General features: G+C 50.3%; 3 protein-coding genes across 4 annotated transcripts; all 3 read right to left on the bottom strand.

Annotated features, from left to right (window-relative positions):
• Window positions 1-9,691: 9,691 nt before the first annotated feature.
• USP11 (ubiquitin specific peptidase 11) lies at window positions 9,692-25,860 on the bottom strand (the record flags this gene model as incomplete). Of its 2 annotated transcripts, none has more annotated exons than XM_079727296.1 (21): window positions 9,692-10,215; window positions 10,289-10,377; window positions 10,552-10,667; window positions 10,756-10,905; window positions 11,861-11,973; window positions 12,193-12,263; window positions 12,339-12,599; window positions 12,784-12,836; window positions 13,515-13,721; window positions 14,475-14,569; window positions 14,688-14,771; window positions 14,913-15,137; window positions 15,523-15,681; window positions 15,764-15,937; window positions 16,303-16,402; window positions 16,527-16,588; window positions 16,712-16,857; window positions 16,996-17,113; window positions 17,459-17,589; window positions 17,763-17,872; window positions 25,703-25,860. In XM_079727296.1, the coding sequence occupies 21 exons, from the start codon at window positions 25,843-25,845 to the stop codon at window positions 10,078-10,080; spliced, it is 2,745 nt and encodes a 914-aa protein (XP_079583422.1). In that variant the 3' UTR covers window positions 9,692-10,077. The 2 variants fall into 2 exon arrangements, with proteins under 2 accessions (XP_079583422.1, XP_079583423.1); XM_079727297.1 differs by having other exon boundaries at window positions 12,354-12,653; window positions 25,703-25,845.
• A 4,111-nt stretch (window positions 25,861-29,971) lies between these two features.
• On the bottom strand, window positions 29,972-35,345 carry CDK16 (cyclin dependent kinase 16). Its single transcript, XM_079727053.1, has 15 exons — window positions 35,138-35,345; window positions 34,405-34,538; window positions 34,178-34,303; window positions 34,033-34,089; window positions 33,820-33,934; window positions 33,040-33,134; window positions 32,879-32,941; window positions 32,502-32,625; window positions 32,179-32,299; window positions 31,972-32,069; window positions 31,782-31,887; window positions 31,658-31,700; window positions 31,414-31,504; window positions 30,280-30,361; window positions 29,972-30,188 (listed from the first exon to the last, which is right to left on the bottom strand). The coding sequence occupies exons 1-15, from the start codon at window positions 35,337-35,339 to the stop codon at window positions 30,155-30,157; spliced, it is 1,491 nt and encodes a 496-aa protein (XP_079583179.1). The 5' UTR covers window positions 35,340-35,345; the 3' UTR covers window positions 29,972-30,154.
• An 8,900-nt stretch (window positions 35,346-44,245) lies between these two features.
• UBA1 (ubiquitin like modifier activating enzyme 1) lies at window positions 44,246-58,184 on the bottom strand (the record flags this gene model as incomplete). Its single annotated transcript, XM_079727128.1, has 25 exons — window positions 44,246-44,576; window positions 44,713-44,813; window positions 44,918-45,019; window positions 45,949-46,140; window positions 46,268-46,360; window positions 46,656-46,744; window positions 48,093-48,282; window positions 48,402-48,476; window positions 49,203-49,398; window positions 49,638-49,702; window positions 51,504-51,700; window positions 51,867-52,032; window positions 53,697-53,852; window positions 54,222-54,302; window positions 54,390-54,494; window positions 54,620-54,796; window positions 54,927-55,073; window positions 55,168-55,265; window positions 55,750-55,882; window positions 55,989-56,079; window positions 56,329-56,435; window positions 57,388-57,522; window positions 57,611-57,779; window positions 57,880-57,938; window positions 58,068-58,184. The coding sequence occupies 25 exons, from the start codon at window positions 58,182-58,184 to the stop codon at window positions 44,441-44,443; spliced, it is 3,177 nt and encodes a 1,058-aa protein (XP_079583254.1). The 3' UTR covers window positions 44,246-44,440.
• Window positions 58,185-70,292: the final 12,108 nt, after the last annotated feature.

Here is a 70,292-nt window from a genome sequence, read left to right as displayed (position 1 = left end):
TTTTGGAGTTTTCTGCTGAGTTTTAGCATCAGAAAAGATGTAAGCTTTGGATTATGGTTATTATAAACTCTCCATTCTCCAAAAACACAAAATAATCTTTAACTTGTTTTCCCATGAATAAAATTACTTCACCTGAATACAACAGCACAATTTGAAGCTTCCAATATCTCTGTATCCTGTAAAAATGGAGAAGCAGCCCTGTGTGGTTCCATGATGGGAGTCCTCAGAACATGCCAAAGATAGGGATGGAGACATGGATGAATTACACTGTAGCAGTCAAAGCAGGTGATGTTCAGTCTCTGCTTGAGCAACAAAATAACCACCCTCTTCTTTTTTTGATACTGGGTTAAAACCAAGAGCTACCACAAATAGCTGAAATCTGGGGTGGGGGGGGGAAATGCCTAGAGAAAGTCAGCTTTGTTAAACTGCTCACTTTCAAACCCCATGCCAGAACCACTAAAAAAGTAGCAAATCCCCTGAACCTGAGACATCCTCCCTTGCCCACCCTATGATGGAGAGCCCTTCACTAACCAGGATGGCATTAACCCCACCATGGCAGGGCACAAAGAGATAAAGCTAGGGAATGAGATGGTCTAAAATAATTAACTGCTCTCTAAAGAGCTGGCCTTACTAACATGGCTCATTCTTTCAAATTATAGGAATATATTTCCTTTTTTTTTTTTTTTGGCCATGCCGTGCGGCTTGCGGGGATCTTAGTTCCCCAACCAGGGATGGAACCCGTGCCCCCACAGTGGAAGCACGGAGTCCTAACCACTGGACCACCAGGGAATTCCCAACACATTTCTATTTTTTAAAAAGCTTACACATGTTCAAATTCATTAGGAGGGGACTTCCCTGGTGGTCCAGTGTTTAAGACTCCATGCTCCCAATGCAGGGGGCCTGGGTGGTTCGATCCCTGGTCAGGGAACTAGATCCCGCATGCCACAACTAGGAGTTCTCATGCCACAACTAAGGATCCCACATGCTGCAACAAGGATGCTGCAGTGAAGATCCCGCCTGCCACAACTAAGACCCGGTACAGCCAAATAAATAAATAAATATTTTAAAAAATTCATTAGGAGGAGTGAAAGTACTTTATTTTTCTTTAAACAAATAACAACGCTTTTCGGCACATGTTAGAAGGAATAAAGTAGTAGAAAGAGTGGGGCTGTAGAGCTAAGACTTGGCTAAAAGATACCGCTTATTTGCTATATGACCTTGGGCAAGGGCAAAATGCCTACCTGCCTCAGCGGCAGCTCCATCATCTACAACATGGCAATGATAATACCACATTCCACAGTGTTACACAGAGGGCAAATGAGAATGTATCTGGAAGCTTTTTTGTAATTTCTGAAGTCCTATACATATTGTTGTTTTTATGACATTAGACCAGCACACAGTTTTTAATAATTATGAAAGTATTTTTGTCCCCAGGATAGATTCTAAAACAGATTTTATTTGAAAACACATATTTTACCTTCACTGAAACTCATAGCCTTATTCATACATCACAGAAAGAAAGGGTCAGTTGATGACAGGGACAGGAGCTTGGGAAGAGGCAGCAGTGATACCAAATGGACACAAAATCTGCTGCTTTCAGCACAGTCTCCATTTGGAAAGAGGAAAGGTCCTCTCCAACCTGCCCCATTTCCAACTGGGCACAGGAAACCTATTAACTGAGGGAAGGAGAGAGAGAGAAAAGCGCCTCAGTGACTGTAACTGCTAAAGCAAACCAAATCCAAGATTTTGTTAGGTTCTAGACTGGAAAGAAACAAGATTTTTGAGCTGCTCAGAGAATAGGTCAGGGATCTTACACGGCAATAGAAGAAAAAGAGGATGCTCCCTTGGAACCCTGACTTCAGACATTGTTCATTCTTAAACATACCAAAAAACTATATTCACAATTAAGTCTTCTTCTACAGTGTATTTACATACTGTTTTTACCATTTTATAGAGTAGCTAACACAGGCAGTGGTCCGCTCAATGGGGTGGCTGGTGAATGCAAGTGGACCATGACCAGCCATGCATTGCAGTCTATGGACACTACAACTGAAGATCTAGAAACAGTGAGGGTTGTGTGCCATTTCTGTAAACCTCATCCATGTGCTACTAATTTTTCCTACTTTTCTATTCCCTCTTCTCCTTGCTTTCTTCTACCTCCCATATTTCTTTTTTAACTTCCAGATTGCTCTCTCTGCTATCTCCTTTCCACACAGAAAGAGTGTACAATTTTTTTTAAAGGTACAGTAAGTTTTTAAAATATAGAGATACCCATGTTTATATACATTTTTTCCAGTTGTTAAGGAAACTTTTTTCAAGGTGAGGTCTATGATGGCACCAAAAAACTGTAAGAATTTCACAAGTGTGTTACTTTTTTTATTTAAAGAATTTAAAGAATCCACCAGTGTCAAAAGTAATAAATCTATTTACATGGGGTTTTTACAATCCATATTTCTGTTTTTTATTATCTAGGAGTACAAACATATCAAGGCAAAAAGTTAGAATAATTAATGAACTAAGGCTTCATCTCAAGAAGTGAGAAAAAGAACAGCTAAACAGCAAGTTTTACAAAGTTGTGGGAGAGCACTTCTGCTTCCAGCCAAGATGAAGCAACAGAGACAAGACTCACCTTCTTGCCTGAAACAACAATACAACTAGACAAAATATGGGAAACAACCGTTTTTAAAACAATGGACAATGGAAATGAAGGACAGTGACCCCTGAGAAACAGGAAGCAGATGAGGTGAATTCCCCAGCTTATTGCCTGGAGGGATTGTTCAGGCCACTGCTCAGGCAGGGGAACCCAGGAAGAGCCTGGCAGAGCCCTTGAGTTGAAGAGACATAGCTGAGAGTCTCTGGAGACCAGGACAGCTGGAGTCCTTAGGACAGAGTACCAGAGAGTAGAGAGCTGCAGAGAGAACTCTGGTGATCTGCAGAGGGTCTTCCTGGAGCAATCAACAGAGTATCAAGCAGTGCATCTGTGTGAGGAAACTGCCCAAGACTGGGGAAAGAGCCATTCAAAAGGATTATAGGGAACAAGGCCTGGCGCTCACACAGGGTGGTTCCAGTGGCTGATCCAACCAGGAAGACTGGAAACACTCGTAATTCTCAGGTCGTTGGATAGAGGACTCAGGAAAATCTTGCCTCAGTGGTGGGGAATAATTAACCCTAGATTAAACACTTCTTTGGAACTGCCTAACATCATAAAAGCAAGACATGAAAGGATGAAACTATTTCTAAGAAAATTAGATGCATCCAAGAACAAAGCTCTAGGAGATTTGCAGGAATACAAAAATATCCAGCTACTAGTAAGATAAAATTTACAATGTCTGAGATCCAACCAAAGAGTAACAGAAATGCCTTTTCAGGGAAACATGACCCATAATAAGGAGCATAATCAATCAAAACTGATTCAGAACTGATACAGATGTTAGAATTAGCAGAAAAGTACATTAACACAGTTATTGTTATTATTGTATGCCATATGTTCAAAGTTAAGTAGAGACATTGAAGATATAAAGAAGACCCAAATTGAACAGCTACAGTGCCCCAGTTGAAAAATACACCAGATTGGATTAACAGCACATTAGACATTGAAGAAGAAAATAACTAGTCAACTTGAAGTCACAGCAATAGAAACTATTGAAAATGAAGTACATAGGAAAAAAAGAATCAAAAAAAAAAAAAGAAAAGAAAAGAGCATCTGAGCTGTGAGACAACTGCAAGCAGCCTAATATATAAGTAATTGCAGTCCATAAAGAAGAAGAGAGAGGGGAGCTTCAGAAAAAAAAAAACATATAAAGAAACACTTGCCAAAATTTTTCCAAATCTGATGAACACTAGAAACCTGCAGATCCAAGAAGCTCAAGGAACCCCAAGCACAAGAAACATGAGGAAACGACACCAAGGCAAGAAACTATCAACAAAACAAAAAGCTGCCTACTGAATGGCAGAAGATATTTGCAAACAGTATATCTGGTAAGGTGTTACTATCCAAAATATATAAAGAACTCATACAACTCAACGTTAAAAATAACAAACAACCTGATTAAAAAAATGGGCAGAGGACCTGAATAGACATTTTTTCAAGGAAAACATATACATGGCCAACAGGCATATACATGAACAATGTTCAACATTACTAATCATCAGGGGGATGCAAATCAAAATCGCAATGAGATATCACCTCATACATGTCAGAATGCCTATTACCAAAAAGACAACAAATAACAAGTGTTGGTGAGGATGTGGAGAAAAGGAAATCTTTGTGCACTGTTGGTGGGAATATAAATTGGTGCAGCTAGTATGGAAAACAGTATGGGGATTCCTAAAAAAAATTAAAAATACAACTACCATATGATCCAGCAATTCCTCTCCTGGGTATTTATCCAAAGAAAATGAAAACGCTAATTTGAAAAGATATGTGTACTCTTATGGTCACTGCAGCATTATTTACAATAGCCAAGACATGGAAGCAACCTAAGTGCCCATCAACAGATGAATGGATAAAGATGTGGTATATATATATATATATATATATATATATATATATATATATATATATATATACACAATGGAATATTACTCAGCCTTAAAAAAGAATGAAATCTTGCCATTTGTGACAACATGAATGGACTTGGAGGGCATTATGCTAAGTGAAATATCAGACAAAGACAAATACTGTAAGATTTCACTTATATGTGGAATCTAAAAAACAAAACAAGTGAAAAAACATAACTAAACATAAACAGGGAACAAACAGGTGGTCGCCAGGGAGGAGGGGAGGTGAGGAGGAGAGAAATAGGTGAGGGAGGTTAAGAGGTATATGCTTTCAGTTACAAAATAAGTGAGTCATGGGTATGAAATGTACAGTGTGGGGAATATAGTCAATAATTATGTAATATCTTTGTATGGTGACAGTAACTAGACTTATCTTGGTGATCATTTTGAAATATATAGAAAAATTGAATCTCTATGCTGTGTACTAGGAACTAACATAGTGTTGAAGGTCAATTATACTTCAAAAACAAAGAGACAAACTTATAGAAAAAGAGGTCAGATTTGTGGTTCCCAGAGGCAGGAGGATGGTGGGGAAGATAATTGGATGAAGGCAGTCAAAAGGTACAAACTTCCAGTTCTAAGATAACTACTAGGAATGTAATACACAACATCATATAATTAACACTGCTGTATGTTATATATGAAAGTTGTTAAGACAGTAAATCCTAAGAGTTCTCATCACAGGGAAAACATTTTTTTTTTCTATTTCTTTAATCTTGTATCAATATGAGATGATGGATATTCACTAAACATTGTGGTAACCATTTCATAATGTATGTAAGTCAAATCATTATGTTGTACACCTTAAACTTACACAGTGCTGTATGTCAATTATATCTCAATAAAACTGGAAGAAGAAAAAAAAGAAACTACACCAAGGCATATCATAATCAATTTTTTCAAAACCAGTGCTGAAGAGAAAATCTTCAAAGCAGCCAGAGGGAAAAAAGGACTATGCACAGGGGTACGAAGATAAGGATGAGAGCAGATTTCTCATAGGAAACAATGTAAGGAAGAAGATAGTGGAGGAATGTCTTTAAAGTACTGAAAGAAATAGAAACAGTTGACCTAACATTCTAGACCCATGAAAATATCTTTCAAAAAATAAGGTGGGGCTTCCCTGGTGGCGCAGTGGTTGAGAGTCCGCCTGCCGATGCAGGGGATGAGAGTTCGTGCCCCGGTCCGGGAAGATCCCACATGCCGCGGAGTGGCTGGGCCTATGGGCCATAGCCACTGAGCCTGTGCGTCCGGAGCCTGTGCTCCGCAACAAGTGAGGCCACAGCAGTGAGAGGCCCACGTACCGCAAAAATGAATAAATAAAAGTTAAAAAATAAATAAATTAAAAAATAAGGTGAACTACAGACTTTTTCAGACACACAAAAACAGAGAATTCATCACCAGCAGACCTGCGCTACAAAAAATGTTTAAAGAAAGAAGGCAAATGATACCAGATGGAAATCAGGACCTACACAAAGGAATGAAGAGCACTGGAAATGGCAACTATGTGGGTAAACATATATGATTCCTTTTCTTATTATTTAAATCTCTTTGAAGTAATTGACTGCTTAAATAAAAATAACAGGGACTTCCCTGGTGGCACAGTGGTTAAGACTCCACACTCCCAGTGCAGGGTGCCCGGGTATGATCCCTGACCAGGGAACTAGATCCCACATGCATGCTGCAACTAAAAGTTCGCATGCCACACTAAGGAGCCCGCATGCCGCAACTAAGACCCAGTGCAACCAAATATAAATTAAAAAATAAATATTTTTGAAAAAATAAAAATAAGAATGTATTTTGGGATTTATAACATATGTTAAAGTAAAATGCATGATAACAATAGCATAAAGGCTGAGCAGGGGGAAATGGAAGCACACTATTGTGAAGTTCTTTTTTTTTGCGGTATGCAGGCCTCTCACTGTTGTGGCCTCTCCCGTTGCGGAGCACAGGCTCCGGACGCGCAGGCTCAGCGTCCATGGCTCACGGGCCTAGCCGCTCCGCGGCATGTGGGATCTTCCCGGACCGGGGCACAAACCTGTACCCCCTGCATCGGCAGGCGGACTCTCAACCACTGCGCCACCAGGGAAGCCCCTATTGTGAAGTTCTTATACTATATGTGAAGTAGTATATATCACTTGAAGGTAGACTTTGATAAGTTAAAGATGTATAATATAAACCCTAAAGCAATCAGTAAATAAAACTAAGAGTTAGAGCTAATAGGCAAACAAAAGAGATAAAGTGGAATCATTTAAAAACACCTAATTCAGGGACTTCCCTGGTGGAGCAGTGGTTAAGAATCCGCCTGCCAATGCAGGGAACACGGGTTCGATCCCTGGTCCAGGAAGATCCCACATGCCGCAGAGCAACTAAGCCCGTGCACCACAGCTACTGAGCCTGGGCTCTAGAGCCCATGAGCCACAGCTGCTGAGTCCGTGTGCTGCAACTAGTGAAGCCCGCGAGCCTAGAGCCCGTGCTCCACAACAAGAGAAGCCACCACAATGAGAAGCCCGCGCACCACAGTGAAGAGTAGTTTGTCCCCGCTCGCCGCAACTAGAGAAAGCCCGCGCCCAGCAGTGAAGACCCAACACAGCCAAAAAAAAATTAAAATAAGTAAACAAATTAATTTTAAAAAATAAATAAAAAACAAGTAATAAATGACGTGTAATCTAACAAAAAAAATATGAGATTTCTATCAATAAATTTCCTATTAAAAAAACACATAATACACAAAGGGAGTGACATCAGCATAATTGCAGACTAGGAAGCTCCAAGCTTGTGTTCCCCAACGAAAACATAAAATTAAATTTAAAAAGAAAAGAAAAAGGAAAGCAAGCTGAATTGTCAGAACCAATTGTGTCAGTGCTCTGGAAACAGTCACAGGTTTACAGCAACAGAGCAAGTACCCAGTCAAGAAAAAGACATCTTCAAAGTCGTGGGAAAGTTCTGTGGCATTCTTACCCTCGCCCCACCTTCTCCCTGGGACGGTGGCAGTTGCGGTCTGGAAGCAGCAGCCTAGTTCCCAGTCCCCTCCCTTGAACTGGAGAGGGCAGAGCAGACTATTTGCAAGCGGTTGCGTATGTGCTATCCATCCACCTTGTTCCATGTTCCTTTCTTCTTGCCTTCTTTTGGATTATTCATCTATTTCCCTTCCTCTTGTTTGAAATTTATACGTTTTTTATTCTTTAGTTTTTATACCCTTAATTTATCGAAATGTAGTATTAGTCTAACTTAAAATCTTCTAGAAGTGCATTACTTAGTACACTTTATAAACTGTATCCAATTCACAGAGTCCCTCCTCGGCTATGTCTGATGTGTTGCTAAACTCATCCATCGACTTCTCAAATTTTGTTATTATCTATCTCAGATCTATCACTTCTGCTTGGTTCTTTCTCATTTTCATTTTTAAAAGTTTTAAATTTCTTGTTCATATGTAATCACCTCTATTTCCATGGCCAGAGTAAGCGTAACCGTTTTACATTGATGTCTGAGGATTCTAATATGAGGTGTCTCTGTGTAACTGTGCCTGTTGCCTCTTACTTCTCCTGATTCTTAGGCATGTTGTCTTTTCGAAACGTCTTTGGTTAAACCCGGGAAGTTATTTTGAGTGAATTCATTGTAGGTGGATTTTTGTCCAGGACTGATTGCTCATAGCTAATGAGGTCTTATTTATTTTTTTTGCGGTACGCGGGCCTCTCACTGTTGTGGCCTCTCCCGTTGCGGAGCACAGGCTCCGGACGCACAGGCTCCGGACGCGCAGGCTCAGCGGCCATGGCTCACGGGCCCAGCCGCTCCACGGCACGTGGGATCCTCCCGGACCAGGGCGCGAACCCGTGCCCCCTGCATCGGCAGGCGGCTCTCAACCACTGCGCCATCAGGGAAGCCCTGAGGTCTTATTTTGAACCAGCTCTTTACGCCTGCTTCCTCATCTGCAAAATGGGGTAACAGTGCTTAAACCATATAGCCTTCGTGAGGGTTAAACAGCAGCTTATGAGTTCCTGGATCCAGTCATACCTTTAACTAGTATTTCTGTGATTTTCGCTTAAGCCAGTTTGAGCTGAGCTCCTCGCAGCAACTACGATTCTTGCCTGTGTCAACAGCACGACCGGAGATTTGTGGGCGATAAAGCTGGACGTGGGGGCGGGGGGAGCCTGCCAGGTCCAGTGCAAAGGCAGCAGGCTGAGGGGAATGAGGCGGCCCTTCCCATGGGAATGGTCTCTCAGCCGTCCTGATCAGGATTCCCTCCCTCGGTGTGAAGGGTTGGGGTGCTTGTCTACGTCCGGATACTGCACATCTGTCCACTCCACGCTGCCCCAAAGTTGTCCCCACAGGAGCCCTGTTTCTCAGAGGTGACAGCTGGTGCCTACGGGAGGGCTCGGGTGGGAGCTGTGCAGTGCTTAGGTGGCATCTTATGCTCACACTATGCTGCACCCATTCTGTGCTAGGTGCACCACCTCACTCTTCTGTGGCATGAGGCTGAAGGGACCCTGCCTGGTGGGGGAGCTGCAGTCATGGTGGGAGGCTAAGCATGGGGCGACACAAACACAGCACATCTGTCCTGTCAGTTTGGCTGGCTTGGGCCAGATGTACCCACTCCTCAGAGGACACTACTGGGGGCCTGCGAGGTGGTCTGGTTAGTATCTTTTATGTCCAGAAACCACCCATTTGCCCACACGGATGCCTGTCTGTTCCAGGCACACCTTTCCCACATCACCTGTAGTGCAGGTCATGTCCACAGAGATTTCCATCCTGGGTGCAGGGAGGTCAAACGTCCCCTCCGGGACTACTGTAGTGTAACTGATAAGGTGTACTGACCTCTGGACCTAACTCGAGCAATTACTTGACCTCTGTATCTGTTTCCCCATCTGAAATTGGCGATAACAACTCCTGCGTGAGACTGTTGTGAGGATTATGAGTCAGTATTTCCAAAATGCTTTGGAAAACACTGGGCATGCAGTTGGTGCTGAGAATCGTGTCTGATGCGCAGATGGTGCTTCAGAAGCACTTAGAATAGTACCTGGCACACAGATGGTGCACTCAGAGCAGCAGCCATCACACACCTGGCATTCAGTAAGCACAAAGGCATAAAACTGGTGCTTGGTAAAGTATGTTAAAAGAAAAAAACCCACACTGCCAAGGAACAAACTGGCACTTTTATATGTACACAGCGGAAAGTACAGAGTCTCAATAAGAAAATACACTCTGTGTTCAGGTGCACCCCACCACCAACCCCTCAGTTCACGCCAGGTTGAGGACAAGAGGGAAGGGGACAACCATAAATAGAGAATAGAAGGGAGAGTTAAGGCTCTAAGGGGCAAACACAGGTAGGGAACGCACTGCTGGAAGGAGACATGACCTCTTCTTCCCCAGGAGAAAGCAATATAGCACACGAGAACAGTAGCCACGACTAAGCCTGTGGCGCCTGGCATGGGGCACCTAACACAGGTAAGAGGACAGGGGTGGAGCCGGGAAGGAAATGAGCAGAGATGGCTTCCTTCCCTGTGGCAGGGCCAGGGCCCCTCAATTTATAACTATGAACTCAGAGTTGGCTGGGGTACCACAGGCTGGGGACGCCGGGGGGTCAGATAAGCTGGGCTGGGGTTGCAGGCGACGTGCCACATCCTGGCGTTGGTAGAAAAGGACATAGGCTGCCTTGGACTGCAAGGAGAGGACAGGAGTCAGTGTGGATCGGGGAGGAGGGTGTCGGGAGAAGGGAGGACGGAAATCACACCTCAATCTGATTCTCAGTCACAGGTGAGACGTTGTTGTCATCGAAGTAGTGCCATTGACCGCTGTCCTTGTTGCAGGCAAATGTCGTGTCTGTAAGAGAGGAGAAGCTGTCCTCACCCACCCTCCTGCCCTTAAGAGGCGTCCACGCTTGCCCTCTCACTCCTCCCACCCTGATGACCCTGCCACCCGTTCACACATCTGGGGACACCCACTGGGGACATCCTGATCCCCCGGCACACGGCCCTGCCACGGCCTGGCACATACAGTGTCCATCCCGCAGGCCCCCGTAATGGTTGGAAACTGCGATGAGATCGTATTTGTACAGCTCTGGGGCCGACTCGTTCTGCGGCTTGATGACAAAGTTGGAGAAGTCCAGGTCCCTGTGGGTGGGGAGAGGGTTAACACTGCTGGCGCCCCCTTCCCCATTGCCTGCCTTCCCCCCACAGCCAGACTCCCCGGGCCCCGGACCGGATAGGAAACTCCACAAGGGTATCCAGCTTCTCGCGGGAGAACTTGGTGTAGGAAAAGCGCTTCAGGTGGATGATGAGCGTCTCCGGCAGCATCCACAGGTCCAGCTTCTTGGTGGCCAGCTGGTGCTGCTTGCAATTGGGGCAGTACCTAGAGATGGAGCCCGAGTCGGGACAGACACTTTCTGAGCACCTACCGCATGCTCTTTGTGCCGTGCGGCCTTCGTGGGCCACGTCTCGTCCAGAGATGCTGCTCGTACTCCTAGCCTGCCTGTTACTCTAGTTTGCTCTCTTGACACGTTAAAATCCTGCCAAGTACTTACCAACTCCCCACTGTATACACTTTTGTACTGGCGTGTGTTTTTGTTTGGCTTCCGGTCTGTGAGACACTAGTCTTCTTTTAGAGCCTGCCTCTCTCACTCCAGTTTTCTCTCTTCTATTTTATTCACTGGCTCACTCACCAGGTACTTACTAACGGTCTACTGTTGAGTCCTTTGGCACTACTTTGTATTTCTATTCCCTTTCTGCTCCATGGAGATGCCGCTCTTATTTTTGAGACTGGTTTTGTCTTTTTTGGTTCTCTTCTTCTGTTTTGTTTATTCTGCAAGGGTCTAACGAGTATCTACTGCACAGCCCACACCATTATAATCAGTGAGAAGAGACACACAGTGAACTTAAAAGTCTTCCCCCTTAAGGGGTTCACTCTAACAGAAAAGACAAAAAACGATGCAAAAGGGGATCTAGGATGTGACATCAAGTGGCATTACAGAGCTAGAAAGAGGGAATGGAGGGAGCTGATGGCTGGGGGAGGAGTGGCTTTTAACAGAAGAGTAAGAGAAGGTCTCTCTGATGAGGTGACATTTGCTCAGAGACCTGAACAAAATGGAGGTCAAATCCTGTAGCTAACTAGAGGAAGAATGACCCTGGGAGAAGGAACAGCCCAGGCAAAGGCTCTGAGGTAGGAAGAGGCTTGGGGTGTTGGTGGCCAGAGTGGCAGGAAGGCTTCGAGAGCCGGGGAGGGGGAAGGAAGTGTATTTAGTGGTGACGGACTGGGGAAGGTGGTCCCACCCAACTGCACCGCCAGAGGCCCTGTTCTGGTCCCTCACCAGGGGTTTTCCTTCTCCAGGGTCTCAGTGGTGGTGAAGAGCTTGATGCACTCCTGCAGCCGCACCGGAGCCTTCTTCAGCATGTACCCAACGCAGTCATGCTTCACGTAGCCCTAGGTTGAGGGAATGGACAGCCAGGTATGAGGACGGGGGCTGGGGGGGGTGATAAAAAGGAGTGGGGGTGGAAGACACACGCTGAGTGGTTAAGAGCACGGGCTTCGAAGCTAGGAATCCAAGGCCCTGGGAGCTCTGCGGTCACGGCTCGGCGGAGGTGGGGGAGGGTGTGTGTAGCGCAAGGTGAAAGTGCCCCCCATCCCCAGGATCTCGTTTACCTCAGCCTCCACCTCGTCATAGTAACGCTTCTTCATCTCTGGCTCCCAGTCGATGGCAATGTACGGCTGGGCTGGGGGCGAGGGGAGGTGGTCATGTGCCCTGCTGCCAAGGAAACCCCCCTCCCGCCTCCCCAACCCTGGCTCACAGCTGAAGTAGACACCATGGGTATCCTCGTTGAAGGTCGAGCGGTCGCTGGTCCCATTGGAATTCACTGTCTGCAGGGTGAAGAGGTGCTTGCGCCGTGCTCTCTGGGGCCAGTGAGATGGCCCAGGGGAGTTGTCCACGGGGGCCCGGCTCCCGCCCACGACTCCAGAGCTGGGCCCAGCCTGCTCTGGCCCAGGGTCTTGGGAGCTGCCCCCAGCCAGGTGTCCAGGCTTAGGGAGGTTGTCCTTATCCTCCAGGTCTGCTGGGACAGGAGAGGATGTCAGAGGTGGAAATGTGTGAGCCCCAGGGGGTTGAGCTGCAGTACACATCCATGTGCACCCTGTGTAGGCCAGACCGACCCCAAACCCCCTGACCCTCCCTCAGGCCATGGGACTGCCTGTACGGACCCTCATCCTTGCCGATCCTCTCTCCTTTCTCCTCCTCACCTTTCTCATCCCCATCATCCTCGTCATCCGAGCTGGGTCTGGTCACGTAGCGTCTGCCGACAGAGCAGAGGAGACTCTCAAGGAGGGACCCGAGGGCGGGGAGGACAGAGCCCAGAATCCTACTCTGCTTATGATGGAAAGCCACTGGTAAACCCACACACACAAACAGTTCTTAAGGAGGAGCCCGGAAGGTCTCAGGAGATGCCACAGGGACATGGGAAGAGACGGCCTGACAATGTAGGATCTTGTGCGCCACAGTTAAGGAGCGTGGATCTTATGTATGATAAGCCACTGGTAAACAGGCACACGATCAGCTGTAAATTTCCATCAGGGAAGGCCTCTGAGGAGCACTTGTAAGTGCAACATGAGAGAGAGGTGAAGCCAGATAGCGCGCTGTTGTTTGCCTTGGTAAGGACTCTGGATTTTAAGCACGATGAAAATCTATCAGTAAAAACACAAACAACCAAGCCTCTCCAAGGAAGAGACAATTAAGTACAAGATGAAGTCTGTATTTTGTCTGTCTTGTTCACCTCTGTGTATCCCCAGCACCTAGGAGAAGTGGTAGCAAAGTCAGAAATTAAGAGGAAGAATAAAGCCTACAAGTTCCTCTCTGGCCACGTTAAGTTTGAGCTGTCTTCTGGATGCAGACGAGAGGTGGCAACTGAGCAGCTAGACGCCCGGGTCTGAGTTCTGACCCCACCCACCTGCCTGACCCCAAAGGGCAGACTCACGAGAGGCGGTACAGCAGGATGTGATACAGGGCGTCCCAGGAGAGCCGGTCCCGGGGCACCGACACCAGGAGCGGGTGCCCGAAGAGCATCAGGCCATAGTAAGAACTGTTGTAGTCCTGGGCTGGGGTGCGCTCCCGCAGGTAGACAGGAAGCACAACGTCCTCTCTGGAGTTCTCGCCAATAGCAGCCCTGCCTGACACCTCGTATCTGCGGGGGATGGACATCAGGTCACGCCTGATCAGGACACACAAGAGGGATTCGAGGATTCTACCCCAGTTGCTCCAGCCACTCACCACTCACAGCCTGAAAATATTTTTAACCTGAAAATATTTTTAAAAGGGTCCGAAGAGTCACCCAGCGTTCTGTACTTTACAAACTGTTGGATGATTTACACAGCCCTTTGTTTATGTTATGTTAGATAAAGTACTTCGGTGTTATCAGAGCACTGAGGGAGTTAACAAAATTTTTTTGTGACACAGGGATCTAAGACCCTTTTCTTTTTGGAAAACTAAACTGCTTGGTTTACAAAAACTTTTCTACTCATAAAGCACCTTCTGTTTTAGTTACCCGAAGATTTCAAACTTGCTCTGAATGTTCTTACATTCAGAAAGCATCTTAGTGTTCCCCATTTCAAAAATCACTTGGTTTTTGAGGCCTGCAATGTGAGTAAGGAGTGCAGATCAGCATCGGGTACATACAAGGTACTAGTTAAGTGCTGAATAAAATACAGAAACAGGAGCCTCCCTCACATAACAAGGAGGAAAACACCCAAAGACGCCCTGTATAAGGATGCGTCGCTGCACTCACTGACAGCCCCTAGCCCCCTGCCCCACTAAGGCACGTGGCCGAAGCCCCAAGCCGCGCAGGTGCCCTGTGAATCAGGCCGAGGAAGGGAGAGGGAAGGTGGTTAACGGAGGAGGTTCCTAAGAAGCCCTCATCTCCCCTGGTCCTCTCACTCACATGAAGATATCATCTCGGTCCAAGATGCTGCTCAGAGACTCCTCCAGCTGGTAGATCTTATAGAAGCGGTGACTGAAGACATCGGCCACCATCATCTGAGAATGGGATGTGGAGAGGGGACCGGTCAGTCTGCCAGGTCTCCCCCAGGCCCTTCTGCCTCTCTCTGCCCCCCTGCCCCTGAATCCCACCCTCCTTCTATCTGCAGAGCCTCACCCTTTCTGGCGAGACGCCAGTGTGTTTGGCCAGAGCTACACACAGATCCGAGATGTTGCCTTTCTTGGGGACCACGAGCCGGTGCTGAGGGAGGAACGGTATCCACAAAAGAGGAGAAGGATGTGTGGTGAGTTAGTGAAGGAAACCCTGAGGTACGGCAGAGTAATCAAACGAACTCTGACTACGTGTCCCTCATTACGTCCCCTGTCCCCATTCCCCCCATACCTGCTCTGGCTTGCGGCGGGGGTCCATGGAGACAAAGAAGACCTCCATGACCCTCTTGTAGGTCATAGGCAGTGGGACACTGAGGTAGCAGAAGGGGTCGAAGGTCACAGACACGTTGCCACAATCAGGGCACACCACCGTGGACTTGAAGAGGCCATGGAAAGTGTCCACAATCACAGAATCGTTCCGCCGTTTGTGGTTCTGCCAGGCCTCCTGAGCAACCTCCTGTTGAGTGTCATGGTGGGTGGTGAGGCTTGCCCAGGGCCAGGGAAAACCATGGTATGGGGTGGATGCGCACGGGATTAAAGTTAAGGTTAGGGTCACCGGTAGAGTCCAGAGGCAGAGTTACAGCTAGGGCTATCTGGAGACTGCGTTCACTGTCGGGGCCGGGGGTTATTTGGGGCAGGAGACCAGGTGGGGGTTAACTCTGGGTTGGGCGTGAGGGCAGATGTGGCGCTGGAGCCAAGGTTGGGACTGAGGTCAGGAAAGAGGAGCTTAATAGAAACTGGTGGTGTGCGGGATACTCCAGGGAGGCCAGAAAATTCCTGAGGCAGAGGCCCTAGTGGCTTTAATGAGGCTCTCAGGATGGGGGTCCTCCAGGAGCACCCACCTGATCCGGCCTCCCAGCAGCATCGCACAGTTCCACATATTCCTTCTTCTTAACACGATTGAGGTCCTCGTGCAGCCCATCCAGGAGGAACGACAGCAGCTCCTGTGAGTCATGCTGCTGGTAGCCCAGAAACTGGGACGCAAAGTGGCCGACCTTGGTCTGAGAAGATGGGCAGGGCCGTTAGAGCGTGAGGGAGTTGGGGGATGGGGGCGCAGAGGAGCCGGCCAGGGCTGAGCCACACCTTGAACACGTGGGGCACGATGGAACGGTGGTGGCCGGACCACGCCTGCTTCACCAGGTCTGCATAGGCCTCTGCGATCTCCCCCTTCATGCCCAGCGGGTTGCAGAAGTTGAGCTCCTCCAGGTAGCGGTTTTTGAGGAAGTAGTTGGTGAGCTGTGGCACGTTGCTGAGGCACTGCAGAAGGCAGGGGCCAGGTGCATGAAGAGGCGAGAGAGGTAACCAAGGTGGGGACAGAGGAAAGGGAGACAGGAGGAAGGAGGAAGGGGAAAGAAAGAGAAGGGGCAGGGGAGTAGGGGAGAGAAGAATTTCAGGAGAAGGAAGAATGTGGTGATGAAGGAGAGGAGACAAGGGAAAGCAGGGAGCAAGTGAAAGGAAGAGGCATTAACATTTCAGAAAGTAACGTGGGCATGTCAAACCAGACTGTGGGGCCCCAGCTTCCAACCTGACCCCTTGCCCTGCAGTACCCCCCTAGCTGTCCCCAATCTCCAATGCTCAAATCCATCCCTGCGCAGGGCCAGACCTAGACCTAATGGCTCAACCTGCAGGGCCGAGTTCATGAAGCACGTGTTGCCCAGATTGGTGAGACCACAGACGCCCGGCTGGACCTGGAAGTCCTCATCCTCCTCCGACGCGCTGCTCCTGGGACGGATGAGAAACTCTGATCAGCTGAGGACCTACTACTTGTGGGTGGAATGTGCTCTTGGGCTCAGTTGTTCTGCCTACTGTGGGATCCCACTCTGGACTGGAAACCCCAAGGGCTCACATGGCGGGCAGCTGTGCGCTGGGCCAAGTGCCATCCTTGTTTCGGGTCTCCATGATGACCACCTGGGTTGGAGGAAGAGGAGTAAAGATCAGGAAAGGCATTCATGGAGGGCCCACGGACACCTAGCCCTCACTTCCCCCAACCTGAGCACGGGTGGTGGGCCAAGAAGCCCTCCCCACCCTTACCTGCCCAGTCTTGAGAGCGGCGTCAAGCACTGTGACACGTGTGTTGCACAACCTCTCAAAAGAGCCCTCCGCGTTCTGGATCCACAGCCGTGTCTCTTCCTGGGGGCTCACCAGATACTGCTCTTGAGCGGTGCGCAGAACTAGGTCTGTGGAGGGTGACGGAGCACATTCAAGGTCTTCCTGGGGCCCTGGAGGATCCACCCATCTTGGCATCAGATTCCTTAGGTCACCGAACTGTGACCGTGGCTGGGAATGCCAACTCATTCCGCGACCCTTAGACTCACCAATAGAATCTGTGCAGCTGAATTGAGCGGTGTGAGCTGTGTCCATATCACTGTGCTGGATGAGCAGCAGTTCTACTGGGTACACTTCAACCTTCTGGATGCTGGACAGCTCCACTACCTGGAAGGAGGGAAGGATGCACACAAAGGTATACCCACCCAACACACACATGGACACAGGAACGACGACCTTTGAGATCAGAGGAACACCCACACAGACAAACACACATGGCATAGACACATGTACGAGGCTCTGTGAGGGGAGCGCACACAGGCGAGCAAATGCAGGAGACACAGCAAGATACCGTCTAATGACCTGGGAGAGGAGGAGAGGGCAGACCCAGGTGTGTGGATACAGCATACGTGAACACACAGGTCTGGACCCATCCTGGGCCTATGGAGGCCTTCCTCCTATGCTCCGCCCCTATAAAAGCCACCCCCCCAGCACCCTCCCCACCCACTATACCTTGCGTTCAATGGGAGGCTGGCCATGCTCTAGACCATACCAGTTGACCAGGTAATGCCAAGCAGCCGCTGGGAGCAGCACATAGTCCTCACCTTCCACCAGTCCCTTCTTGAGGCGCCAGTTTACCTGGTCTGCAGGAGGGCGGGGGGAGGTGGCAGAGGAACAATCAGGAAAGGAAAGTGATGAGTCACTCTGGCCATCTCACCAATGACCTAGCACAGAAAAGGGGCTCATGATCATTTGCTGGGACAAAGATGACAAGAAGTCCAGGCTTGGCTGATGCGGGGAGGCAGAAGCCTGGTACCTTCAAAGAGCTCGGCATTGTTGATGCAGCCAGGGAAGGCGCTGGAGTCCTGGTCTCCTCCCTGCACGTATACTTCCCACTGCTTGTACCAGCGCTGCTCCACGAGGAACCTGGACCAGACAGGTGACAGGGGTGTCACACGGCTATCTGGGGGTTAGTGGGACCACTTCACACGGTTATTAGACTAAAAGTATCAACACGTTACAAGTCAAGATAAGTTTCATGAACACGTGAAACTAATACAGCGCTATACGCCAACTGTATTTCCAATTAAAAAAAGAAATTCTTCCCAGAATTCAACATTAAAAAAATTTTTTCAGCATCATATAAAAATAAATTAGAAGCAAAATATATTCAGTGAAATCCAGATTCGGATAGAATGCTTAACTTCTTAGGATACTAAAAGAGATTTGATTAAAAACAGAAAGTGTGCTCAATAATGGCAAAAAACAAAACAAAACAAAAAAAAAACCCATACCCATACCCATGGTGCCAGAAAACAGGCGATTTTATTATGGAATAAACAATAATTCACTTGTATTAGTCTGGGGGGTAACACAGTCAAATTAGGTTCAAAATAACTGTTATTTGCAGCTAATGTTGTAAGACTTAGCCGTTTGTTAAATGTGCAGTGTTTGTAAAGGATACAAAAATCTTCAGCTAAGAAATGGGTCGTTAAATTCTGAAAACCCGCTCAGAAATCAAGAAGAATTTCAACTGCTAAAAGAATCATAAAGTTTTTCTTCAAAAACTGTATACTGCCATCTTTAAAATAATTTTTTATTTAGGATTTATTTTGGCTTTAGAGTAAATTTCTAAGTGTATGGGGGGACTAGCTCACTCTTTATGTAAAACTGTGGTGAAAGACATATAAAATTTACCACCTGAACCACCTTTAAGTGCAGTTTGACCTGTTCTCTTTTAAAGGGGACTTTTATATGCACTACTAGGATAAACATTTAGGACTGTTGAAATCTGCCTTTGTAAAATGTCATGAGAAATTCTGACGTCTGCAAAATACTTGACATATAATAAGTGCTAAATGAACATTAGCTGTTACTGATCCGATCCCAGGGCTTAGACAAAAAAGTTCATGTACACGTAATCCTCGTTCCCCCCTCCAACCCCAACACAAACCTGCTCTGCTATGGAATTTTTTTTTCTTTTTCTTTTGGCTGCGCCCACCCATGCAAGATCTTAGTTCCCAGACCAGGGATCGAACCTTGCCCGCTGCAGTGGAAGTGCGGAGTCTTAATCACTGGACCGCCAGGGAAGTCCCTGCTATGGAATTTTTGACACATAAAAGGCTGTCCCAAGTATTTAACAGCCTCAAATAAACACTTTTTTTAAAAATCACAAAACGGATAAAAAAATACATTAACAGTTTTCCAGCGATTTAACTCTATAAATTGGATTCCTTAAAATGGCAACTTTTCTTTGTTTAAAAAAGGATCAGAAAGGTAGGGGGATGGAGAGATAGAAAAACCCTGGAATAGTCACATGTTGCCCAAATAGGCAAACTTTTCTGTGGGTTGTTTTTTATTCATTTATTTATTTTGGGGGTTGCAGTGACCCCCACAGACCCCGTACTTCATTCATGCCAGGGACACACACCCTCCCCACCCCGGTGGCTCAAGCCACAGACACTTCCCATCACTCATCTAGAAAACCCCATCACGGACCTTACCCTCTGCCACTTGCACCTTCACCTCCCCTTCAAGGTTTTAATTGCCTCCATTGATGGTCTATGAGGTTAATTTACTCAGTAAAGCTAGTTTATTGTTAATGGGACCTTCGAAGCAAAAGGAGCCACAGCTCAATGGTGTTTTTTTTTTTTTTTTTTTTTTTTTTTTGCGGTACGCGGGCCTCTCACTGTTGGGGCTTCTCCCGCTGCGGAGCACAAGCTCCGAACGCGCAGGCTCAGCGGCCATGGCTCATGGGTCCAGCCGCTCCGCGGCATGTGGGATCTTCCCAGACTGGGGCACGAACCTGTGTCCCCTGCATCGGCAGGCAGACTCTCAACCACTGCGCCACCAGGGAAGCCCTCAATGGGATTTTTTAAAAGCAGATTTTTAAGGAAGATTAACATTAAAATCACTTTTTAGAGTGGCAAGCAAAACCTCCAGACCTGGCTACAACCTGGATTTCTAAAGCCATCATAGAAGACTGAAGTTTTACATAAATTTTCACACAGTATCACTACCATGTTTTTTCAATTCAAAGGCACAAAAACTTTTTTAACATCTCTGAATTGGGATGGCTCATAATCTGTCAGCTCAGGTGGCAGTCATGACAGAGTTGTCACTGTCTAATGAAAAAGCACCCATATTGTTATTTAATCCTACACTTCAATTTTTTTTTGGTTGCTACTGTAAATGGTATCTTTTAAATTTTAACTTTCTAATTTCTTGTTGCTAGTATACAGAACTAAAATGGATCTTCCTAAAGTCACTTATGTTTGTGTTTCCTCAAATTTGTTAAAATGATATGAAATATGTGCTTATGGAAAGAAATTACTAAAAATATTGTCTGTCCTCTAGATTTCTCTTGTATCTGGAGAAAATACAGGTTATTCTGGTTAATCATTACTCTAAGTATAATAACTACAGAGAAATAGAAATATGGATATAAACTAAGAGATGGTTTCCTACTTGTTTTATTAAAAGCTTGTTAGCTTACTCAGATGGTAAATGTGCTATTACATTGTTCTAAATTTATTATTTATATATCTGTATAAGTGTACATACATAAATAAGAAGGCAGGCATATAAATAAATCCTTTCTGTAAATTGTTACATGAATAATGTACCAAAGGAGAAAAGTTAGAATTTGGGCCTTTTTCTGTAAAATGACTACATTAATTTATGCCCAGACTGGAAGTTCCATTTTCTGTCACCAAGTTACTGTTAACTCTTGGTACCTTCTGACATCTCCTTAGCTCATTTTTTAAAAAGAATTCTTGCTTAAAAAAAAAGTTAAGCTCCTAATAATCTTTGTTATTTATCACTGTGTTTTACGAGGTTGACTATAAATATTTCTTGTCTTTACTTCAATTTATATCTTGTTAAAATACAACTATTCTTACTTTGTCTTTCACAAATTCAGGCCAAAGTCAGAATAACAACACTGTTAAGATGTTCTTTTCTGTCTAAACTATCTCTGGGAGATACCACGAAGATCTGCTCCTTTGCCCTATAAAAGGAATGACAATAGCATCATTAGGTTTATCTAAAATTCCCCCAATTTTAATTAACTTGAAAATTTCAGAAAAGCTTTCATTTTTCAAACTTGATATTTTTAAAAATGACAAACCAAAAAGAAAGTTTATCTTCCTAGATTAGTTATTGTTAATTAGATATACAAATATAAATATCTTTCAATAACTGCATACTTTTCAAGCTAAAAAGCATACTCATGTTCAAGCAACAAAGACTAGCACAGTAACTGTCTACCGAAAGATCCCCCCTCCAGGACGCTAGACTCACAAACCCCTTGCCCTTTTTGGTTCACAAAAAGTCTGAACAGGTACTAGGGGTGCCGACTCAATTACAGGGAAATTGTCAGAGGCCTACTGTTTATTTCGGTCTTTCATTAGGTCCAGTGGCCAAAGCATATTTACCTTGTGTAAGAGCTATAGCAGCAATCGCCAACCAAACGTGTGAAAATTTCAGTCGGTTTAGTTCTAGGGTCTTCATTAAAGGTAACGGTTCCCCGGGCTGTGCAGACCTCTCCATTGACAGAAAACCCTCAACATTTCTAGGCTAGTCTCTTAAGCTCCAGTGAGACGTTGCTTCCCCTTCACACATCACAGTCGATTCTGCAACACTGAACCCAGCCACCCACCTTCCTTCACCTGAGCAAAGAGAACCTCATGCTTGCTTACCTCTGTTAGGAAACTATCCCCACCCTGCACAGACCTAGAGACTCCTTCAGCTATCCCAGATTTAATTGTTTTAGATGGCTCATCCTCGAAAATTTGCCAAGGAGGCTAAACTGTCACAGATTTGAATTTTCTCTTAAAATTTAAGCTTCTCCTAGAAATTAAATCCGTTTAGATGGCCAAATTAATTAAATGCCCCCACCCAGCTGACAAAAGATAGAAGGTGCAAATATTAATATGGATATTAGGTATATGATTTGGGGTTGGTCCATGACTTTGAAATGCTTTATAAGCACCGGTTTCCTGACCACTGCAGCAAACCCCTGTAGAATAGACGCAAAGTAAAGAATCCTGAGGTGCTCTGCTCTAGACAAGCATTAAAAAATGGAGCTAAGGAAAAATGCTGCATGATATTATCCACAAAAGCAGAGATAAACTGGCTTCAATACTGAACCAACATCGATGGGATAAATGTTTTTTATTGACAGAGCATAATTGTTTATTCACATGACATAAAATTAACCATTTAAAAAGTGAACAATTCAACGGCATTTAGTACATTCAGCGTTGGGCAACCACAACCTCTATCTGCTTCCAAAACATTGTCAACACCCCAAGAGGAAACCTGGTACTGGTGGGATAATTTTAAAGGGTACTGTCACAAGGCTGTAAAGGTAGGATGGGGCAGAAACCAAAGTCCCCCCGCCCCCGCCCTTCTGAACACCTCCAAATGGGCTATAAGAACGTTCCTGTTATTGTTGTTTATTCTCAGGATGGATTGAGGTTTTGCCTTGCTGGAGAGCTATAGTGTAATGGTAAAACAAACTGCTCAGTTCCATATTTCCGATTTGGGGGAATCTCAACTTGTCTCTCCAGTAACAGGAATATGTATTTCGCTAGTACTGTGATTAAATAGCTGTAAAATGAGCAAACCTCACGCCTAAAGGCTCTCAGGTGAGAGCATGTTTGAGGCGTTCGAGGAACAGCAAGAGTCCAATATGGCCGGATGGGGAAAGTGAGGGGGAGGGAAATCAGAAGAGCACGGGAGAAGATCAGAGCTAGGCACCAGCCTCACAATCCTAAAGCCTTGCAAGTCATTGTAAGAATTTTAGCATTTATATTGAATAAAATAGGAAGACGGTTAAAACATTTTGAGGAAAGGATGGACATAAATTATTTTTTAAAAGAATTACTGTGTACGGAAAGAGGAAAATAGTACCTGCTAAGTGGAGAAACACAGCAGATACCTTCACCAAGTGATCAAGGCTAACATCACCAATGACGTCATGTGGATACCGAGTACCCACCTGACATGATGCAAAGGGCACACCATGTGCATCCAGTCTGATTTCATATATATCCTCAATAAAATGAAAGCTTAGACCACAAATACTATTTAGGGATGCATACAATGGTGGGGAAACGTTAACGAAATTAAAAATTCAGGGTAATAACTTCCCGTGGCAGGGAGGGGGGGGAATCTTCATCTGGAAGGGGCACAGAAGGATTTCTTAAGGTAACGGTCTGAATCTTAACCTAGGTGGTTAATTTACAAATTTTTTATTATTCTTTAAATTTTTTACTTTGAAACAGACTCAGAAAAATCGCAAAAATAATACAAAGAATTCCCGTGTGCCCTTCATCCAGATTCTCCAAATTTAAAATTTTACCCATTTGCTCGATTATTTCTTTAAATACGTTTTTATATATGCCATTCTTTCAACGATTTCAGACTTAGCTTGCTTACACGATGGTTCTTCACCCTTAAGTATTTCGGCATGTATTTCCTAAAAACAAAGATATTCTCTTTCATACTCACAATTATCAAAAGCAAGGAGTAAGCAGTACTAATAGCTATCTTCAGACCTTAGTAAAAATTTACCAATTTCCCCATTCATATCTTTTACAGTAAAAGAGAGAAAATTCATTTTATGAGAAAAAACTGATTTTTAAGTAATTTATTTTTTCTGCTCCGGGATCCAACCCAGGATCACACTTTGCATTTTGTTATCATGACTCGTTAAATCCCGTTAATTTCTTCAGTCTGGAACAGTTCTTCATCCTTTGTCTCTCACGACCTTGAAATTTTTGAAGAGCACAGGCCGTTTATTTTTATAGAATGTCCATCAACCTGGGCTACGTAAACGTTTCATATAATCTTTACAGGTCTTACGTATTTCACAACTTAAAAAACGAGATACAACTCGGCGAGAAATAAAATGAACCCAGGAACAGTACATTTCAAGCACTGGTTAGCAAAGAAATCAATTAAACAAGCCGATTTATCAAGATACGCATTGACATTTTAAAAAGCTATTTGTTCCTGATTACAAAAACAAAGCAGTACTAAAACAGAAAACAAATGTAACATCGAAGGCCCCTCCCGTGCCAATCACCTGCACGTTCTCCCGTCCTGGGAAGAAGGGCTCGGCCAGAGGCAAAAACCTCGCCGCGTCACAAACTTTGCTCATTCGCAGGCGCCATTTTCTGCTTCACAAGGCACCACCTCCCCTCTGCAGTCTTTCCTCGGCCCCAGGACACGCCCCTCGGCCTACATCACAAGCCTCGTTCCCAGGCTCCAGCTCCCTCCATCACGCAGGCTCCGACTCCCCTCCCCCACCAGCCCTTCGGCTCGGATTTCGCTCTTCCGCCTGATATCACCCGCCTCGCTTCCGTTGTCAGGCGCGGCGGAGCACCGCGGGCCGCCCCCAAATGCTACGTTACGTCGCGCAGAACACGCTGCCCCGCTCTGTTGCTGAGAAAAACTCCTTCCCAGGTTCTTAGTTCCACCACGCGAGCCTGACCCCGCCGCCGTGGCCCTTTCTTCTCAAGATCCGCCTCCCTGAATGTAAACTGATACAGCCACTATGGAGAACAATATGGAGGTTCCTTAAAAAACTAAAAATAGAACTACCATACAACCCAGCAATCCCACTACTGGGCATGTACCCAGAGAAAGCCGTAATTCAAAAAAGCACATGCACCCCAATGTTCACTGCAGCTCTACTTACAATAGCCAGGACATGGAAGCAACCTAAGTGTCCATCGACAGATGAATGCATAAGGAAGATGTGGCACATATATACAATGGAATATTAGCCATAAAAAGAAATGAAACTGAGTTATTTGTAGTGAGGTGGATGGACCGAGAGACTGTCATACAGAGTGAAGTAAGTCAGAAAGAGAAAAACAAATACCGTATGCTAACACATATATATGGAATCTAAAAAACAAAAAAGTGGTCATGAAGAACCTAGGGGCAGGACAGGAATAAAGACGCAGACAGAGAACGGACTTGAGGACACGGGGAGGGGGAAGGGTAAGCTGGGACGAAGTGAGAGAGTGGTATGGACATATATACACTACCAAATGTAAAATAGATAGCTGGTGGGAAGCAGCCGCATGGCACAGGGAGATCAGCTGGGTGCTTTGGGACCACCTAGAGGGGTGGGATAGGGAGCGGAGCGTGGGAGGGAGACGCAAGAGGGAAGAGATGGGGATGTATGTATACGTATAGGTGATGCACTTTGTAATACAGCAGAAACTAACACACCACTGTAAAGCAATTATACTCCAATAAAGATGTTAAAACAAAAGTATCCACGGGCTTCCCTGGTGGCGCAGTGGTTGAGAGTCCGCCTGCCGATGCAGGGGACACGGGTCCGTGCCCCGGTCCGGGAGGATCCCACATGCCGCGGAGCGGCTGGGCCCGTGAGCCATGGTCGCTGAGCCTGCGCGTCCGGAGCCTGTGCTCCGCAACGGGAGAGGCCACAACAGTGAGAGGCCCGCGTACCGAAAAAACAAACAAACAAAAATGTCCACCCCCCTGCCTCTCCACAAGAAACCGCCTCCGGTTCTCAGGCCGCAGGTTCCACCACACAGGCCCGGCCCCGCCTCTTTCCCAGACAAGGCACTTCCCCGCCTCTCTCGTCCTCAGTCTCACAGGCCACTCCTCCGCCCAAGGCACCTCTTCTGCGGACCTTCGCCGCGCCGTCCCCCACCGTCCCCAACGCCCCCATCGTCCCCTCAAGCCGAGGCTCCGTTCGCAGCCCCGCCTCACCAGCTTTCGCCCGCCCGCAGCGGATACCCTCGCCCATTCTCGATCTGGCGCCGCTGGCTCGCCAGGCCCGGCACCGCTTCACGCTGTGGCTCTCGGTCCTCGGCCGCAGCTGCAGCCGCCTGACCCTGTGCGACCGCCGCCATGGCCGTTCGCCCTCCTCTCACAGTCACCGCAGCTGGGGAGAGGGAGAAGTCCCCTCAAAAGCCACTTCCGGCTTCTGGTCCCGGAAACGGAAACGGAAACAGAGCCCCCCAAACAGCCGGGGGGCTACTGCCATTTTGAAAAGGGAGCCCCCGCTCGGACGCGTCGATGGGCTAGGCGGGCATCGGACCTTGGGCGGTGATCTCTGCGACGAATAGGCGGGGTAAAGCCTCCAGTTGGGAACTAAAGACAAAGGTGTCTTGTTGGATTCTAACGCCATGTTGAGTCGGGGCAAACAGTTCTGTGGAAGGTGCAAGTAGAGGTCCCCGAGGTGGACGAGGACATGTATTGGGGAGCGCTCAGGGGAACACAAAGGTTTCAGGTCTTCTCGGTCCCATGCTCTGCTGGGGACCGCGGGCCCCTATCCTGGGAGCGGCGTTTTTGCTAGCCTGACCAGAATACCCTTATTTCATTGCACTACCCTTCCCTTCTCCTCCATCAAAACCTAATGCAAAAGAGGTCACCACTTCCAGGGCGCCACCCAGCCCTTCGGGCCTCCTCCCTGCGTGAACTAGATTTATTCTCTTGATAAACGTGTTGAAGGCAAGTCAGCCCCAGGCCAGGTATATTTGTTGGAGTTGCAGTACTAATAATAGTTGGCCCTGTTTAGGTGTTTTATTGCACGTAAATAGTAGTCTTAGGCAGCAGGTTGCCTATGGGCAACAATGGGGACGCTGAGCACCAGAAACGTTCATTCACTTTGCCCCACCTAGGAAGTAGTGGAGCTGTGGTTCGAACTCAGGAATTCCAGTTCCAGAGTTGGCACCTTAAAACACCAGGCCAGAGATTCTCAAACTGTGGTCCTAGGCTTTCTACCGGTTCAGGAAACCCTTTCAGGGGGTTCACAAAGTCAAAACTATTCACAACAATACTTTTTCATGGTCATTCTCTCTTGCACGTGCAGTGGAATTTTCCAGAGGCGGCATGACATAAGCAAAAGCTCTTTGGATGTCCTCAATTCTTAAGAATATAAAGGGATCCTGAGACCAGAAGTTTGAGAACCAGTCCACCACACCAGGGTTTTTTCAACTTAGGCACTATTGACATTTCTCTGTTGTAGGAAGCATTGTAGGATGTTTAGCTGCATCCCTGGCCTCTACCCGCTAGCACCCACCAGTTGGCACAACCAAAAGTGTCTACAGACGCTGCCAGACGTCCTCTGGGGGTGGGGGAGATTATCTCCTGCTGAGAACCAGTGCACTAGAATATGCCAGCCTTTTCTCTGCTAGGGCTCCCAGCCCTACATGTTGGTGATAACTAAAATTTCCCTCTTTGGCTCTCTACATCTACCTGCCTATTGGCTGTCCCCACTTGACCATATCACAAACTCCCCAAGACAGGCTCGTGATTCTGGGTCTGTTTCAGTGATTTCCTTCACTATCACCACCCATACCCACAGGCAAAAACACACCTTGCCTTTCCACACCTCTAGGTCCAGGCACACACAGGTCCAGAATACCCTTTTGCTGCACAATTTCAAACCCCACTACCACCCACACACATATCTTAATGATTTACCTGTTTTCGGTTAACTTCTGCAGGGCAGGGATTGTATATTACTGTGATTCCAGCCTCCAGCTCAGCCCTGGCACAGGTGAGGGGGTCACAACTCAAGTTGTGCAAACTTTGAGGGAGGAAAGGGAGCAGCCCTTTCACCTGGGGATCCCCGAAGTGGCATTCGAGTTTGGTCTGGTACGTGGCAGATAGCTGCCCTTCAGGCCCAGCTGAAGCTTGTCAGATTCTCTGAATTGACTCTTATTGCCCCTCTGCAAACTCCCCCTCCCCATTTAATTGGTAGCCCGTCCTTCCTACAATCCAACAAAGAGGCCTCCCTCCCTAGGCCTAAACTCGATTTCTCCATTTTCCAGAAACCAACATCTGCCCATACCAGGGACCCTACCACTTCCCAGAGCAGTTGGGTGAATTCTAGTCCGGCCTGGCAATCTTGTCCCATTTTGCAAGGTCTTCGTTTTCCCCACCTCCCTTGCTGCCAGAGGTGGCCATGTCAACTGATTCTAGCCAAAAGATGGCATAAGAAGTCCGCTGAGGAGCTTGTGGAAGTTTCAGCCCTGTTACAAGGATGCGGTCAAGTAGGGAGGGTGATGTTTTCCCTGCTTGCTTTCCCGTCTTTGGGGATATGGCAGCCATCATGGAACTATAAGGCTGCAAGCTATCACCAAAGTGCTTACAGGGACACAGTAGAGGTCCATCGGCCACTGCCACCGCTAGACTTCAGTAACCGGTCACTTAAGCTTGCATCTCCTGTAGCATTTGCCTGGCCCTGCCCACCCCACCGCTTCTGCCTGGAAGTCTTTCCTAGGCTTTGCCCAAGATGGGGGACAGGGGCTAGAACTCCCAGGACAGAGGAAATCGAAGCCTCGACTTGAGACCAAGTCCCAGGCTGTGTCTCTTGACCTCTAGCCTCTCACAAACCACTGCATCCTTCCCAGGGTCACCTCATACATGTCCATGGTTTCCATTACTTCCTAGACACCAGTAATCTAAACATCCAATTCCATCAATGGCCCTACTCCTGAATTTGATCCATGTATTAAAAGGATTCCCCTATCTACTCAGTGGTTCAAAATCTACCCTCCTCTCATATTCCCTCTCCAACTGGCCTTTCTCATGCTCCCAGCCAGACATGTCTTGGTCATACTGGGCCTCTCTGCCTCATCTCCCCAACTCGTTTTATTGGGCCTTCCAAGTGTCTTTCAAACAGCCTCTCTACACCCACCAGTCTACCCTCTATCTGGCTCCCGCATATTCTCAGGTAAACCGGATTCCTCTCCTTAGCCTATGCTCTATACAGCCTGCCCTGCCTGCTTCAACTCGATGTTCCACCGTTGTGTGCAACCCCTCAGACGCCTTTTTCATGGTCCTGACGCGTCCCTGGCCCACTCCCAGTGCTCTTCTAGACGATGGGGACCAGGTATGAATTCTCCAAGGTCCCAGTACTCACCCTGGGTTGAGCCCACCCCCACAGGGATTTGCAATCAGGTTTTTCACTTTAGACTTTTTAATATTTCATACAGCGATTATGGTGCATTCAGGAACCCACCCCTCCCAAACCCCCCTAGGAAGGCCCCTGCCCTCCCACCCCATTTGAGGGCCCCAGGGTTTAGAGTGAAGGGGAGGTAACCACCCATCTGGAGACTGACCCCAGAGACTGTCCCTGCCCTGCCTCACCTTCCCCAGGGGTTAGGGGGTAACGCCTGGGCACACACCCCCCCCCCACGTGCCCCTCTGTCCCTGCCTGTGCACATACACACACTATGGCTCCTTGCCGAGTTGGTCAGTTCCTGGCAGGGCCCCTACTCAACAGCACCGAGTGGGACGGGGGCAGGAGGGCTGGGCTAGGGAGACCCTGAGAAGGAGGCCCCTGCTATGGGACTGCAGGAGGGAAAGAGTGGGGACCCCCCACCTCATCTATCTCCCAGAGAGTCTCCAGTAGTCCCCAAGTCCCCCTGCAGCTGGGGATGGCAGGTGGGGGTCGGAAGGCGAGTGGTCGAGGCATGCTTTCCCTTAGCTGACCCCAGGGTCTGGTGATGGTCAGGGTTTTGAATAGGGGTTGTGTCCCTGCCACGGAAAGGCTGGGAGCGGGGCTTCATTGCACAAAATACTGTGGGAGGGCCACACAGTGGGTGGGGCCCAGCCAGCCTGTATACAGAGATATTGCATTTAAAAAATGAAAACCTCATTTAAAATAATTAAAAAACAACAATGAATGAAACAAACAAAAAGAAAAAGGCCCACACAACATGAGGCAGGTGGGGCAGGCAGGAAAGCAGACAGGGGAGCCTCAGATCCAAGGCATCACTGTGTCTTGTCTGAGTTGAGATCCCCAGCCTGGGCTAGCTCCAGACCCCTGGCTTGCCGTGGGGTAGTGGTCCTGCGGGGGCGGGGCATGATGGGGAGGGGTATAGGCCTGGCCTCAGTGTGGGAGGCTGGCACGGCCATGCTGTCCGCCGGCAACTACCGAGACAGAAAGAGAGAGAGACACACAGACAGACAGACAGATCAGGCGAAGGAACGATGAGAACTTTGTTAGCACCCAGCAGACAGGCCAATGGGTGGGCCGACAGGCCAATGGTCGGGTGTTCAGACAGGCAGCAGGGGACATGTGGGCAGGCGAGCATGAGTCAGGCAGGTAGGCAGGCAGCAAGCAGGGAGGATGATGCAGTTGGGGGCTGCCCTGTGAGGGGTATGGCATCCCTCCAGCTGCTGCCTGCTGGGGCCTCGGTCTGTGGCTTAGAACTCGGTGTCCACCACTCGGAAAGCTGGCCTGCCTGCAGGGGAAAGCAGAGCAGATGGCTGTTGGTGAGCAAGCAGGTAGGTGGACGGGGCAGGGAAGAGGGTGAGGGCCACAAGTACACTTACCTGAGTCAGGCATTGACGAAGACCGAATGCTGGCCTCCTTTTGTAGCTGGATCTCCTTTAGTGCAAATATGGAAGTAGCTGTGGGTGGAGGAGAGACAGGAGTGGGGCATGACCCATGAGGCCACCTAGGACCACCCCCCATGTGGCCCCATCAGGGAAATTAGAAAAAGTTGCCTTTTCTTTGAGAGCCTTGACTTTCATCCGTCAAATAATCCCCCACACAAACCAGCTACAGCCAGGGAAAATGGAATATAGACCATTACATGACACCAAGAAATCATTAACTTTGTCAAGTGCGACAGTGATACGGCGATTACCACCTGTAAAGTCTAGACAATGGATGGTGTTTGGGATTTGACTGAGATTAATCCAATCAAATTTTAGCGTGACAATGGTATTACTGTTACGCTTAAGAAAATATTTTAGAGATACATGCTGCAATTGTTTATAGATGAATGATGTATCTGGGACTTGATTCAAAATAATCAGAGTGATTATAGATAAAACCAGTCTGGCCATGAGTTGATCACTTGTTGGAGTACCTGGGGACTCATCATATTATTTGGTCTAATATATAAATATATCTAACTTTAAAACGTCCATATTAAAAAGTTTTAAAAAGTCAGACATAACGGAACACGCCATGTGACTCCATTTCTGTAGGGTACAAGGACAGGGAAAGCATATCTATGCTTTAGAAGTCAAACTAGTGGCAACTCTTAGAGGGGATGCCAGGAATAACTGAAGGAGAAAAGAGGGCACTTCAGGGGAGCTTCTCACATCCTATTTCTCGACCTGTATGCCGGTTACACGGGTGTTTGGTTTGTAAAAATTCATTGTGCTATATGCTTATGATCTGTCATTTCTCAGTATCTATTTCGTAACATTTACTTTTGTTAAAAGGTAAAGTGATGTTCCATCGGTTTTTATGTACGTTTGAAAATTTCCAGGAACTGAAAACTAAAAAACTCTTCTGTAATGAACAACACATCACACACGTGAACAAGGGCATACCCCCCACCCCACCCAAGGTGGCAGAGCCAGAGCCCAACACAGCCTGCCCAGCTATCTGCAGCAGTCCTGTTCCCCAAAGCCCCCCACCAGCCGGTCCATTCCCCAGCTCCACTCACTGTCAGGAAGTTTGTGGATCCGTTCCCCCAGACTGAGGAAGAATGGATGTTTCATGGCATCTTCTGCGGAGATCCGATTGCGACCTTCAAACTGAGTGTGTGTGTGTTGGGATGGGGGAGTATTGACACTTTCAACAAGTAGGCTTCTCTTCCTCCCCGCCCCAGACCCTGCCCCTGTAGCTCCCTGTTTCCCCACACCTGGAATCCGCTAGGCCCCAAGGCTGGCCCAGGAAGATCGTCTCACCTGCAGCAGCTTGGTGAGGAGGTCAGCCCCGTCGCTGTCAAGTCTACCACAAGGACAAGGGGACCTGCTTTAAACTCAGTTTGGGTACTCTGGTCCCTAACACCCACCCACCCACCAGCCTCACCGGGGTGCATGGCTCAAAAGGGCCTCGGCTCGGTACTTGGGGTAGTTGTATGTCTTGAACTCTTCATTGGACAGGATGCCCGGCCATGTCTCCTCAGTTGGGGTTCCTGGCGGGGAAGTGGAGTTATCCTAAACATCTCACAGGGCCTCCCTGCATGTCCCCACAGCTCCTAGGGCTCATGCCTCCTCACCCAAGATGCGGAAGATGAAGTGCAGCTGTTCCTCCACCGTGGAGCCCGGGAAGAGGGGCCGGCCTGTGGCCATCTCATAGAAGATGCAGCCCACACCCCTGGGCAGGGAGGGCACAGTGAATACGGAGGTAGTTGGCCGGTTGGCTGTTGTGACCAAGCCACCCCCCTTCACCGCGTGGCCCCTGCCACACTTCGACCTGTACTCACCACATGTCAATCTGAGTGGAGTAGTCCGTGGACCCGAGCAGGATGTCGGGGGGCCGGTACCACAGTGTTACCACCTCATTGGAGTAGGTCTTCGTTGGAATTGACTTGGCCCGGGCCAGGCCTGGTAGGTGGAGAGAAGGGGCAGCTGGGATTGAGGAGGTTGTGGGCAGTCTTGGGGAGAATGCAGTTAGGACTGAGGGCATCCTAAGCAAAGCCTGGAGGGGCTGAAGGGGAGGGACTGAGACTAGGTGGTTGTGGGGAAGGGGGAGGCTGGGAGAGTAAGGCTGGGGGATCACTGGGAAGAAGGCAGAGGCCAGGGGTACCAAAGTCGGCCAGCTTGAGCTCTCCTCTCTCATTGATGAGCAGGTTCTGGGGCTTGAGGTCTCGGTGTAGCACCTTCTGCCGGTGGCAGTAGGCCAGGCCACGGAGCAGCTGGAACAGGAACAGCTGGGGACCCAGGAACGGCAGGCAGAGGTCAAAGAGTATCCAGCAGCCTGACCCCCAGCAGGCACTGCTCCCCCTCCCAAAGACAGGCACTGAGCCCAGAGCCTTGTCTCACAAAAGAGGATAGGGTCCCAATGCCCTCCAAGGGCTCCCAGCAAAAAAGCCAAACGGGAAAAGTCTGTTTCTGGGAGATTTGTGGGGTGGAGTGGGTGAGTGGGGGGCCCCCTTGTGCCCCTGCTTCCTGCCCCACACCCACTTTCACATTGTGCATGTTGATGACGTTCCCACAGTCATCCAGGTACTGCTTCAGGTCCTTGTCCTGAGGAAAGAAGAGCAGGTAGAGGAAAGAGGGTCACATCCTGTGGCTCCTGGCCATCTCCCCACCTCCCCCCGGGACCCACTGCCACCCAAACTTACCAGGTACTCAAAGACAAGGGTGAGGGACTTCTCCGTGTGAATAATGTCGTGTAGCGTGACGATGTTGGCGTGTTTGAGGTCCTTGAGCAGGGACACTGCAGGAAGCAGGGGGGTGGGACGGGAAGAGTCAGGGCCCACCCTCAGAACAGAGGCAAGGAGGAGGACTAGACCGGGTCGAGCCCCGGTGGCTTGGGGCGGTGGCTCACAGCCACCGGCTCTAACCCACCTGATACCAGGAAGAAGGTGTGTCCCCAGGTTCCAGATGTGGAAACTAAGGCTCAGAGAAGAGTATAGAGCAAAAACCTGGGATTGCAGCCCCAGGCTTATGTGACACTAGATTTTCACAACCAGTTTTTGGTTTCTGGAAAGCGCCCTTGCTCCAATCCTCAGTACACAGACCTGCAGCTTCGTGTGAAAATGAGTTTGCACACTCAATTACTATGCAATTCAGATTCATTCCATGTGAAATTCTGACTAGAAACTATTGTGTCAAGTAAACTGGTGAGCACTTTCAGGGATACTCTCAGAACCAAAGCAAGCACCCTGCTTTACAATTCACCTGCCTCTTCTCCACACAGGAAGATTCCTGGTTACCCTGATTTATTATCTGGATATGTGGGTGATGGGCACTTTCTCATGAAGCCCAGAACGTCAGGAGGGAAGTCCTAGAACCCCTAGTCCCTGTCCTCACTATGGGTGTGTGTGTGCGTGTGTGAGCGTGCACGCGCACACCATGGGGAGAGCCCGGGAAGCCTGGGGCAGATCAGATGGGGCCTGTACCTTCCCGGATGGCGGTGCAGGGCGCCCCCTCTTCGTGTTCCAGTCTGATCTCCTTGAGTGCCACGAGGTTGTCTGTGAGCTTGCTTTTGCCTTTGTAGACGGTGGCATAGGTACCCTGGAATGTGAGGAAGAGTGACAGGAGACGAGCTATGAAGCTGCAGGGAGTTCCCACCGACCCCCAGCCCTACCATGGGCCTCCTGGCTGTCTCTCACCTCTCCCAGCTTGTCCAGCTTGATGTAGGTCTCCAGTTTCCCAAAGCCAATCTCAGACTGTGGGGCAAAGGAGGCAGGCTGAAGTAAGCTCAGGGGAAGGGACTGGGAGGAGGAAGAGGAGGAGACAGGAAGAGAAGATGCTCACCAGGCTGACACGGCGGAGGCGGCGGCTGAGGGGCTTGTCGAAGATGGGGCTATTGAGGGTCAGCTTCTCAAGGTAGCCCTCGGGCAGCCGGATGTCGGCTGGTAGTGATAGGCGCTTGTTGATGTCCTGGCAGGCAAGATGGGGGAGGAACAGGACCATGAGCTCCAACTCCCCAGGTCCGACCCTCTTTTCCAGCCCCGCCACTGCCCGGACAGGGGGTTCAGCACCTCAGTGGAGATCTTGCGTGGAGGATGGTTGCGCATGCGCACCCTCACTGGTGACTGCACCTCATCCGAGGACGTGGCTGAAGCCTGGTCACTTTCCCCGTCAGACCCCATCTTCAAGTCCTCGTGTACAATCTCTGGTAGTGGGGACAGGGGGAGGGCAGGCCGGGTGGGCTCAGAAGCCCCAGGACAAATCCCCCCACCCTCCCGTAACACATTCCCTCATCACACAGGTATGCACATGGCCCCCAGAGCAGCCTGGAGTCCCTCAGGGAGAGGGTGGGAAGGCCCAGGGAGGTTCACACAGGTCAAGACAGGTTGAACCGGGAGGGCAATAGTCACCTAGTGGAGCACCCCGCGTCAGCGGCGAGCTGAAACTGCGGCTGGCCCAGAGCCAGTGGGCTGGCAGCAGAAGTAGCCAAATGCCCTGGGAAGGCAGGCCCAGGGCAGGCAGGTGCCAGGAGGCCTGAGGGGGCTGTCACAGAGCGCAGGAGAAGGGCAGAGGGAGGCTTGGGGCAGCTGTGGCCGGCGGGGCACCCTTCCTCCCCGCTGAGGCCTGGGCACAAAGCCAAGGAAAGGGACACAGAGGGACAATAGAGAGAGGGTGTTGAGAGAGGATGGCAGAGATGAGAAAATGGAGAAAGGAAAATGAAAATAACGCAAGTTTCAGAGGAACTCAGTTGGAAGGCAGCACCCCTGGGACCAGTCTGGGAGTGGGAATGGTCAGTGGACCCACCTGGTGCAGAGCTGAGTGGGCCCCGTCCAGAGCGAGGTTCACCAGGGGCAGCACGTGTGGGGCCCTCTCCAAGGTCACTGCCGCCGCCACCGCCACTCTCATCCAGGCCTATCTGTTCAGGGGCACCATTGGTCTTATCTACACCTCGGCCCCCTCGGAGTGTCATTGACAGCTGCCGTTTGATCTTCTTCATCCGATCCATGGCGACCTGCGCAGGGGGTATGGATGCGAATGGGTGCCACGTTAGCATCTGTCCGACACCCATGGGCCCCCTTAAAACCCATGACAACCCAGTGAGGTGCACTGACATGAACCTGTGTCAGTGCCCACCCAACCACTGTGGAGTCCTGGGACCACTCAGGATTCCTGGAAACCTGGCATGGATGGAGACCCTTGTCAGTGCCTGCCACCTACGATGACCAGCCCCAGGGCACCCTGCTCCTAAGGAGCCCACCTGGGTACTGAGGCTTGGGTGGCTGGCTGAGGGAAAGGGCCCAACTGGTGGCGTGTTGGCCTCTATGGGGGCACCCCTCACTGTGGGAGCAGAGGCATTCTCGGGTGCAGCAGCACTGATGGACCCAGACATTGGTGTGGCGGGGGCCTCGCCCAGGACGCCGGAACCACTGACCCGGCCCCGGGCACGCCCACAGAATGGCATGTTCTGCTGGCACCAGCCCACATCACCCCAACTGCCAAGGCGGAACGCTCCCCGCGACCACAAGGACCCTCCCGCCTCCCCCAGCAGCCATGGTCAAGGTGGCTAGAGGATTACCCCACTGGGCTACCCAGGTGAGGGGTGCAGGGAGAGGGAGGGAGAGTCCTGCCCAGGCCCAACCACTGGGTGGGGTTGCGGGGGGATCTAAGTCTACCGTAATCTGTCCTGAGAGCTGCTGGAAAGGTTCCATCAGGTTGAACCCAGATTTTACCAGATTTTTACAAGCCAGGTCACATTTCTCCTCTACTTGAGAACGTACCACATGTCCCTTATCACCCCAAATAAACGTCTCAGTCCTTAATGTGGCCCACAAGGCCCCCATTCACACCATTACCTCTCTGGCCTCACCGCCCCCTCGTTGCTATAGTTGCTGTTCTGCAACCGCAGCCAAAAGTCCCACCTCAGGGCCTTTACAGTGGCTGTTCCTGGTACTTAGAAGACCCTTCCCCTAGATTTCAAAATAGCTCACTCCCTCATCCCCTTCAGGCCATTGCTCAAATATCACCGTTTTCACAGATAACCACGAATAACCCTCTTTAAAATCGCAACCATTCTGAGCCCCCTCACCCTGCCAATTACCACCCCCCCCCCAGCACTTATCACCTCCTCAGAAATGACACCATCTTGTTATTGGTTTCCTTATTCTTTACTGTCTGTCTCCTCACCACCATAACTAGAAGATCAGCTGAGCTGGGGTAGATTTATGTCTGTTTAGGTCACGGCTGTATCCTGAGGACCTGGAACAGTGACTGACACAGAGTAGATGCTCAAAAAGTGCTTATGGAAGAAATTAACGAAGTAGGGGGCTAAGGGCCTGTAGGACCAACATCTGTCACGGTGAGCAGGGTGAGTCCCTGCTACTCATGAACAACCCCAGACAAGGTGGCCCAGGGACACTGGTATCAGCGAGAAGATGGGGCTGCTAGAGGGAACGGGGCCACCAAAAGGCTTAGGCCAGCCTTATTCTGCTTCCTCCTGGGCCCTGGGCCAGCAAGGAGGGGGAAAGACCTTGCCCAGGAACCATCTGGACTCACAGCAGGGCCTAAGATGGCCCTGGGCCCAAGGGAAGTGGAGCTAGATAGGAGGTTGAGGATGAGGCTGGGGCTGGATTCGAAAGAGAGAAGTGGGTCATCTGTTACCTTGAAATCAGGTGCTTACCCTAGCGATCCCCATACCCCACTTCTGCCTGCCTGAGCTCATCACCCCCAGAAGGGGTAGAGAGGCCAGCCTAGCAGAAAGATCCAGTAAAGAGGATGAAGTCCATCCAAAGAACCCAAGATAACAATAACAAAATAAATCCTGACCCAGGAGGCTGAACACTGGACCTGAGGCTGAGGAAGGTGAAGCATGGCTAGCCCCCAAAGACTGTTTTCCATACGTGCATATGGCATGGATACCCAGCCGCTTTGCCTGTCGTGGCAGGGAATGGGGGAGCTGGGGGGACTGTAAGTAGAGCTGGACGGAGGATGAGGAAGGAGCCCGAAGGAGCCATGGGTCCATGACCTCTAAGTGGTAACCCCAAGGGCTGGACATATTCCAGAGTTCAGTTTTGGGGGGATTTTAAGAAGATGGGGTACAAAGTCTGTGTATCATGCAACGCCCCCAGCAGGGGGACCCCTGGACAGGGCCCTGTGAACAGAGACACTTGAACATTAATCTGCAGTAAAACTTTTTAATATCATTTCAGTTTTCTCAGATTTTTAGGTTTTAGAATACTGAAGGAGCAAGAAACTGGATACACAACCCCACTCAGAAAAGGGCACATGTCCGTCTTGACCCCTTGAGGGGATGCTTCCATCCTCAGAATACTTCCACACCCAAGGATACTCACCACCTCACGTCACACCAACCACTGAGGACACAGTCATCACACTTTACTAACTCCCATAGGAACATACCATCCTCATTCTGTTCAGGCACATCTCATAAGCACACACTGGACTCTCACAGTGTCCTGCTTCCTTCAGTACACACTGGACCCTCAAGAAGGCTTCTCTGCATGGTAACTGCCATCGGCACCGCAATTTCCCTATCTATCTCTAACCCCCGTCAGCACACAAAGCCTCAGCAGAGCACTAAGCTCTGTTAGCACACCACTGGCCCCTCTACGTTAACTCTTAGCACCACATGCTGCCTGTTATCTTCTCCACAGCACTCACTGTTCCCCCAACGTGATTCTGACCCCTATTAACATGCACTTGGGACCCTCTACAGCAGTAGAGGGTAACCCACATTAGCACTCACTGGACCTTCACACTACCCTGAATCCCATGAACACAAAGTGAACCTTGCCGATCCCTGACCTGTTTTTGCCCACACTCAGATCCCTCCACAGCTATGATCATCACTAACACATATTCTGGTCCTCCCACTACCCTGTCCCCCCATATCCCATCAGCACAGGCTGGACCTTCACTTCACCCTGACCCCTATTAGCACACACCGGGCCTCACAGTGCCTCCCCATTACCACACCCTGAACCTGTACTCAGCCCTAGTCCCCAGGGACACACAAACACGCTGTTCTATAATGGCATGACCCTCATTAGCGCACACAGATCTTCATTCAGCCCAGAACCCCATTAACACACTTCAGCCCTCCATGGCGCTAATCCACTTTAGCACACCTGGACCGTCACACGCTCCTGTCCTTTATTTCTCTTTGTTTCAACTCCTCCACAGCTATAAACCCTGTCGGTTGACAACTGGATCCCTTCACAGCCCTGATCTTCCTTACTGTACACAAGATCCCCTCCACAGCTCTACCCTCCATTAGCACTCCCTGGAACCTCAGTGCACCTCAGTCCCCCAAGAACACACTGTCTTCAGAATGTTCAGACGCTCATTAGCGTATTCCAGACCTCATACTGCTCTGATTCTCCCCCCATTGGCAAATATTTAAGCGCCTCCATGACTCTAAATCCACATTAGTAATCACTAGAACTTCACATATTACCCTGCTCCTTCTAAGGGGGTCCTAGAGTCTCACATCCCTTGACCTCATGGACCCACACACACTGATCTCACACCATCTTGATCCCTAATACACTGAACCTCTTACAGTGCTTAGATACTTCCCTCACCACCAACCCCCCAACCCACACACACACATATCCACAACTCTTGATACCCATTAGCACAAGCTCAGGTCTTCCACTACTCTGCCCCCATTAGCACATACTGGGCCTCATACTACCCAGATCTTTATTATCATATGCACATGCCCTCGAGAGCTATGACCTCCATTAGTACCCTCTCAGCACTGGAGTTCTTCCACTTACCCTGTCCTCCATGAGCACACTCTGCACCCTCACACCCCGCAGTCCGTCGTGGACAAGTACACAATATTAACACCATCTTGACACACCCCCCCTTACCACACACAGGGCCTCAGAACCCCGATCCTACTGGCACACCTTCTGGTACCTCTACCACCTTATCCCCCAGTAACACACACGGGGCCTTTCTACAGCTATAACCCCATTTGCATATCTCAGCACTCCTCCGACGTCCTCTCCCTTGTTATACATCCTCAGGTCCCTCCATCGCCCTGCACCGCCCCTCCGTTAGCACACACTGGGTCTCAAAACCTTACACAGCGGTAAGACTTATTACCACATGCTCCGACCCCTCCACAGCTCAGGCCCCCGTTAGCAAACCTCGAGTCTTTCACCACTCTGCCACCCATTTACACACCCTCTGTTCCTTCGATTACCCTGCTCCCCAATAGCACCCACAGTACTTCCCATCCCCAGCTCCCAGACCAGGCCCAGGGCGGGGCCAAGGTCAGGAAGGCCCCAAATGACCCCCGGCCCGGCGCATTCTGGGAAACTCGCTGGGGGAGGGGGCACATGCCAGCAGTGCAGCCCGGCAACGCCCGGGGTCTGGGTTGGTTCTGTAGGAGGAAAGGCAGCCCCCACCCCACGCCTCGTGGACGCGCTCACCGGCGGGGGCGCGCGAGCAACCTCAACGCCGCGGGACCGGCGCGGCGGCGCCTGGGGCGGCGGCCCGGGCTGAGGCCGCGCGACCTCCTTCTCCTCCTGTTCGCCGCAGGCGCCCGTCCCAGTAGTCTTCGGCCATGGCTGCTGGGCCCGGGCCGCCGCCGGCTGAGGAGGAGGAGGCGGCGGCGGCGGCGGTGGCTGAGGCGGAGGCGGCGTCCCGCTCAGCCGGCCATGAGCTTGGCCGCTGCGGGCGATGCCCCTGGGCTCGCTGGCGCCGGCTAGAATCCGAGAGCTCACGGCGGTTCGCGGTTCAGAGCCGACTGCTCGCGGAGACGCGGCGGACCCCAGAGCCGAACAGCCAAGGGCTCAACCTCTGCGCGCGCCGCGCTCCGCGCATGCGCACGCACGCGCTGGAAAGGGTGAAGTGATAGGGAGGGGACTCACCTCGGACTGCATGTACCAAAAGACCCGTCCGCAGCGGGAGGGGGCGCGGCCATTGCGTGCCCACTGGGGAATGTGGCGCCGGCCCTGGAATGGCGCCAGGGGGGCAGTGTAGAGGTTGCTTAGTACTCAGTTCCGATCTTGCTAGAAGTTTGTTAACGCTGAAGTGGGCAGCAGCCAGTGACCAGCGTGCCGGTCACCACTCGGTCCCCCTACTCCGTCTCACTTGGTACATCCCCATGATAGCAAACGGGACTTTGGGAAGGAGGAAAAAGATGAGGCAGTCAGTCCTAGTCCCTTGAGGTGCCTCCGGAGGCAGGGACTTTAAAGGTTCGCGAGAAGATGACTTTTCTAGGAGAAGCGGCCTGGAGAATCACTGGCCTCTACCACCTTAGATAGGACAGAGTCTAGCCCCGCCCAGCTGATCCTCCCCAAACGCGAGCTCATTCCCACTGTGAATGTGTGCGGCCCCGCCCTTTGAGATTGTCGCCCATCCAATCGGATTTGCTCCCTGGGGCGAAGCAGAGCAAGAATAAAGGGCGTGGCCTGGCTGGAGAGGCGTGATTTCGCTGCCCCGGCCACGCCTCTGCCAGGTTTTCATTGGTTTCACCGTCGAGGGGGCAGGGCTTCCTTTTTGTTCTCAACCATGGGTCGAATGCCTCGCAAGGTGATTGGTCAAAAGATCTTTCAATCGAATTTCGTCCCGCCTTTAACCCCTCCCATCTCCATCAGCGAAGCTCACGGGGTGGAGCCTAGGCTGAAGGGAAAGACGGACCTTTACAGGGGCGAGTGCATTACTACGCATGCTTGGGACTTTGGGTTGGGAGGGGGGCTCTTTTCCGCCTCACGCGAGGATTTGCACCCTAAATTGGGTTTTACTGACACCTCTCAACTACCTCTTCTGGCCCGCCGGAGCCCCGCCCGTGGTTCCCCCTGCCTCACCTCCTGGGCTCTCCGGGTTTTTCATTTTATTTATCGGGCGCCTGTTGTGTGTCAAGCACTGACAAACCAACCTAATCCCTCACCCCTCTCTGCCTGCAAAACTCCTACACTATCACCAAGCCCAGTTTAAATGGCAGCAGACTCCGTCCGGCAGGCCATCTGGAACATCTTTACACGGCACCCCAGTCCAAAGCCAGCTTCCCCACCTCTTCTGGGCTTCCCCTTATGGTACCCTTGGTCACACCAGTTCATATAAACGAGGATTTACCGGAGCATGTCGGGAGTGGAAATATTTGACAAAAACAAAAGTCCACCTCGGGATAGATGATCGCGTCCATCACTTCCCAGACCTCATCTCTTAGCCTTCTCACTCGGCTCCAGTCGTACTAGTATCCTAGCTGTTCCTGAATGAAGCAGGCACAGTCCAGCCTCAGGGACTTTGCACTTGCTGTTCCCTTTGCCTGGAGTGCTCTTTCCCCAGATATCCACTTGCCTCATCTTTTTCCAAGTCCTTGTTTCAGTGTCACCTTCTTCATGAAGCCTTCCCTGACTCCCCTTTTTAAAATTGCCTACCTGCACCACCCCCATCATTCCCCAGACCTGGCTCTACAGATCCTCTGAACTGCACTGATCAATTTCTAACATACAATTTACTTACTGTGTTTATTGTCTATTCTGGGTCTTGCCCTAGCAAAACATAAGTATGCGCACACGCGCATGCACACACACACACAACCCACCCCAGGACAGGGATCTTCTTTATCTGTTGCTGTCTCCAACACCTACAATAGAGCCTGACACACAGTAAGCAGTCAACAAATGTTTGTTGAATGCCTGATGGTAAACAGTTCTAGGCAGAGACAAGAGGAAGCAACCTTGTCCCACCCTGTCCTTTGTGCCTGCTGGGTGCAGGGGGCTCAGTGCAGTGACCCAACCCTTGCCCACTGAGCCCTGGTGTTATAATGGTAGACAAAAATGACAGAGAAGTGAAATGGCATGTGTGGGGAACTAAGATGCAACCAGAAAACAGGGGTTCTTGATGAAGAAGCTGTTCTCAAACCTTGTGCAAATTAGGTAGCAAGGGGATCCAGGAGCTGTGGTGGTGAAGAAAGGGACAGCAATGTCTGGAGTCAGGAGGTGTAATGGTGGGGGGCAGGGGGATACAGTGAACAAGGTCTAGAGTACCCATGAAGGCCCCAGGATAGCAGAGGCAGAGAAATCAAGTTTGTGTGCAAGCCTCAGATGCTGAGGTGGAAATGGTGGAAACAGTGGACAGAGGTGCAGAGTTTGGGGGTACTCTAGAGCAGCAATAATGGAAAAAGTACCTGTGGTGGGAAAACCTCTCCACTTGACCTAGATAGCTAGCATCACCACTAAACGGATGCCAAAGATAAAGCACTTCAGTCCCTAATGTCCTGGCGGAGAATGAAAGGAAGTATGGAAGGATGAGGTCACCCAAACAGAATAGGCCAAGAAAAAACAAGTAACCAGAAAGGGACTTCCCTGGTGGCTCAGTGGTTAAGAATCCACCTGCCAACGCAGGGGACATGGGTTCGAGCCCTGGTCCAGGAAGATCCCACATGCCGCGGAGCAACTAAGCCTGTGCACCACAACTACTGAGCCTGCGCTCTAGAGCTTGTGAGCCACAACTATTGAGCCTGTGCGCCACAACTACTGAAGCCCGTGTGCCTGGAGCCTGTGCTCCACAACAAGAGAAGCCTCCGCTCGCCGCAACTAGACCACACACAGCAACGAAGACCCAACGTGGCCACAAAAGTAACCAGGGGGATGTGGGGCAAGGGCATATGCTGTGCCTGGAGTCTGGAGCTGGCCCAGGAGGCAGCACATGTGGCAACAGGCTGTGATGGGTGACAGGTCAGGGTCAGGCCAGTTTGTGTGATTCCCAGTACTTGGGTTAGAGTGAAGGAATGAGGGGTCTGTTTCTAAATGGAAAAAGTTGGAGTCTGGCTGGGTGAAGGACAGAGGTATGAGTGGCATCTTCAGGCACCAGGTGGCCAGTCCGACTGGTGCTTTCAACTGTCTGAAGTGCTCAGCTGAGAACAAAGACGGAGTGCGGGCAGTTCTGCAGTCCTGGTGGGGCTTGTGGTGAGCCTCCTAGTGCCTGCTCCAACCAATCAACAACCCACAGCCGCTCTCATCTCACAGGTGGGAGGCCTCAGGACAAGCAGACCAGTCCCGAGGGACAGGAAAGAGGCTTTTCCTTTACAGATGTTCTCAGCCAAATATTTTCATCAGAACTGCAAACTGGGGCTTCCCTGGTGGCGCAGTGGTTGAGAGTCCGCCTGCCGATGCAGGGGACGCGGGTTCGTGCCCCGGTCCGGGAAGATCCCACATGCCGCGGAGCGGCTGGGCCCGTGAGCCGTGGCCGCTGAGCCTGTGCGTCTGGAGCCTGTGCTCCACAACGGGAGAGGCCACAACAGTGAGAGGCCCACGTACCACAAAAAAAAAAAAAAAAAAGTAAAAAAGAACTGCAAACTGTGCACAAACATTGGCATTCCTCAGTCCAGCAGAGCTGCTGAGGCCCCTCTGCAGCAGGGAAGTTGAACTAAGGACACCACAGGCATTCCTAGCAGTGGGAACCATGATGCTAAAGCCTTGTCCAGGGTCTGAGTGCTTCGGTCCGGTTGGGAAGGGGTGTGCCCCAAGGACATAAGCCACAGTGACCAAGCCCTGGCCAACTGGTTGCCATAACTTTTCCCTTCACAGAGGGGGGACAAGGTTAGAGAAGTTAAAGGACTTGCTCAAACACTACTCTTAACTACCTCTCAAAATCAATATGGCAGGGAGTTAGGAGCTAGAGATGGAGAAAGTGAATTTGAACCCACCTCCCGTGAAGTCACAAGGACCTAGGTACCTGCTCTCCACAGCTTCACTACTGCCTCCATTTCTTCCTAAGCACAAAGGGCAGGAGGAAGACATGACAGTTCCCACGTTTTCTCTGCCCAGGAAGCTGGCAGCTGGGGTGAGGCTGAGCCCTTTTGGTTCCTATCTGAACCAGACAGCTCCAGAAAGTCCCCTCTTTCCCTGGAACCAGCAGCTATGTCACATCTGGGTTTACAACGCTTTATTAGGATTCAGGTCCCAAACAAGGTAGGAAGCAGCGGCAAGAGGGGTTCAGGTAGAGGGACGAGGAGGGAACACCAGGCTCGGATAGCTGGGCCGATGACACAGGCCAAATGGGAGCCCTGGGCTGGAAGGGGTCTGGAGAGGGGGCCTGCGGTCAGTCTGCAGGAGAGGACAGGGATCAGCGGATGGTGTATCGTACATAGGGAACCTCAACGTCCTCACCGCTCTCGTCGTTGCAGCACAGCTCAAGCACCAGGGCCCGCACATGGCGGCCCAGCTTTCGCTTCGACACACGGCTTACGATCTCTGTCATCCTGGGGGCGGGGGAGCAGAGGGTCAGGGGGGCAAAAAGGAAGTGAAGAGGGGCAGGTAGCTGAGGGCAGAGGAGGTGAAGGGCAGTGAGCAGGAGTGGGACAGCTGCAAGTTGAGGCCTCCCACTACCCAACTCACGGCTGATCCAACCGTTCCTTGAGCTTGGCGGCCGGCATGAAGAAGGAGTAGAGCATGGACACACCCTGGGACAGCATGGTGATCTCCAGCTTATGCTCTGTCTGGAGGAGAAGGGGGAGGACAGCAGTCTCACGGGGGTGGACAGGCCAGCCAGTCACCTGCACACTCCAACCCCAGTGGGGTGAGAGAGGGAAAGGGGTCTCACCTTGAAGTAGTCAAGGAACTGTTTGAGGGTCATCTCCTCACCATTAGACTGCAGCCCCTGTACCTCAAAGCGATCCCACAATGTCCACTCTTGGTTATAGTACTGTGGGACAAGGAGCAGGCCAATGGGGTGGGGGCCACCAGAGGGCGCAGCCCCATCAGTCTCCCCCTCCACTCACGCAGACATGCTAAGTCAGATCACAAGCCTCTTCTGTCCAAAACTTTCTCATGGCTTTTATCTTGCCTTGAGTAAAGACTGAAACCCTTATGATAATGGAGATAGGGCCTTAAGTCACTGGAATCCTATTCTCTTCTCCTCATTTCCTATCCCCTCATCCTCTCACTCACTCTGCTCTAACGACTTCTTCCTCAAACATGCCAGGCACACTCCTACCTCAATACCCTCACAGAGACTGGCCCCTCCGTCTGGAACGCCTTCCCGGCAAATCCTTTGTGGCCTGTCTCCTCACCTCCTCCAAGTCTGAACTCACATGTCATCTTCTCTGTAAGGCCACCCCTGATTATCCCACATCTAAAATCCCAAACCCATCCCCTCACCACCTGGTACTCTCAAGTTCTCCTTATCCTGTTCTTTTTGGGGGGTTCCAAAATCATTTATTGTGTTACTCTATTTCAGGAATATAACCTTAGTACCTGTAAGAGTACCTAGCACGCAGTAGGTGCTCAGTAAATATCTGAGTGAATGAAGAAGCAAGCAAAAGCACTTAACATACTAAGCACCCAATAAATTTTGGGTGCTACTATTGTGCAGTTATTAATCATAATCTAATATTCAAATATCTTTTCTGAGGGCTTCCACAGGCAGAATCAGACCAGTACTTAGCACATAGAAAATACTAAAAAAAAAAAAAAAAATATGATGAGTGAATAAATGAACAAGGGGGTACACAAAAGGAACAGGTACACACTGACAGAAACCCTCTCCTGGTGACAGGCTATGAAGTAAACTAGAGCCAGCTCTACAGAGAAACACCCACCCACAAATCCACCTCCCCTGATGCAGGCCCTCACCTGATGACGGGGCGCTGCAAGGGGTTCGGAGAAGCCAAAGAAAGGCAGGGCCAAATTGAGGAAACCATTCTTATAGGAGTCACGCTGTCGGTGCCCCTGCACCACCTTGTACAGCTCTAGACACACAAGGCCAACCACGGCTGCAGTGGTCGTGGCAATGGCCGGGATGATCTTTCCTGCAATCAGCTTGCTCTGTGAGGAAGGAAAGGATCAAGGAAGGAAGTTAAGGGTAGAAGAATCTCATATTCTACAGAAGGGATAGAATGTGGGCAGCTGCAGCCTGGGAGGGGGTGAAACGTCAGGTCTAGATTTGCCTCACCTTGTGCCGGTCTGCAGGGGGAATGTCGTAGTTCTCTGCCCGGAGGTTGGATGCAGCCACAATGAAATCCATATGGAAGTTGCTGTCATCATCCTTTTATGAGTGAGAGGTTAAGGGAGGAGGGTGGGGAGACAATAAGGAGAGGATCAGAGGAGGAGGAGGATTCCTGGCCTCCGGAGACACAAGTATCCTCCACTGAAATTACCTGCTGGGCTCTCAGATCACAGAGGCATGGCTGGGAACATCTATTCGTTCAGGGCCCCATAGCAAGCCTGTGATCCAATCCCACAAAGGCCTGGGGCTGCCTCTAGATCCCCAGAACCTGTTCTGTCCAGCCCATCTGTGCTTAGCCCATCCCCACTGCCTGCCCAGGGCCCCCACCCAGCACCTTCTCGAAGTCAATGGGGTACATCTTGAACCCAGAGAGCTCTTCTGGACTGGGCAGTGTGGCCTTGAGCTCCTCCAGACGACTGTCATCTGCAGGGAGAGAGGGACACCGTCAACCCTTTGGACCCCAGGCCAGGGTCTGAGGTAGAAACAGGAGCCCAGGTGGGGCAAAAGGTGGTTAGGTAGATAAAGGATTTGAAAAGGAAAGACATGCTGGGAGAGAGGAGGAGCGATGGGCAGAGAGCAGGACAACAGAGTACAAACCTGAACAAGACGGGGGGCGGGGGGCAGGTATATCAAGAGAGAGGTATCTCTAGAGACGCTAAGGAACTGAAAATGAAGACATTAGGAGGAAGTGGGGATGGACAGATCAGGATGGGAGAGCTGTAGATCTCAGGAAGAATAACGCAGAGAGAGGTGGGGAGACATAAGAGGATACAGGGGAAAAAGGCAGGGGAAGATATATAGAGGGGAAGTTGGGAGAAATATGCAGGTGTGGATATTGAGGTTAAGATACTGGGGGACAGAATATATGAAGAGTGGAAAATAGGGGCATATACAGAGGATGAGATAGGTGAGAAAAAATTTTATACACATGATAGATACATCTTATATATACCCTATATATGCTGTGTACGTGTGTGTGTGTGTGTGTGTATACACACACAATGTTTATATACATTTTACATGCACCTTGCATGTTTTATATATATTACACACAGATACATACATGTGCATGTATATGAGGAACAAGATGGAGGAAATACACAGAGAGGAACATGACGGATATATATTTGGGGAGGAAGATGGGGACATGGGAGAAAATAAAAACAGCCACATTCATTCATTTGTATGTTGTGTATGGCTGCTTTTGTGCTTCAACTGCAGAGGTGATTAACTGCAGACACTATATGGCCTGCAAAGCCTAGAAGAGTCACTGTTTGGCCCTTACCCCTGATATACAGCATGAGCTGGGGGAAAGAGATGGAGAGAGATGGGGAACTGGGGCAGAGATATGGAGAGGGAGATGAGGAAAACTGTGGAGAGCAATACCATGGCAAAGATGCACACAGAGGAACATGGCGGTGGGAAGATGGGGCAGACACCAAGGGAGCGAGACCATTGGTGGAAATCACACCCTCCAGATAAACAGATCAAGAAGGAACAGAGAAAAGTTGTTCTTTCCAAGGGAAACACACACAGAGCAAGAGAAACAAACAGCTAGTTCTCCCGAGGGCCAGAGAGTGGGGAGGAGGAGGCAGGAGGGATAGAATTTAACCCAACCGACCCTCATTTCAGAGCAAGGGAGGCTCCAAAGGAAGGTGTGGGGAAGCCTTAGGCCAGGGGTTGCAGAGCAGTGCCAGGGGCAGAAAAGGCTGGACTGGGCAGGGGACAGGTGGGGGTGGTGACTCCTGGCCGACTGGCCAAACATCCTCACCAACAGAGGCATTGGCGCTCTGTAGCTCCTGGTCAGAGACATGGATCTTGACGCCGGACTTGGGGGTAAACTCGGGGACCTGCACATACTGTATGAGCGTTGCCACGGCAGCTCGGTCCCGAGAGCCTGTCAGCCCGTAGGTCTGGGCAAACAGGTTGGCAGCAGCCATCACGTAGTCCAGATGCAGAGGCTGGGAGAAGGCAGGGCCCAGAAGGGTGAGCACGTCCACCCTCGCCTGGGGAGTCTCGGCCTCCTTCCCACCCACGCACCCTCCACCTGACCCTAGGAGACCCCAAGGAGGAGACTTACATTCTTGACATCAAAGCTGAGCGGGTGTGGACAGCGTTTGGGCCCAGACCAGAATGGAGCTCCCGAACTTGTGAGCTAAGGAAGTAGAGAGAGGAGCAGCACCTGAGATTGGAGTCCTCTCTAACAATCCTAACTTCTCACCTTGGCCCTGGATGTGCCCTGACTCACTATTCCTGGCTGGGCACGCGCAGGGGGCTAGAATCGATCATGAACAACCCAGACTGTAGGGTCCTACAGATGGAAGTGCTGATGCCAGGCTGAATGAAACAGGGGCGCCTCACTGAAAAAAACTCCTGGCACTCACTCTGTGCAAGCCACACAGCCATTTAACAAACTCTTATGAATTGCTAGGCACTGTACTAAGTTAATATTAATAAATACCAATAAATCCTCACAAAAACCCTCATGAGATAGATTATTGTTATCTCTACTGATGAGGAAACTGAAGTACAGAGAGAAGGTATGTGACTTGCCCAAATGAAAATGGAGCTGGGATTTGAACCCCCACTGATTCCTGAGCTCTTAACTCCAAAATTTCTCCACTATGATCCTTACAGTCCTGGGAGGTGGGTGAGTCAGCCTACACCACAGGTAAGGGAAACAGAAATGAAGTCTCTTGCTCAAAGCAAAGGGGACAGCAAAAACAGGTCAAGTTTAATCATTCGTGTGAGACCCCCATGCCTTGGGGCATCTGCCACAGCTGGACTAATGACCGAGAGAGGAGCCACACGGAGAGCTCACAGCAGGCTCCTGTTTCTGGGAAACGCATCCCGCCAAATGGACCTGGCAAGTGGGTGTTACCTGGTCGGGAGGGAAGTTGTGCAGCAGCTGCCGGATGTTGTTAGAGTACTGGATGTGCCAATGGTGGCAGGCCCAGGCCACACAGTCGGCCCAGGTCTGTGGCCGCTGCACCACCAGGCTGCGCTGCACAGCCTCCAGCACCTCCATGGGTTGGGTGCCCGCCAGCCGCAGGGTCCGCTCCACAAACTTGGGGTCTCTATCAGGAATTGGAGGGGTCAAAAGGGCAGGATTACACAGCGGCCCCAAGCGTGGGCTCCAGGGAAACCCGACTTTCTCCACGGAAAGCTAGTCCTGATCCCCAGTGGAAGGAGGCCCCAGCATTCACTGACTCATTTGAGAAGTGTGCCTGGCTGGGTGTCACACTGGTGAGGAAAGCAGACAGGATGCCCTGGCTGGGGGGCAGGGGGTGGGGTGAGGGGGCATTTGGTTACTTACGTGAGGTACTGGTTGACGTTTTCTGCCGGCTGCTTGAAGAGGCCTTCAAACTCGTCTCTAGCCCACTGCAGACAGAGCAAACAGGTTACAGGGGGCGATAGCTGACAAAATGGGCTTCTGGAGGCATTAGAAAGACCATCAGTGAACAAATCAAACAGGATGAACAAAGGTGCTCTGGGAGAAGGTAAGCCCCGCAACCACTGTTCCCAACCTTCCCCACTCCACCATCCCCAGCACCTCAATTTGAAAAACCAATGAACTTGATCTGGACAGCAGTTACACTAGTGAATGCGTGAAAAATATTTAGTTCTGTGTACCTTACGTGAGGTATGTCATGCCTCAATAAAAAAGAAACAATTCAGTTACGTGTATATTAAAATTACATTACGTATTTAAAATTATGGTCCTATACAGGCCCTGAGGACTCAGCAGCAAACTGGACAGAGGCTCTGCCCTCTGAGAATTCCTAGAACAGTAAGTGCTGTCACTGGTGAGGGAGTTTGGAGGATATAGATGTCAGAGATCAAAACCAGCTCTGCTACACAGTATCTAGCTTTGCGACTTCAGGGACACACGCTGACACTTAACTCTGTGCCCTCCTTTCCGAAACAGATACTGTAACAGTAATATGTACGTCACGGGTTGCCAAGTATGTATATATTTAAAGTTTATTTAAAACAGCACCAGATACATAGTGAATGCTAAATGCTTTACAACCCCATGAAGTATTACTGTCACCTCCATTTCATCAGAGGCATGGAGAGGCTAAGTCCAAGGTCACTCATGGCCTAGTGAGTCTGTGGTGGGTGCACAAATACAAAGACACCGAGTCTGGAACTGCAGGGGCAGAAGGGAAAGTGATAGAGGGAACTGTTTCCCCCCCCTCCCTATTTTGTTCCCACCCCCCCGCCCCATACTTTTACTAAACATTCTGAATGGTTTGCTCTCAAAGACTGTACTAAGAATCATCTGATAACACAATGGTTATCCTTAGGTTCTGGTCTGTAGGCCTAGGTGCTGGACAACCTAGAAATGTTCGCTTTGTAAAAAACTCAGCCAGATAATATGTGCGCTGCCCTGTATTCTGTACGTATATGCATCACGCAAACAAAATCAACCTGGAAAACCAGCTGTTAAACCCATTTTGAGCAACAGCAGGGGAAACCTGAATATGGACTGAGTATTAGAGACAAATAAGGAGTAAGATAATAGTAAGACAAATAAGACAGTAAGAATTACCATTAACTTTGTTCAGCAGGAAGGTGGGGTTTTGGTTAGACAGGGCAGTTCTTACCTTGGGGCAGTTCTCACCTGGGAGAGGATTTTGCCCCCAGGGGACATCCAGCAATGTCTGAAGACATTTTTAGTTGCTACAAACAGAAGGGGGTGCTACTGGCATCTAGTGGGTAGAAGCCAGGGATTCTGCTAAACATCTTACAGTGCTCAGGATGCCCCCATGACAAAGAGATATCGGGCCCCAACTGTCATCAGTGCTGAGGTTGAGACCCTGTTATGTGCGAATATATCCTCCCTTTGAAGAAGCAGAGGGAGTGAAGCATTGTGATGGCCACGATATACTTCACCAAAAGAAGAAAAAGCCACATGAATCTATGAAGGGAATGTGGCAAAACGTTAACAAATGTTAAATCTAAGAGTATTTGAGTGTTCCCCACACTGTTCTCTGTATCTGTCTAAACGCTGAAAAGTTTTCAAAAGAAAAGTTAAAAAACAAAAAAGAATGAATCATTCTAGAAACCAAGGCTGCAAGATAGAAAGTAAGAGAGGAAGGTTTCAAGAAAAAGCACGGGGGCCAGTGGCCGTGAGGCCGGGTGCCTGCCCCCCGCCCTCTCCCCCTACGCTGATCACCTGCAGGGTGTGCTCGATGGCATTGGGGAAGTTCTTCAGTGTGCAGATGGGGATGGACTTTTCAGGCGGGTCCTGGCTGGAGCTGTATGATTCTGTCAGGAAGGGGATCACCACCTGCACATTGCCCTTGGTGCCCAGTGTGCCTGACTCCAGCAGTGGCTTACGGTAGTACACGCAGCGGCGGTCCATGTACATGCCTGGGGGGGCGGGGGGTCACAACAAAACGTGAGTGCCAGGAAATGAACATCAGGAGACTGGAAGACAGGCACCTCCAAGATACACACACACACACACACACACACACACACACACATGCACGCACGCAACTTGGCCCCTGACCGCCTCACCCGCCTCCAAACTCACGGGCATCCACATTATCCAGGGCGTTGGCCACACCGTCCAGGTTTTGGAAGAAATCGTCATCATAGATGCGCTCGGTGTCAGGGCCTACACGGTTCTGGTGGCTGGTCACTTGGATGTGCGGATTCATCTGGCGCACAGCTGCAGCAGCTGTGTCAGACTTTAACTTCTGGGGGGGGCAAGGGTAGGAATGGGGGAACAGAACTCAGTTATTCATGCATGCACCAGCGAACCTCCACAGAGCTGTCCTCCTGAAGGCTGGCTTATTTAATGCTGGGAAGAACCAAGCCCTGAGTTCAGGAGGCTCCCTGGTTTGGCAGGAGACAGTCCGTGACAGTACCACATGGCTAGGGCTCTGACGGCTATGGCAGGGGCTCAGTGAAAAGGGAAGCAGTGCACAGACATAGGCTGGAGACAATAGGCCAGCCGTTTGTTCTTCTGCCTACCCAACTTCTATTGTTCTTTCCGTTAACGGCACCCAGGGCTGGGGAACATTCCCCCCAAACGAAACAGAATCTTAGCACATAGACAAGAAGGATCCTTTCAAAGTCCAAACCAGGTCACGTCCCTCCTCTGCTGGAAACCCTCCCTTGGCTCCCACCTCCACTGAAGGCAGAATGCGCTGGCCCCCATCTCCTCTAGCTCATCTCCTCTTACCCTCCCACCTCAGCACTCTTCCCCAGAAGGCACTCTACTCTCTCACTCCCTCCAAGTCGGCAGAAACGAGCCCTTCCTTAACCACTGTAAGCAAAGCTGCAAACCTATCTCCCTGGCCTGCCCACTTCCCTCATCTTGTTTTTGTTGTTTCCTCTGCACAGCACTTATGGATGTTAACTATAAACTTCGCTATTGTACTGTGCTTACTGTTTACTGTCTGTCCCCGCCCACTAAAATCTTTGTTTCCTTGGTGTACTGCAAGTACCTAGAACAGAACTTACTCAGTAACTACTTGGTGAATAAATGAATGAACAAAAGGGGAATCGATCCTGGCCAGGCAACAATGACACTGTCCCCTACAGAAGGCTTCCTAACTAGATCACCATATAACCCAGCTTCTATCTGTGCAGAGAAGAGTGAACCTAGCACAAGTGCTCTCCTAGGAAAGAGGCCTGCTGGCCAGGTTGGCCCTTGGCTGGAGTCTGGGAACCTGGATTTCTGGAGGGTTCTTGCCATTCAGTACCTGGTAAGGGCTGCTCACTGTGCCTAGACTGCTTATGCAAACCCTGTGGTTTATGCTGAACTCCTGCTCTCTTTCTGGGAGTCTGGAATTTGGGGACATTCCCAGCAGAGGGTGCCTATGTGACCAGCCCACAGTAAAAACCCTGGGTACCGTGTCTCTAACGAGCTTCCCTGGTTGGCAACATTTCACGTGCTGTTGCAACTCGCTACTAGCGGAATTACGCATGTCCTGTGCGACTCCACTGGGAGAGGAGTCTTGGAAACTTGTGCCTGGTCTCCCCCAAGACTCCGCCCCATGAGCCACTTCCCTTTGCTGATTTTGTTATGCATCCTTTTGCCAGAAGAAATCGTTAACTGTGAGTACAACTACATGCTGAGTACTGCTGAGTCCCAGGGGGCTAGTGAATCATTGAACTTGGGACCCCCAACACACTGTCCCAACCAGCACTCATAAGAAGTCAAGGAAAAAGAAAAAAAAAAAAAGAGAATAAAAAACGGTAGATTCGATGGAAGGGTACTCAATGTTTGTTGAACGAGTGACAGAGAGAAGGTGAAGGAAAGAAAAAGGTGGTAAAGCCCCTTTTCCAAGAAGAATGAGAACAAAAGAGGAAAACAAGATGACTAAGTCCCACCTCCTACCCCCACCGCTCTCACCGTGACGTCCCAGGGCCGGAACAGAAACTGTCTGTTCAGATTTGACTTCTCAATGGTGTCCATGTCTGTGACGACAATTTCTCCGCCCTCCCCACAGCCCAGCCCAATCATGGCAAAGTTCTTGAGCAGTTCACAGCCAATGGCCCCTGCGCCCACCTAAAAGACAGCCAAGAAGAGAGAAAGAGGCTAGTCAGGGTGATGCAGGTCAGTGTGAAGTCACTCATCACTCCTCACTCTCACTCCCCTTGAAGACAGCAAGAGAGGGGAGAGGTGTGTCTAGTGCCACATCCTCAAGTGCCAGGGCTATGAGAAATAACCCAGGCATCTGAGGGAGGAGGCGCAAGATGGTGGAAACAGAAGGACACATCAGGCTTTCCCTCAAGATAAAAGAAAATGGCAAAAGTCATGCGGTAGAGATATAAGAACCAAAAGACCCGCCCTCAGGAGGCAGAAGGAGACCCCGTGTAAGAGGTAGCCAGAGGCCACAGAAGATGAAGAAAGTGGCTGTCCCAGTGGATCACTCACCAGGAAGTACTTCTGCTTGCCCAACTTCTCTTGCAGGCATGAGCCAAATACAGCTACCTGCCCATCATAACGGTTCTGGCGCTGAGGAATGCAAAGGGAGAAGCGTCAGAGAGAGGCCTCACCAGAAATGCCCCCAATGACGACTCCCCCAGGGCCCCGCTCACATACCGGGAGGCACTTGTCCTCCGTGAGGGCCTCTTGGTCCTCGGGGAGGCATTCCAGTGCATCAAAGTACAGCCACTGCATGATGGGCATAAACTTCCCAGAGCAGGCCTGGGGATTGGGCAGGACAGGGAAAGTGGTCAGTGGTTAACTGGGGCCTGACACAGATGGACAAGCGATGGAATCAGGGAGGTGTCTGGCCCACCCCAACCCTGTCCTTCTCCATCTTTGCTGACCTTCATGACCTCCTGGGCAGCTAGACCCCCGATGAAGGCATTTATCGGTGCCAGATCCCCAGCAGCCACATATGCTAGCTTTCGGATGAGGTCCTCATCCAGGCTGTGCTGCTGCACTGCTGGCAGGGCTTGAGCATTTACAGCCTGGGCCAAGGTCACCAGCTCTGTGGCATCCTCCTGGTGGGGCAGAAGGAACCAAGAGCGCGCCTGTGAGGCCACTGTCGGGGGCGGGGGGGCTAGGTAGAGAGGCACTGTGGGCCTTCGATGCCAAGGTCATCTGCCCTGGCTGGCTCACCCACCTACCCACCTCATTGCGGGGCCGAGGGGGCCGGCCATGCTGAGCACAGAACTGGTGCAGGGCCTGGAAGCCAATGTGCAGCTGGGTGGGGTGGGAAAACTTGGCGAAGTCCGTCATCACGAAGTCAGGCTCTGCCAGGGAGGCCGACAAGGATTTCTGTGGGGGGCAGAGCATCAGAACCAGAAGAGAAGAATGGAGAACCTGGAAATGCCTGGCACCACCCCCAGAGCCCACTACTCCCCACACTCACAAAGCTGATCTTCTTGGGTACTTTGACCTGGCTGACGATGCCTCCACGGATATAATCAGAAAAGTTGGAGGTGTCACAGATGCTAAAGGTGTAAGGGCCTAGGGTAGACAGGCAAACTGTCAGGCTACCCACCCTCCCTAAAACCCACAACACCCACAAGATGAGGAAAAATCCAACCCTGACCCAACCCAGACATCAGGAGTAATCGATTCCACTCGAACTTCAGAAACCATCTACCCTCTAGCCCAGCTTAGAGCCCATGGGACCCTGTGTCCCTGACCCCAAGTCTACGCTAGAAGACATTCTCTGCTCCCTGTCCGAATCCAGTCAGACACGAGTGGATCCTCTGATCTGCTTTGCTCAAACACCAGAGACCTTTTCCCCCTCAGTGCAGATACCAGGAGCCTCTTCTAGGAACAGCTCAAACACGAGACAGCACTTCTCCCCCACGTCCCCAGCTCTGGGTGGACCCCAGGGGACTCTGTCTCTGGTTCATCTCAGACACCCAGGATGTGTCTCCCCTCACGCAGAGTCCAGGGAAACACCTCCTATCTCCCCTGATTCCCCAGGGCCCTAGCTCACCCAGGACTTTGATTTCCATGGGCTGACTTCCATTGAGTTCAATCATCCCCTGTACTTCCGAAAAGGAGACAAAGTCGCCACTCTCAAAGCCATGCCGGGCCTCATCCAGACAGGTAACCACACCGGGGTTGTCCTGGTTAAAGGAGGAGTACCTCAGAGGCAGGCCCAGGGTACCAGGAGCAGACAGGAAGGCCTGCTGCCCATCTGCATGCCAGGACCCCTGAGGCTGCCCTCCTCACCTTGGTGATCATAGAAACCATAGCACTGAGCGGCTGCTCCCCATTGGAATCTGTGAGGATCATTTTCTCTCCAAAGTCACAGAAGAGCTGCCTGTAGAGGGAGGCAATAGGGCTGATGCTCGAGTCCCATGCGCTCAGGGACCCCACGTGTCCCTCAAGATGCAGCAAATACTTGCTGAGCAAATTCAGCCCATCACTGCTGGGAATCAGATGGCACTCATGCTACATGGGGTGAGGTAAAGACACGACATCCAAAACCCAAGGGGCTGAGGGCAGTCAGAGGTTGGGGGTCTTTTCCTGGGCGTGGCAGGGGTCAGGGGAAAAGGGTGGGGGCACTCACCCAAACAGGCCCCGTGTGTCTGCCACCACCAGCTTGATGCCACAGCTGTGACAGAACTCACCCACCCGCAGCTGGTCCTCCAGGGGGGTGTTGGTGAGGACCACCACCTGTGGAGAGGTGGCAGCTCAGGCGAGGGCCCAGCACCAGGGGAAAGGGGGAAGGGGGAGACGGTGGAGGAAGGCTGGTGCGAGGCCTCAGGGAGTCCTTAAGGCTTTGCTGGTTCAGCTCTCTATCACAAATACAAAGTATCTACCACGTATCAGATTCAGCCCAGGCGAAACTCAGTGAAGGGAAATGTGAATCCCTAAACTACGGCAGGCAAGGTAAAGAGGCAGCTGGGAGGACAGAGTTTGGACAACAGCTGACTCCTTCATTTGCCAACACCCACTGCTGCCTGCCTACAACCCTGCCATGCCCTGCGAGACACAGAAGTAAAACTTCATCCTCAGCCAAAGTCTGAGCTCACTCCTACCACACCCACTTGCTCCCAATTCTCAGGACAACACCTGCTCAGCCATGATCCTTGGGACTTTGCTCTCTGCCTGAATGCCCACCCATTCCATCGGGGTGAGCTCCCATAGCTACATCAGGGTTCGGCAGCAGTGTCCTGGCTTGCTGGGACACCACAGGAAACAATCTCAGCTCCCACAGCTCCTCTTTCCAGACCAGGGTTTTTATTTAACCAAAAACCAGCTGCTATTCTAAGTGCTCAGCCCTCACAAAATCTTTATGAAGTCGGCATTACTACCATTCCCATGTCTACAGACAAAAGGCAGGCACAGGAGACTCAGTGACCTGCCCAAGGTCACACTAGTACAATGAGAGACTTGTGCCAAGGCGGTTTGGCTCCAGTCTGTGCACTATGCTGTCCTGTCTGCTGGCTCACATCTTCCCCCTGAAGAGGCAGGTCCAGCGTCTAAAGCCTGCCCGCATCCCCTAGCTGCAGCCTCAGCATGAAACCTGGCACCCGGGCTAATCCATTAAATATTGATCAAATGAATAAACCAGAGATGGGCTCTGAGAGAACTGGGCAGGAGGTCGGGCGGTGGCCCAAGGTACCTGGAAGCCACTGAGGAAGTCCTCTACGAGGGGTCCAGTATAGGCGCTGACAGGCACGTAGCTGTTGAGCTCAGCCAGGTGGGGCTGGGAAACCTCAGCCCGGTTTTTCCCAATGTCCTCCTCCCGCAGGTAGAACTGCAAAGGGGAATGAGGAAAGAAATGAACTGGCTGTGTAGCCTGGGGGGATGGGGTCTCGGCAGAGAAGGGCGATGGGAAGAGGTACCTGGGAGGAGAGGTCGGCCCACTGGGCAGTGCCCTGGTCATGCAGAGTGACAGCCTTGACCCCACCAAGGATGATGTTCTTGGCAATCTCCACGCCCAGGCCCCGCAGGCCTGATACCAGTACGCTGGACGTCTGGAGCCGCTTCATTGCCTCATGGCCCAACACATACCTGCCAGGTTAGGGGGTGTCTCAGGTCAGGACCAGGCCCTTCTGACCCTATCCACTCAGTGCCCCCTCCCACCTCACAGTCCAACCTCGGCCCCACTTACAGCTGCCGGGAGTAAAGTCCCTCATCTATGTCTGCTTCACTGCCGTTGTTCGCCATTCCCTAGAGATGGAGGGGAAGAACGGGTTCAGGGAGACATGCAGGAGGAGGGGAGGGACAGATGGGACAGCGATACAGAAGACTTTCCCACCCACCACCCCGCCTGCCAGTCTCCAGGAAGAAGACACTCACGTTGGTTGGCACCGAGGGCACTTCGGACGACACGGAATGGGTGGGGGAACAGTTAGAACCCGGCTTTGGATCAGGCCCGGACACGCGACGTTTCTTGGACAGCGGCGAGCCGGACATCTGGAAGGAAAAAAGAGATCAGAGGTGAGCCTAGGGCACGTGGGTATTCCTGTTGGTTAGTGGTGATTGTGGGGAAAGGGAAGACGTAAGGGCTAATACCCGCATTTTACAGAAGAGGAGACAGGTACAGAGAGATGTGGTGACTTGCCCAGGGTCACAAAGCTGTCAGAGCTAAGATCTGAACGCAGGTGGTGTGGCTTGCAATCCATGCTGCTAACCACTAGGCCATTCGCCTTTCTCCCCAGCCCAGCATAATGAGGGAGAGACTCCAATACTGTGGGGGGAAAGGACTGACAAGAATGTACTTGTGGAGAAGTCAGGGAAAGGATGTAACTTCAGGTCAGACCCTGGCACTCCTTGACAGTCATCATTTAACCCCTATGGGCTCGGTTCCCTTGCCTGTAAAACAGGGGTGATAATAGCAACCCCACGGAGTTGTTGAGGTGATGAGATATAACACAGGCCAGAGAGCCTGGTACAGAGCAGGTAGGCAATAGCATGCAGCCCTTCTCCTCTCCCTTATCCCCAGTGACAGGGAATCGAGAGGGAAACGCAGCTTGGACATCCATCAGGGTGGCATGATGGCAGGAGAAACCGTGCTGAGAACTCAGTTCCCAGAGGGGCTCATTGAGGAGAGTTTCACAAAGTCCAATCCGCTTCCCACCACCCCCAGCTCTGGGAGGGGAAAACACCCAGGGCCAATAAAAGAGGTCGCAGGGAGAGAGAAAACACACACTTCCCAAGCCTTGTCTGTGTGTGGAGTCCCTTAAACAGATCAACAATAATGATACACGAGTATTTATTAGGAGTCCTCCCTGGGCCAAATGTCAAACACAGATCACTTTATGGTCTGTGCCTCACTCTGTCCTCAGGGCACCCCTGTGGGTGGGGTTTGGTATCAGTAACACTCCCAACTCACACTGGAGGAAAAGAAATTCACTCAGGGAAGTTTGGTGACTTGACCGAGGTTCCACAAAGAGAGTGGCCAAGCCGGAACCACCCGGGGATCTGCTGACCCTGAGGCCCAGGCTGCTTCCTGATGTTACGGCGTTTCATCCCCTCAACAGTCCTGACCCTGCAAGGCAGGGCCGAGTGTCCCTGACAGGCAAATGGAAAAACCTGAGCTCATGAGGACTAGGTCCCAGAGACAGAACAATGCAGGCTGCTGTGGAAGTAAAATTGGCGTGGGGGGGGAGGGGAGGGTGACTGGATCCAGACGCTGGAGACAACAGGACCCCCAATCAGTCCCCCCCACCCCCAATGCTCCTCTGAGCCTCTGTTCTCCTACACTGAGCCTTTTCTGACACCCAATCACACCAAGTACCCCCACTGTACCTAAGATTCCATCTCGGCCCTTGTCACATGCTAGCACTAAGCAAGATGACAGGAGCTCCCTACCACCTACCAAGAGCTTACTGCCTGTCAATCTCAGAGTAAAGGGTTCTGTATAATCCTAACAATGCCCACGAACCAGATAACCTTACACCCATGTCACAAATAAGAAAACAAAGGCTAAGAGAACTCCAGTCACTTGCCCAGAGTCATGCAGCTGGTGCTGGACTGTTTGCCAATGCCTCCTGGGGGAACAGAGTCAGGACCCAGCTCAGGGCCCAGCCCACAGGGCTAAGAGATGAGGGGTGAGGGAGGGGGACCCAGGAGGCAGGGGGCTGGCTAGGTCCAAGTCATCTAGCTGAACTGCTGGGAATGCTAAGAACCAACTTGGGTAGAAGAGGCTTGGTGAGTTAGTAGGGAGACCAAGGCAAACCATATGTTTCCATTTACTGACTTCCTGACGCACGACAGGTATCTCATTTCCTCTGAGCCCCCCCTTTTTTTTCCCCCAAAGCAGAGGCAAACGGAAATATCCTCAAGGGGCTGCTAGGGAGGTTAAAAAAGTCAAGGTCTGTGGTCAGAACTCAGAGGCTTAAGGACATAAGCTCCTCCCTGGGCACCTGCAGAGGCCTCCACTACTTAGTTATCACCTTGCCTTGTCACTGATTTTGTTGTTTGGGACACACCATCTTCCCACTTCCGAAATCAGAGATGATCCAGGGCCAGAGAGATCTCTGCTATCTGGACCTTTGACATCCAGACCCCTAATGCTGGCAACAAGGGTCTAAGCAGGTTTTGGTTGATGGTCTGAGAGTGGATTTCAATCGCAGAGATTTGGATCAGGCCAGTCTCAAGGCAAGCAGGAGGGGTCTGGGGCAGAAACCCCAGAGAGGAGCTAAGACCCTCCACCCCCAGCATAAATTCGAAACCTTTCTCTCTCAACACATGCTCAGGCCCCAATTAGAACACATATACTATCAATTGTTCAGCAAAGCTGAACTGAGGCTTAGAGAGTTTCAGAACTTGCCTGAGGTCTCCAATCTGCTGATTTTGAAGCCTGAGCGTTGTCTACCACCCAAACCAGAGAAGAAGGTTTGAGGTAGGAGTCCTGGAGCAGGTTTGAGAGAGGGTAGACACAGGGTCAAGTTATCAGGATGGAGAGAAGCTAGGGCACAGGATGCTGGGGCCTGTCAAGACTCCTAGGAGGGATTAACTGAGAAGTCCCTGGGAATATAAAAGAGTCAGGAGACGGTTGTCTGAGCCCTTGGAGGCTCAGAGGGAGATGGGAAAGGGGATGTTAGAAGCCCTGGGGGGCAGGAGGGGTGGTGCTGGGCAAGGCTGTTAAGACTCGTATCTGGGTCCTTGGAAAAGGAGCTTTTACGAAAGGGCCAGGAAGTTGCACCGGAGGCCCCAGCGGCTGCACAGGGAATGGGTGGGGAACGCTGCAGCCCAAGGAGGCTGTGGGAAGACGCTGGGGTCTGGGGGTGGGGGTGTTCTCCATCAGGAGGATGCTGGGGCCCTGGGGGGGTCTTCACTGGTGGCAGAGGGAAATCTTTGACCAAAAATAACTGGGACTTGCAGGGAAAAGGTGTCTCTGACATTAATGTCAGAGTCCCAAGAGGCTATGAGGGTGGATGCTGACACCCGGGGTAGGCTCGTGGAGGGATTTCTAATGGAGTACAAAGGTCTTGTGTTGATCTCTGATTGGTACGTGCTAGGTACTGCAGCTGCCCTGAGGAGTAGGGGCAAAGGGGAGGCTGAGCCCAGACAGTTCTGGCCCTAAAAACTTCAGTAAGCAGATACTGGCTAGGTCCTCAGGTGGGGTTGGGTTTCTCTGACCAATTATGTGGGACCCCATGGAGGCTCGGAGAGTAGATGCAGAGAAAGGGGTTTCCTACTCTGATGGAGAATTGGACGTGTTGTGGGAAGGGACAACTGACAATGATGTTGGGGTCCTATGAAGCTGAAAGCCTAACTGAAGATGCTGGAATCCTGAAAGGCACTGAGGGCAGATTCTTAGGCCTGATGTGAGATCTGTGAGAGAAGCTGAAACCCTGGTTGGCTTTTGAAGGCAGAGGCTGAGTGAAGCGTGGGATTTGAGAGGCAAGACTCTGATGGAAGGGACCAGGAGCCAACAGGGTCTGCAAGGACAGATGCTGGCAGAGAGATCTCTGATGGAGGATTATATGTCCAAACAGTTCCTCCCTGGTGTCTGGTCCCCTGGGAGGCTCTGAGGGAAGATACTGGGGGTTATGAGTGTCTGATGGGGGAGATGCTGAGGCCTGCAAGAGGTACTCTCTGAAGAGAATACTGGGACCATAAAAAAGGGTGCGTTCTCTTAACGTAAAGGAAGTCTCTAAGGGCAGATTCTAGGAATTAAAGGAGTCTTTAAAGGTGAGTGCTATGTGGAAACCTCTGAATAGAAATGCTGGCCTGGAGAGGTTTTGGAGGGAAGATGCTGGGCCAAGGTGGGTTGGGAGACCTCTGAGATGTGGGGGAGTGCTCTCTGACATGGAGGCCAAGCACAAATGGCCTTTCACAGGGTCTAGACTCCTTCAAAGCTCTGAGGGCGGGTGGGGGGGCGGAGAGTGTGTGTGTGTGTGTGTTGGGGGGGTAGGTTCTGAAGGAAGATGCTAGAAAAGACTCTTTTAGAAATGAAGCCAAATGGACCCTCCCTGAGGTCTGGCCCCTCTTGAAAGCTGCGAGGGCAAATACTGAGGAACTAGGAGTGAATGAAGAGAGATTCTGGGGAAGGTCTTTAATGACATACACTGGTAGGAGGCTTTGACCAGGAATGCTGATCCCGTAAGTCTCTACTGCTGATTGGGGGAAGTTCCGATCTGCGATGCAAGGCTCAGGATGGGGTCAGGTCACTGACTAGGAATGTTGGCCTGAGTCTCTAAAAGCAGATTCTGGGGGTCTGACCCTAAGGTCAGATTTTGGAGCCCGAGGGACTGGGCTGGTCCCGGATGGGAAATGTCGGCCCCGCCCCAAGATCTACCCCCCCTTCTCTCCAACGGTCCCTGCGTCCGAGTCATCACCGCCCGCCCCAACGTCAGCTTGGCCCTGCGCCGGCCCAAGACCCTCCAATGCTTCCCGAAGCCCCTGGCCCCGGCCAAGAAGCTGAGAAAGGCCATTTGTTACCAATGCCGGTTCCCCGGGTCGCGACGCCGCCAACTCCTCTAGGAGCCGAAGCCAAGCCCGGCCGCCACCCTCCTCCTTCTCCTCCTCCTCCTCCTCCTCCCTGCCGCCTGGGCCGCCTAGAATCGCCGTCGCCGCCTTCTCCTCCTCAGGCCGTAGTGGTTGTGCTCGTCCCTGGCACCTCCTTCCCTTTAGCCGCCGCCGACACAAGATGGCGGCCGCTGAGCCCGGGGCCGGAACAAAACCGGGGGCCCCACCCCCAGAAACCCGGATGCAGGCAGGCCGCGCCCGTTCATGAATCATGCATGATGGTCCCTGCCTGTCTGTGACTCCTTCGAAGGCGAATAGCTCCACCTGGTGGCTACTGTGGCAGTAACTAGGAAAACAGGTAAAACGACATAGAGGGCACTCCCATGGAAGGTGAATAATGAATACATTGTTACAGCCAGGCTACACTGGAAACCAAAAAAGGAATCAAGTCCACACTTCCTGATCGTGAATTACGCACGAGGCCGGGTGGCTGGTTGACTAACACCCTGCAACCAGAAAGCCAATGTTAAAACATGGAAGCCACACCCCAATGCTCATGAATAATGAATGACCTTGCTGCAGCCTGGAAGCCAAGGAGACCGAGGCCACATCTTATCATGAGTAATGCATGAGGCCCGGTGGGCAAGAACAAAAGAGACAGTTCCGCCCATTACTGCATCTAATACCCATTAAGCAGGGAAATAGGGCTAACACAGGGAAAACACACTCCCCCAGCTCATGAATAATGAATGCTGATGCTGCAGCAGCCCAACCTGGAAACTCAGAGGCCAAAAAAGGTCCCACCCAGTTACTCATGAATTATGCATGAGACTGCATGGACAGATACACTCAAGACAGCCCTCTCCAGCAAGTAGGGATTATGGTACTCCAGGAGAGGCAACTTGGTCACCCCTTCCCGTTCATGAATAATGAAAGGTGCTGCAGAACCACAGGGGAAACCCAAGGGAAGTGCAACTGCCTCCTCCCCACCCTTGACTAACTGCACGTGAACCAGGGCTGCCTTGGTCCAACCAAATCCAGGTTTACCACATACCGTTGGCAGGTGCCTCAGTTTCTACAACTGTAAAATGGGGATAGTAGTAGACCCCATCTACATCGTAAAGGCAAAATGTGTCACTGTGAAAACCAGAGAATATGAACTATGGAATGAGCTCAGAACAGTGCTGGCACAGGGCAATGTTAAATTTTTAAAGTATTATATGTTAATTTAAAGGTGATATGTAAATATATTTTATATTAATGTAAAATTACTTATGGGTGAGGGTGTACACAGCCACTAGAGAAACCCCCAACTTGGGACATTATCTAAAAAATAGTGCCTTGAAACACCCTTCCAGAATTACACTGGAAAACAGAGTGCTAAGGCCACCAATGTCCATTAAATAGGTAGGACAGACTACCAGGTCACCAGAGATACGACTGGATACCAAAGCCCCAGACACACGATAAGCACCCAGTACGATTCTGTCAAATAATAATAACAGATCACATTAACTGATCGCCCACTATGTGGTGGTTCCTGTGGTGTGCCCTTTCCATGCACTGCGCCACTGGTCTCAGGAATGCAGAGCAGGAAATCGGTTCCTTCTTGTCCTTCAGGTCTCAGCTCAAAGGTGACCTCCTTAGAGAGTTCTTAAACCCTCACAAAAATCATTTCCATCCACCGATGACTAGCTGTGTTACTTGGGACCAGGCACTTCACTTCTCTGGGCCACTGTTTCCCCACCCATAAAATGAGAACAATAGTAACCTACCTTGTGATGAAGTTTAAATGAATAAATATGTAGAAAGGTCTCAGAACAGTGCCTGGCACACGGTGCTACATGACTAACAGTAGTAGTAGTACCATTGAATTGGGTGGATGGGAGAGAGACATTATGACATTTGATTAAGACTACAGACTCTGGACTGTAGACTCAGACTCAATGACTGAGTAACCTTAGGCAAATTACTTAGTCTCCCGGTGTCCCAGTTTCCTCATCTATAAGATGGGACGATAATAACCTACCACCTAGAATTGTTGTGGAGATTAAACGGGCTAATAAAGTGCTAAATGAGTGTAAACTAATCTGATCATCATTATGCTCTTACTCATTTTTTCAGGCTCACAGAAAAATTTGCCAAAGATCACACAGCTGGCAAGGATCGTTGGGACTTGAATCTAGAGCCTTTGCTGATAATCTGGGATTACTGGGCCATAGGGAATGAACAATGAGCGAGGCCTCGTCCCTTCTCTGAGACGCAAAATTTAAATCCTGAAACCTCTAAGGGAAAGCTAACAGCGGATCATGCAGATGAAGCCGTAAAAGCTACGCCCCTCATGAATTATGCACAACGCCCCTAGAAAAGCCACAGAAAACTCGGGGTGCTACTCACCTTTACGCTTAATAAATGAGATCTAATTTGCCCGGCAGACTGCAGAACGCCCCTTTCAGCACACCCCTTCAGCACGCTGATCCACCCCCTCGTGAATAATTCATATGCTGACACTTCCAACCGACCAGGTGCGAAAAAGGCAAAAATGGTCTTCCACAGGGCTTCCCTGGTGGCGCGGTGGCTGGGAGTCCGCCTGCCGATGCAGGGGACGGGGGTTCGTGCCCCGGTCCGGGAGAGGCCACAGCGGTGAGAGGCCCGCGTACAGCAAAAAAAAAAAAAAAAAAAAAAAAAAAGGTCTTCCACAACAGCCCACCTCCTTATGAATGACGAATAAAGCCACGGTCCATGAAGGGTCCATGAAGGCCCCATGGCACACTGTCCCCTCGGGAAGAACCTAGCACACTAGGTTCCAGTGTTACTTCCACAGCCTGGGCTGGGTGTTCCTGTTCCTAAAAAAAACTTGTGGGCCCAGATGTGTCTAGTCTCTCCGCCTTTTTTACCCAAGCGCGGTGAGATATCATAATAAAACCAGAGTTCACAAAGGCCATTCAATACGTCCACATGCCACGTCGGTCCCAAACGTTCCCACCGTCACCAGGACCTTTCCTTGGAAACAAGCCCCCCAAAATTCCGCCTTGAGTTCAGGAGCCTCAAACTTTGCCTCTACCGTGGGGAAGCACACCAAATCCTGCCTCGTGGACAGACTATTCATACATGAACCCTAAGGGTCTCCCCAAACATCCCCCTAAACCCTGTCTCCAAGGGGTATAAACCCTGCCTCCGAGGGACGCTCCTTAAAACAGACTCCCAAGTCCCACCCCGGAGTCCCTAAACGCCACTTGCTAAGGGTCGCCTCAAAAACAGCCACCTCTAAATGCCACACCGGGCTCAGAGCCTCTAAATATGCCAATTCGGGGATCCCCGAAATTGAGCCCCCTCCCTCAAATGCTGTCCAGGGGGTTGGGGGTACCGTGCTCCAGCTCACCCCCTGCGCCGGGCGGAAGCCTCGCCTTCCTGCTGGAGATGAGCCGAAACCACGGGGCAACGGAAGAGCGAACCACCTCCGTTGTACAAGAAGAGCCAGAGTTTCCGCGGAGCTCGGAAGCGCGGGGCCTTGGAGGGCCCCCTGTTTGGGACGTACCACAGATGCTTAGCTAGAGGGGCGCGCCCCCTTGCTCCTGCGCCGTCAGGGCCCTTGTCAGACCCAGATACCCCTATGGGTTGTGGTACTTCACGAACGCGCGAGGCATGCTGGGGGTGGTAGTCCGGTCGGGCCGGCGCCTAGTGCACGTGGTGGGCATGAACGCCCAGGGTATGGGAAAATGTAAACCTGGGCTGTGGAGTTCCGGGAGCAGCCCTCTGGGTGGGGGAGGTGTAGGAAAAGGGATCAGAACATGGGGGTACCTCCAGATGGAAAGGTACACCCATCCTACAGAGGGGAAAGCTGAGGCTCAGGTGGCCAAAGGAGGTCATTCATTTGACATTTTGGAGCTCGAGCTGTGGGCCAGGTGCTAGGGATTCTTCCTTGCCCTCACAGAGCTGACAGACTAGAGAGAGACAAGACCATAAACGTACCAAATAAATAAAAATTATATTAGATACATGTGAATATAATATAAATTGTGTCTAATAAAATGTACATGTTAATACTACATAGTTTACATAACATGATAGCCAGTGTCAATATGTAAATAATTTACATCTGTAGGGAATTCCCTGGCGGTCCAGTGGTTAGGACTCCACGCTTTCGCTGCCAAGGGCCGGGGTTCAATCCCTGGTCAGGGAAATAAGATCCCACGAGCCATGTGTTGTGGCCAAAAAAAAAAAAAAAAAAGTTACATCTGTATATAATAAATGTCATATTAAATACATAGTGTATAGTCTATATTCATATGTGAATATACAATTAAATATATATGTAAATATGTCATATATATGTGATAACTGCTAAATGCTGTGGAGAAAAATAGAACAAGGTAAAGGGAAATCTGTGGGGGACAGGTTGCATTTTTAGATAGTGTGGTCAAGGAAGGCCTCCCTGAGAAGGTGATGTGACAGCAAAGGTATTTAACACAAAATGCCTTTATCACCTTATCCCAAATTCTGTATCACATATCCTGTCCTCAAATCCTCCACATTTGCTCATTTGAAAAAGATTTATTGAATGTCTACTAAGTGCAGGGCACGGGGAATATAGCAAAGAACATAGCAAGGAGACTACTGCCCTTGCAATAGTTAAGAACACTGTTCCATCAGATCTTTTCCTTCTGATTTATTGTTTGCCTCACCTCAGAGAGACCTCCCCTGATACCCCACGTGAAGTAGTCAGGAAATGACTCTCTGAGGAGGTGGCCTGTGAAAAGTGAGGAAGCAAACCATGTGTAACATGGGGGGAAAGCATCAGACAGAGGGAACATCAGGGGCAAAGCCTTGAGGCTGGAAGTTCTTGAAACATTTGGGAAGAGCGCAGATGTCTGTGTAGTTGGAGAGGAGTGAGGAAGGGAGAGCACTGGGAATGAGATCCGAGGCCATATCAAGCAGGGCATTGTAAGCCAGGCTGAGATGTTTGGTTTTTATTCTAAGATCCATGGGGAGCCATAAAAGGATTTTAAGTAGGGCAGTCACATTATTTAAATTATATTTTAGAATCCGGCTGCTCTCTGTGGAGAGAGAACAAACTGTGTGTGGGGGGGTGGGGGTGGGGGAGAGGAAGCAGAAAAGGCAGTAGCAAGAGTCCAGGTAGTGATGAGAGAGGGTCAGACCAAGGTGGTAAAAGAGGAAGTGGGTGGAGTTCTATTTTGAATTGATTTTGAAGGTAAAGACACCAGGATTTGCTGAGAAATCGGATACAGCACATGAAAAATAGAGAGGAGTCCTGGCTGACCCCTGGGTTTCTAGCCTGAGCTGCTGGAAGGATGGGGTTGTCATTGACAGGGGAAATACTCCATTAGGAGCAGGCATGGGGCAAAATCGGGAGTTGGTTTTCAGACGTTACTTTATTTATTTATTATTTATTTATGGCTGTGTTGGGTCTTCGTTGCTGCGCGTGGGCTTTCTCTAGTTTGTGCAAGCGGGGGCTACTCTTTGTTATGGTGCACGGGCTTCTCATTGCAGTGGCTTCTCTTGTTGCGGAGCAGGGGCTCTAGGTGTGCGGGCTCAGTAGTTGTGGCTCACGGGCCCTAGAGCGCAGGCTCAGTAGTTGTGGCGCACGGGCTTAGTTGCTCCGTGGCATGTGGGATCTTCCCGGACCAGGGATCGAACCCGCGTGCCCTGCACTGGCAGGCGGATTCTTTTTTTTTTTTTTTTTTTTTTTTTTTTTGCGGTACGCGGGTCTCTCGTTGTTGTGGCCCCTCCTGCTGCGGAGCACAGGCTCCGGACGCGCAGGCTCAGTGGCCATGGCCCACGGGCCCAGCCGCTCCGCAGCACGTGGGATCTTCCCGGACCGAGGCACGAACCCGTGTCCCCTGCATCGGCAGGCGGACTCTCGACCACTGCGCCACAGGGGAGCCCTGGCAGGCGGATTCTTAACCACTGCGCCACCAGGGAAGTCCCCAGATGTGTTACATTTTTGATGCCTGTTAGATATCCACGGTCTGGTATGTGTTGGTTGAGTGAACAGTTTGGGGACTAGATCTGAGTTTCTGTGGATGGATTTGGGGGCCATCAGAGGTGGCAACTGAAGCCGTGGGTGTGGCCGACTTCTCTGAAGAATTGATTGCCTTCAAAAGGATCAGTAGGAGTAACTGAGGCAGGATTTGGAGTTTGGACTTTCCCAAGTGAGAGGGAAGGGCATCCCAGTCGGAGGGAACAGCTTGAACAAAAGCCTGTGGAGGTCAGAAAGCAGGGAGAAAGGGGAAGTGGGGGTGAGATTTGTACCATTCGCATTGCCCCCAGCCACGTATGAGAGTGCAGCTGGTTCACAGCCTCACTGAGCAGATTGTCAAGCCTTTGGATGTTTGCCAATCGGGTGTAATTATAATGTGTATTTCTCTTATTAGGCGTGAACTTGGGCATCTTTTCATAGATTTAAAGGTATTTGCAGTTCTTGTTTTCTGGGAATTTTCTGTTTCCTTTATCCATTTTCTATTGGGTTGCTGTACCTCTTATGGATTTTTAGGGACTCGTTATTTTTATTTTTTTATAAATGTATTTATTTATTTATTTTTGGCTGCATTGGGTCTTCGTTGCTGTGCGCGGGCTTTCTCTAGGGGCTACTCTTCGTTGCAGTGCGTGGGCTTCTAATTGCAGTGGCTTCTCTTGTTGCAGAGCACGGGCTCTAGGCGCCGCGGGCTTCAGTAGTTGGGGCGCACGGGCTTAGTTGCTCTGCCGCATGTGGGATCTTCCCTCGAACCCATGTCCCCTGCATTGTCAGGTGGGTTCTTAACCACTGTGCCACCAGGGAGGTCCCTAGGGACTCTTTATGTATTAGCCATTTTGTTTTAAAAAATGGAGTCTTGAGGATGAGAATGATTTGAACAGTTGTGGTGTGTGTATTTATTCATGCTTCCATGGTCTGGTATGTGCCAAACCCTGTTCGAGGCATTGGGGACACAGTGGTGAGCAAGGCAGACAAAAGTCCCTTCCCTCGTGATGTTTTCATTCTAGTGAAGGAGACTACAGAAAAGTAAGAAAACTTATAGTATGTTAGAAATTGAGAAATGTCATGGAGAAAAAGAATGCAAGGAAAGGGGCATAGGGAGTATGGCAGGGCAGAGTTTGGAACTTTAAATGGGGTAGCCAGGAGGTAACATTTGAACATTCAAATGGGATGTCTTCTACAATCTGGAACGGTTCTTCAGTGCTCCCTTGACCTTCATGACATTGACACTTTTGAAGATTATAAGCCAGGAATTTTGTAGACTGTCCCTCAGTTTGGCTTTGTCTGATGTTTCCTTGTGGTTAGATTCATGCTCTGCATATTGCCTGGGAATATCACAAAAGTGATGCTGTCTCCTCATTTCATCCTATCAGATGGCTCAGGATTTTAATACTGATAATGTTCACTTTGTTCCCCTCATTAAGATGGTATCTGCCAGGTTTCTCTACTGTAAAGATACTATTTTCCCCCTTTGGAATTAACTAACATATATCTCGTGGAGAGATACTTTGAATCTGTGTAAATATCCTGTTTACATCAAAGTATAACCGCTAGCTTTAGCACCCAGAGATTTCATAACATTAACAGAACATCATCATTGTGCCATGATT

This window comes from Hyperoodon ampullatus, assembly GCF_949752795.1.
Source record: "Hyperoodon ampullatus genome assembly, chromosome: X".
NCBI lineage: Eukaryota > Metazoa > Chordata > Mammalia > Artiodactyla > Ziphiidae > Hyperoodon > Hyperoodon ampullatus.
Note: the sequence above shows the minus strand (reverse complement) of the source record. Positions and strands in the feature narration are given on the sequence as shown.

Excerpts from the sequence above, each read along its gene's own strand:
- CDK16 (XM_079727053.1), bottom strand. The coding sequence starts at position 35,339 with ATGGATCGGATGAAGAAGATCAAACGGCAGCTGTCAATGACACTCCGA. Across the intron at positions 33,935-34,032 it reads AGCTGGACAAGCTGGGAGAG|GGTACCTATGCCACCGTCTA; the intron begins GTGAGAGACAGC and ends CTCACATTCCAG. Across the intron at positions 31,888-31,971 it reads CTTCATCTTCCGCATCTTGG|GAACCCCAACTGAGGAGACA; the intron begins GTGAGGAGGCAT and ends CTTCCCCGCCAG.